This window comes from Schistocerca serialis, chromosome 1, assembly GCF_023864345.2.
Source record: "Schistocerca serialis cubense isolate TAMUIC-IGC-003099 chromosome 1, iqSchSeri2.2, whole genome shotgun sequence".
NCBI lineage: Eukaryota > Metazoa > Arthropoda > Insecta > Orthoptera > Acrididae > Schistocerca > Schistocerca serialis.
The window spans coordinates 365649022-365721110 of NC_064638.1; positions in this window are offsets into that span (position 1 = coordinate 365649022).

The following is a 72089-nucleotide window of genomic DNA, read 5'->3' on the forward strand; positions in this document are numbered from 1 at the left end:
ATTTGCCGAGAGACAGTTAGAATAGCCTTCAGCTAAGTCAATGGCTACGACCTAGCAAGGCGCCATTAACCATTTTAAGATAGAGTCTCACTTGTATCATCAAGGAATGCTGTATTCACATGAAGGATTAAAAGTTAAGTATTAAAGCAGCTACATACTTTTCTTGCTACCAGTCATTACGTATCCTGGTTCAGACCTCTATCTAGCCTACGTGAGATTACGCGCACCTTTCGGCTACTTCAGTGTGGCGTAGCTGTCTTGTTACGCCACAACAAAAACAAATGTTTAAAACAAAATTTACGCAGTTTTTTTATGTAGACTCTGATTCTGCGATAAAAGTGGGGGTTCCCATTTGAAATTCTAAGGTTGCCTCCTGCCCCACCCCCAGGGGTCTGGGGTGGCGGACTAATTTTAGCACCAGCAGATGTCCCCCTCGAAAACAATCAACTTTGGATTATACACGTTTTTTAGTGTGAAACTTATTTTTCGAGTTAATTCTGGTTTGTCAACTTAAAGTTTACACCCTGTATAATACCTATTAATTCTTGAAAACAAACCCAACACATGTGTTATACTTAAATGTAGGAACTACAGTTTAAGACCGCTCGTTAAGAATGACCGTAAGTCATTAAATAATAACCTGTAACGTACATTTGATGCAAATAAAAGGCCTCCGATTAGTAACAAGAAATGAAGTATAACAGTTATAAACAAATATTTTTAATCCATTTGCAATCCATATCATTTAATTTAATTGTTTATTTATTTTTGACGTGTACTTCCACCACGTTCCCGGTACATGTTCAGTTACAGGACGAGAATCTGGTGGTGGTCACGTTGTAGTGATGATTCTGCTCTTATAAAATCCGAGCAGTACACTTAGGAGGCACACCTGCTAACTTTGGAACCCACGCGCAGAAAGGCCGACGCTCCCGCACAGTGAACAGTGCTATCGACCGCCCTCAAAGCGACTCCAGTGTCAGCCCACGACTAGGCGCAGCCCCTGCACGGCGCGGGGCGGAGGGTGCAGTCCGCGAGTACTGAGCGGAAATCTTCACTGCCCGGTGCGTCTCTGTCCCAGCGTACAAAATTGCGTATTAGACAGAGCCTTTTGTACTGCCATGCTAGATTCTCAACTTCAGGCGATTTTCCTTATTTGTCTCAGTGTTGAAATGTTCCGACAGCCCGCGAAACCAATCGTTCAAAAACCATGTGACCTTTTTGTAACAGAGCGCACTTAAGTCATATAACATTGGTCATAAATTCAAAGTATGTGTATAGACATGTGTTGCTAAGCGTGTTCAGATATAAATGTAGATGTTCTACACATACGTCTGCACTTAACGCTGACCAAGCTACCATAAGGTGCATGGCGCAGGCTACCTTGAACCTCTATGCTAATCATTTCCTTTCCTGTTTGGACAACATGGTTATGGATTAACAGCGATTAATACAAATTAACTTAGTATTAAGAAAACAGTCTTAATCACGTTTTTTATTTATTTAGTGCAGACTGGTTTCAGCCTTCAGCCCATCGCAGGGGCCATCTTCAGGGCGAACATACTGTGAAATTACAATACAGATCTTAGACAAGACTAATGATAACTATCTTAAAAGAGTGGATTACATAAATATAATGTTTTATCCACTGGTTTACCGCTGGTGGCGTCACGTCTATCAAGGTGTGGCAGGAGACTGTAAGGAATTCACCTTATGTTTGTGTTTATATAGCAATCTCTGAGCACGTGAGCGTAAGCTCGCCTCGAGCGGTGTTCTTTTTACATTGTAATTTTAACACAAATTGTATTTATACTTCAATTTTTATGCCTTGACGTTTACTATTGGTCACCGCTGGAGGCGCTGCTTACGCTCACGTGCTCAGAGATTGCTATATAAACACAACCATAAGGTGAATTCCTTACAGTCTCCTGCCACACCTTGATAGACGTTACGCCACCAGCGGTCGGCTGGTGGATAAGACATTATGTAATCCACTCTTTTAAGATAGTTATCGTTAGTCTTGTCTAAGATATATAGTGCAATTTCACAATATGTTCGGCCTGAAGATGGGCCCTGCGATGGGATGAAACCGGTCGGCACTAAATAAAAAACGCAATTAATACTGTTTTCTTAATACTAAGTAAATTTCCTTTCCTGTTCCACATGCAAATGGAGCGAGGAAAACACGACTGTCTATATGCTACTGGACGAGACCTGAATTTTCTTACCTTGTCTTTACTGTCCTTACAATCTACGTACATGGCAGCAGAATTGTTGTAGAGACTGTCGCAAATAATGGTTCACTAAACTTTCTCAACACCGCTTTGCAGAATGAACTTCTTCTTCTTCTTTCGAGCAAGGATTCCCATCTGATTCAGAAAACATACCATCTAGTTGTAACAATGTAACTTGATGCAACTAAATTACTTCGATGTCTTCCTCTGATTGGACGTGGTTGAGATCTCACACATCCGAGTGAAAGTTTTCTGAACACAGTGTCCTTTATGGAAGAGCTACACTTACCTTGAATTTTTCTATAAAACCGAACTCGACCTTCCTCTTTCTCTATAACCGACCTTACGCGCTCGTTCCTTCCATTTCACGGCAACTACGAATTTTCCACATCTACAAAGCACTGTAAGAGGTGAAAGACTCAATAAATGTCAGTAAAAATTACGGCCATTTGGAGATGGAACTGTCGTGTGACTAGGGCCTCCCGTCAGGTAGACCGTTCGCCGGGTGCAAGTCGATTTGACGCCACTTCGGCGACTTGCACGTCGATGAGGTTGAAATGATGATGAGTAGGACAACACAGCACTCAGTCCCTGAGCGGAGAAAATCTCCTACCCAGGCGGGAATCGATCCCGGGCCCTTAGGATTGACATTCTGTAGCTCTGACCACTCAGCTACCGGGGGCGGACCATTTGCAGATTAAGCATAGACTCATACCGAACCCTGTAGCCACCAGGAAACGGCTCCATCATCGTCATCACCACCCTTACCATCGTCTTCATGTTCTTTTACCCAGTACGAGGTTCATTCAAGTTATAACCCCCCCCGCCAATTTTCTCCTCAAAGCTGGAAACAGATAGAAACATATGATTTGTTTTAAAATGCATGTGAACTCATTGTAATGTGTGACAGAGATGGGAGCTCTGTACAGCACACAGAACACTAGCTGTAGTGAGGGCTGTTTTTGATACTTAAAATGGCGACGTTCTCATTTCAAAACTAGCTGGCACTCATTTGTTTTCTCCATTTGCGTCATGTAACGCCGACTGAAATCCGTCAGACATATGGTGATGGTGTCACGAACGTGCCTAATGTTCGTTCACGGAGTTCAGAGAAGGCAAAACACAGTGTGACAACAAACTAAGACAATCTCTGTTTCCGACCAGTCAGTCTGGCTACGTGATCGAACGAGTGGAGAAAGCTGTTCTAGTCGCCGAATGGGGAACTCACCGCCTCCAAAGTTAGAATTTCCATGAGGTCTATGCACATAATTCTGCATGATCTGAAAAAGCGAAAAGTGTCCTCCAGGTAGGTGCCACGAATCCTGACGGTTGACCACAAGACTGCGTGCGTGATATTTTGCTAAGCAATGTTGGTGCGTGATGATGGCGTTAATGGGGCTTTCTTTTTACCGATTGTGACAGTGGTTGAGTCATGGATGTCGTTTTCCAATACTGAAACGAAACGCCATTCAGATCGAAAGGAAACACACACACACAATGCCACCGAAAAAGTTTCGGGTAACGACCAGCCTTGAAAAAATGATGGTGACCATGTTCTAGAACAGGGATGGCGTGATCCTTACTCATTACATTCCAGAGGACATTACGGTGCCAGTCAACAGACAGTGATACAGTCAACGAAGATGTTTTGAAGAAAAAGGTCCTTCCAGAATTCCATAAGAAATGGCCCAGAAGACTTCATGTATACTATTTCGCCAAGACAACACACCAGCACATCGAGCGAATGTCTTTCGTGACTTCAACTTCGAAATGATTTCTCAAGCATACTTTATGCCGTTATTTGACATGTGACCTTACAGACTACAATTTATAACGCTCCTCGGAAATTATACACTGAGGTACCAAAAGTCATGGGGTAGCTGCATGCACATATACAGATGGCGTTAGTATCGCGTACACAAAGTATAAAAGAACAGTGCTTGTCGGAGTTGTCGTTCGTACTCAGATGATTCATGTCAAAAAGTGTCCAACATGATTATGAGCGCTCATCAGAAATTAACAGACATTGAACGCGGAAAGGTAGTTGGAGCTAGATGGATAGAACATTCCATTTCAGGAATCTTTAGGGAATTCAATATTTCCACATCCACAGTGTCAAGAGTGTGCCGAGAATATCAAATTTCAGGCGTTATCTCTCACCATGGACAACGCAGTGGCCGACGACGGCCTTCACTTACAGGCTGAGAGCAGCGGCATTTGCGTAGAATAGCCCATGCTGACAGACAAGTGACACTGCATAAAATAACCGCAGAAATCAATGTGGGACGTACGACGAACGTATCCGTTAGGACAGTGCGGCGAAATCTGGCGTTAATGGGCCATGGCAGCAGATGACGGACGCGAGTGCCTTTGCTAACAGCACGACATCGCCTGCATCACCTCTCCTGAGCTCGTGACCACATCAGTTGGGCGATAGGCGGCTTGAAAATCGTGACCTATTACATAAATCCCGATTTCTGTTGGCAGGGTTCGAGTTTGGCGCATATCTCACAAAACGATGGACAGAAGTTGTCAACAAAGCACTGTGGAAGCTGATGGTGGCTCCATAATGGTGTAGGCTATATTCACATGGAATGGGCTGGACCCTCTGGTCCAACTGAACTGATCATTGAGTGGAAATGGTTATGTTCACCTACTTGGAGACCATTTGCAGCCATTAATGCACTTCATGTTCCCGAACATCGATTGAATTCTTACTGATGTCACCGGGGCACAGTTGTTAGCGATTGGTATGAAGAACATTCTGGACATTTCGAGCGAATGATATGGCCACCCGGATCGCCCGACGTGAAATCCATCGAATATTTGTGGTACATAATCGAGAGGACACTTCGTGCGCAAAATCCTGCACCGCTAACACTTTCAAAATTATGGACGGCTATAGAGGCAACGTGGCTCAATATTTCTTCAGAAGGCTTCCAACGATTTACTGAGTCGATGCCTCGCCGAGTTGGTGCACTACGCCTGGCAAAAGGAGGTCATCCACGGTATCAGGATGTATCGCATGACTTTAGTCACGTCAGTGTATGTTTACTGCGTTTGTGGTTTTATGACAGTTCATATTCCAAAATCAAAAATGGCTCTGAGCACTATGGGACTTAACATCTGAGGTCACCAGTCCCCTAGAACTTATGGCTCCTTATACCTAACTAACCTAAGGACACCACACACATCCACACCCGAGGCAGGATTCGAACCTGCGACGTAGCGGACGCGCGGTTCCACACTGAAGCGCCTAGAACCGCTCGGCCACACAGGCCGGCTATTCCAAAATCACGCAATACGTTCTAACTCGCGTATTTTTATAGAAATGTTTTCGCCAAAAAATTTTTCGTTATATTTCAGAACGGAGTCTTACGGAACATTCATACTGAGGTTGAAGCTTACCCCTGTGTCCATGGTTGCTTGCAAATAAATTTGCTTTTGGATAGGTTCCCCCGTCAGCAAAACCATTTTCTTCTTTTTTACCCAGACAATTTCGCTGAAGTTACAGCACAATCATTCTTTTTTTTTTTTCTTTCTTTTTGATAACAGGTATAATTGTGTTTACTGCCTGAGTGTATCGAAGTTTTCTTTTATTTATGGAACAAAATGCCTTCAAAGGTAGACTACCGGAAGAAACACAGATCATTCAGGGTTTCAAACCTTAGGATTATTAGATGACCCGTGAGGGGAAATCTGGGTGTTCATAGACAGTTAACTAGAAGCGAAAGCAAGCTGCTTCAGTCAAGTGCTGGACTGCGTCCCATCAGGACAACTGCGCTCCTGCAAGTTAAGAAGGCAGCTACGCCTGACTGCCATCTGATGACGCGAGAGATAACTTCTCAGAGTGGTCATTGAGAAACATAGTCGCTGTTCCGTTGGCATCTAAAGCGTCGTTACATGACGTGTCCACTCGAATTAGAAAACTGTTTAGAAACTATTTCCGCGGTCTCGATAACACTCCGTGTCTTTTAGACAGATCTTTTTAGGACGAAGTGCTGACTACATTTGAATGAAAAAACCAAAAGAAGTGAAGTAAGGAAGTGAAAGACCTACAGCCGTCCTTATAATGTCATTTATTGTATGGTTGCCAGTTTCGGTTCGTCAGTGCACCTTCTTCAACCTTAGCTGATGCAGAGGCGTTTAACACCATCCATACACACGATGCATCTGTGGCCAACATCTATATTTGCTAAGACTACCTGTAACCCAGATGTTGTCTCTCCAACTGTCAACTAGCTGATAGTTGATGGTTGGAGAGACAACATCGCGGTGCGAAAACCAGTTACATATGTTGGCCACTCAGGCGTCATGAATACGGGTGGTATTAACCCCTTTAGCATCACCTGAGGCCTGAAGACGGTGCAGTGAAGCTCCGAAACTGGTAGCCACTGAATAAATTATATCATAAGGACGGCTGTAGGTCTTTCATTTCCTTGCATACACTATGTGATAAAAGTACCCGGACACCCCCAAAAAAATATGTTTTTCATATTAGGTGCATTGTGCTGCCATCTGCTGCCAGGTACTCCATATCAACGACCTCAGTACTCATTAGATATCGTGAGAGAGCAGAATGGGGCGCTCCGCGGAATTCACGGACTCCGAAAGTGGTCAGGTGATTGGGTGTCACTTGTGTCATACGTCTGTATGCGAGATTTCCACACTTCTAGAAAATCCGTAGGTCCACTGTTTCCGATGTGATAGTGAAGTGGAAACAAAGGGACACGTACAGCACAAAAGCATACAGGCCGACCTCGTCTGTTTGCTGACAGACCCCCGCCGATAGTTGAAGTGGGTCGTAATGTGTAATACGGAGACATCTACCCAGACACAGGAATTCCAAACTGCATCAGGATCCACTGCAAGTACTATGATAGTTAGGCTGGAGGTGGGAAAACTTGGCTTTCATGGTCGAGCGGCTGCTCATAAGCCACACATCACGCCGGTAAATACAAACGACGCCTCGCTTGGCGTAAGGGGCGTAAACATTGGGCTATTAAACAGTGAAAAAACGTTGTGTGGAGTGTCAAATCACGGTACACAATGTGATGATCCGATGGCAGGGTGTGGGTATGGCGAATGCTCGGTCAACATGGTCTGCCAGCGTGTGTAGTGCCAACAGTAGAATTCGGGGGCGGTGGTGTTATAGCGTGGCCGTGGTTTTCATGGAGAGGACTTGCACCTCTTGTGGTTTTGCGTGGCACTATCACAGCACAGGCCTACACTCATTTTTTAAGCATCTTCTTGCTTCCCACTGTTAAAGAGCAATTGGGGAATGGCGATTGCATCTTTCAACACGGTCGAGCACCTGTTCTTAATGCACGGCCTGTGACGGAATGGTTACACAATAACATCCTTGGAATGGACTGGCGTGCACAGAATCCTGACCTGAATTCTATAGAACACCTTGGGGGTGTTTAAGAGCGCCAACTTCGGGCCAGGCCTCACCGACCGACATCGATACCTCTCCTCAGTGCAGCACTCCGTGAAGAATCGGCTGCCATTCCCAAAGAAACTTTCCAGCACCTGATTGAACGTATGCCTGCGAGCGTGGAAGCTGCCATCAACGCTAAGAGTGGACCAACACCGTATTGAATTCCATTACCGATGGAGGGAGCCACGAACTTTTAAGTCATTTTCAACCAGGTGGCCGGATACTTTTGATTACATAGTGTATGCGAGGGGCGGTAGTCCCCCAGACCTCCAATCATAATTATGGTCATACAGAAAAAATTGATGGTTCGTACTGAATGTGAGCTTGGATTTCCTCAAATTTGTCACTAGTATACAAAAACAAGAGGCCCTTAAAGTGCTCCATTTATAATGCAAACGTACAATGGTGAGCAAAATTTGAGTGCGGAAGTAACTTTCGCTTGATATGTCACTGACAAGTAACATAGCTTGATGAAACTTGGATTATACATAGAAAGAACTGCCGTAGCACAGTACAAAGGGCAGTTGAAATAAATACGCAGTGAGACACTCAGAAACGAAACTTCCATTCAACAACAGTAATTACAAAGAAGTCACTGTGATTTATTATGGTCCACTGTACATTACAAAAGGTGGGACATGGTTCTTAAAAGCATTTGATCACCACGGACAGCAACCCATGTTCCTCGACGTATTTAAATCGTGGCCACTAGTTTGCTAAGGAGTTTTTGTGGTAGAGCGTTCCATTCCTCTATCAGTGCGGTTGACAACTGCTGGATGGGCACTGGTTCATTTGGACACGCTGCATCGCATCACACATGTGCTCGATAGGATTTAAGCCGGGGGAACGAACAGGCCAGTCCATTCGCCAAACACGCTCTCGTTCCAACAGCTCCACCACGCGCTCTGTTTGATACGATCGCTTATTGTCAGCTATCAAAATGAAGTCAGGGCAGAACGCACCCCTGCAAAGACGCACGTGGGAAAGGAGTAGAGTGTCACAGTAACGGTGACCGGCGAGTGCGCCGTGGTCAGAGATTTGAAGGTCAGTACGGCCATGCAACATTATGGCTCCCCGCATCATAACACATGGACCACCAAAATGTGCTGGTAGAAGAATGGAACGTCCTACCGCAAGAATTCCGTACCAACCCTGTGGCTGGTATGAGAGCACGTTACAGAGCGTGCATTGCCGTCCGTGGTGATGACACACCCTATTAAGAACCATGTCCTTACTTTTGTAATAACCAGGGGACATCACAAATCGTGGTAACTTCACTGTGATTATTGCCTTTGAAGATATATCTCATATCCGTTCGAGTCAGTGCGTATTTCCTCTTTTAGTTACCTTCTGTACTACACTGTAGTAGTTATTTCTGTGTATGGTCCAAGTTTCATCGAGCTATGTTACTTTGGAGTTACTTCCGTCCTTAACTTTTTTGGACAAGTGTTGAAGACAAAAACTTGATTATTAGAAAAAAGCAGTACATTAATTCATTTAGAGTGAAATTTTTTCTGCGTAGCTGACTGTTCACTCAGCTTTAAATTACTGTGGTCCCCTCTTCATACTCAATAAAGTGCAAATCTTGGATCTCTTGAGATAAAAAGAAACCTTGTAAGCCCGTTCGCTACATACACGCTAGACAAGTCAATTAATAAAGAGTGTTCAAAAAGTCTCTCCGCAGTGCCGTATGATTGTTAGCCGCACGTGCCGTATGCCGCAGTGAATACACCGAAATAAACCCAGTGAAATACAAATTATTAATTTATTGAATATTCATTTTTACTTACAGATTTTCACATTAGATTTTGGAAGTGTCCCCCCTGTTGTTCAATACACAATTAAATTCGTCTAATCATGTTTCCAAACACAAGCTGTAACATTTCGTCTGTAACAGAAGCAGTGAAAGTGGATACGGCAGTTTTCAATTGATAGATGGATTTTGGACGGTTTTTGTAGAGAGTTGCTTTCGCTGCACCCCAGAAGAATAAGTCAGGTGGTGTTAGGTCAGGCGATCGTGGAGGCCAAAGTCCCTGTGAAATTATGCGATCACCAAAAACATCAACGAGCAGTGACATTGAAACACGAGCTGTGTTCGCGGTTGCACCATCTTATTGAAAATAACCGTCCAGTATTTCACTTAATACAAGTTATCCTATGAATGGGTACAGAATAGCACTGCAGTATCGTTGTGCGTTTATTATTTCGTTGAAAAATATGGGACCCACAATCCGACGTCTAGAAATTGCAATCGAAAATTCCTATTTTCACAGAGAATGAAGTAGTTCCTCATGAATACGCAATGGATTTGCAGTACTCCACATACGAGAATTTTGCGACTTCATGTACCCAGATAAATGAAACCTCGCCTCATCTTTGAAAAACGTTTCATTAAGAATATCCCTTCCATTTCATTGAACGAAATTTTTTAACCATTGGCAATAATGCAGTCTCTTGCCATGATCAGTATTTTTCAGTTCTTGCACGACTGTCACTTTGTATGGGAAGAGTTATAATTTTTTCCTTACGGCTGTGTAGGCCGTTCCGACACTAACATCGATTTGCTGGGCAAGTTTTCTTACTGACTTGTTCGGACTCATGGACATCTTATCGGAAATATCGATTACTTTATCCTCAGACAAAACGCTAGGACGACCGCTTCTCGGTGCATCTGTACTTCGAAATTTGTTAATCAAATCTCTCACAGTATCGCGGTGTGGGAATGTTGTCTCCGGGAAAACTGAATTAAATGTTTGACGAAGTGAAACTGTATTTACCGTCAGCTTTGAACACTTGTTAGACTAAAAACACACGTTCTTCAATGGTTAGCATTTTAACAGTGACAAAAACGAAACAAACGAAACAAACAAACAAAGGAACTAAACTTAAACGTTCACGTCAACACGTAACGACACACACCAACGATGCTACTGACGCTGGCTGAGGTAAACGAAACAGTCCACTTAAAGGGAAGTAACCCAGGCAGGCGAACAATCGTACGGCACTGCGGAGAGACTTTTTGAACACCCCGTACTATCCCCTTTCACACACTCTGATAAACAATTACAGGTAGAGATATTAGTGTCCACATTGTGAAATGGATCCAAGCTTAGGTCGCTAAATCACCTGGTTTGAAATTATCAGCGTGTTGTCTGCTAAATTAGAAGATATGAAAGATCATAATGACAGAATTTTGCGACAGTAACATGGGCTACACCGTAAACCCGTCAGTAGCGTCACGATAACTTCGGCGGACAATGGACGTGTTAACCTCGGCGACTTTCGTGGTTGGTGCTTTTCGAGATGAGTTGTCTATTTACTAACATCGGACATTTTCACTCTCCTTTTCGTCGACACCAACAAAAACAAAGAATTGCACGATGCATATAGTCATCACAGTCGTCTACATTAACAGTTAAACGTAAGACACAAACATTCAGGCGCCTCTAAAGAAAGGCGAAAGACTGCGGAAAGAATGAAAGCCTGTCCACCTTGGCGGCTATGCAGCCTCTCACACAGGTTCATTTCCCACTCATTCACATCGAATCAAGGTTATTGAATCATCGTGTTATGAGATATGAACCATATGTTTCTTTTTTTCTTGTAGACGGCATGATAGTCTCCAAAACGACCTATAAACTTTTAAGTAAAATCTGGCCAAGAGCTACCAACTGCTGTAGATTATTCGCTATCCACGACCGACAAGAGAGTGTGTTAGGTGTTAGCTAAAATTTCCTCGAATGTAGTAAATTTATTTCAATAAAACTGTAGTTTAAGCATGAAGAAAATGTTGTAGAGGAGGGAGCTGTAGTTTGATACAATTTTCAAACTTTCGCCTATAGCCAGGGCTGCCGTAATACATGTTTACTATATTTTCTTATTCAGTTTTTAAATGATAACATTAAATTTTTGTGTGCTAGAATATTTTTTTGAAATGACAAAAATTACTCCGGAAAAATATAGGTTTTCCAAATGTGAAGAGATATTCCAAGGCACTTCATGGTCATGTACGTAGGAACAAACGCTTTAGTGAAAGAAAAAGCGTTGCAATCGAGGAAATTCTGCCAATATTGTTTACTCTAAAAAGCCAAATCTTTGCTTGCATAAGGGCCAGAGATGAACCAACGCATTATTGACTTGCTCAATTTCAGAAGCTCTTTCTCTTGAATAAGTCATCAATTTTTTCTGAAATTGTTATCATTTGTTCATCTGCAAATTTACCAAATTCCGTTCAATTTGGATAATTCCTTCGTGGTGATTTTTTGTTGTCTTAGAGTTTATTTAATCATTTATCTATGACATTGTTATTCTACTATGTACCAATAAGTTAAATCAAATTAAGTAAATGTGTTATCAAAAATTAGTTACAAATTGAGAACATTTTGAAATAGAAGCTACTGGGAACTAAGACCAATTTCGATTCTCAACGCGGGTAAAATCATTAAGACATTACAAAATTCAGTTCATTTGCTAGTATCACACGTTCTATGGTAAAAAAACCACCTTGTGTTTAAAGATACAAGATGATGCATGACCTACGAAGTATGGGTTAACTGTCCCCATGATTTATAAATATTTCTAAAAATATATAGCGTTTTACCAACCATACAATTCTGTACCTGAAGAATTAGCGTTCTGTTCCAGATAGCTTTAACATACTATACAGCACTTAAATGTGTCCAATGTGAAATATTTACAAATGCATAACTAAACACAGCCTCATGTCCAGCAACAAAAACTGTATAAAATGGCGAAAACTGCTTATAGCGGTCTCTAGTGCGCATTCCTTCAGCCAGTAGAGTAAACTGAAGCACCAACCTAAAACGTAGGTACACCGTCCAGCAGGTATGACACTCTCCCTTACAATATGTGTGTCAAAAAATCTTGTGATACATGGATAGCTGTATGCTTAATTTGACCAAACATTACTACAAATAAATAAATAAATCTCTCTGTCATCCAGTCAACAATGCCATTTAAAAAAAGTAGACTGTCGATTAACTTTCTGTCGACGACGAGGTCATTAGGGGCGGACTAGTAGCACGGATTGGAGAAGAATAGACAAAGGATGCAGCCATACCCCGTGTAACGATCCAGTTGCATCTGCTTGTTTGATTACCCATAAAATATTAATTCAAAACGAGAGGAATTATAGAAAATGGATCCGTTGGTGAGTGATAGGCAAAGGGGAACAAGCGGGTAAATTCCTTTGATGGATCTGCTTGTTACAACATGTTCCATGTTATTGGGTTGCAAAGAGTTCCTAGATCGTCAGCCGACACCGCACACATGGGGACAGCATACTCGGAAAACTTATGCAACAGCGACGGACGTCATGAAGTATGGGCACGGAATACGATGAGGCGACCTCCACGGCCAGCAAATGTTTTCTGAAAAAAGAAACTTAAGACTATGTTGTGAAACAGTCACTAATTGCTATCAGTTCGAACTGGAACGAAGAATTTAGCTTGCACTAGGTTAAAAGTATTTGATTGTACTGTTTATATTCTGAAAGTCCACAACAAGACACAGTGTTTGTAAAAATAATTAACAATATGTTAATTATTTACTTTCATACCGCCTTTGTAATTGCAGTAGTGTGTGTGAACTAATCAGAGTCAGGTGCTTTCAATATTCATATTTGCTTTTAAGTGATGTAAGATTTTGAAACGAAAAATTATAACTGATCTAAAAGCAATATTCTTTTGAATTTCATGGCTTAATATATTTGTTTGATGACACAAGTGACAGAACATTAACGAGACTGAGTCAGATACTTGTTTGATCCCAGTAACGTATTTTGTGCAGGAATTTATGGTTTTTAATCAGGCTGCTTAAAAGAAATGGTTCATCCAAGCAGTAGTATACAGATACACTTAGATTTAATTCCGAACATTATCGGTCGGGATCAGTGCTATATATGCCTTTGCAATAGACTTAGAGAACCACCATACCATCTCGAGAGAAACGTTCGTGCATTTGCCTTAATGATTAAGGTACACTACGGTATCCGTGATTCTGGAGGGCTCGATTTAAATCCCGCTCCTGCCGATTAGAACTTGCGAGCCTATTGCCTTGTGTAAGCTGCTCGGTAACAGTGCTCGTTCAAATTTTTCTCTGTCTGACAAAGAGCGCCTTGAAAGCGAGGTCGCAACTTCAGTCTTTACTAAGGCTCATTGGAAAGTGTCGTGCTAACAGCCACGAAAGAAAAAAAATATTAGCTGCTAATTACTCACCATATGCATCAGAGTGCGACAGAAAGAAATGAGTGTCCGGGGGATGCAGAAATCAACCTTCTATGGGATGTATATATTAACTTCACAAAACGGACATCGTCGACCACTAAGGAAGTTTTCAAAACAAACCATTAATATGCACCATGGACACAGAATGAAAAATGGCGCGCCAAAGTGATCACAAAGGTTCTAACATCAAGATCGAAGACGAGCTCCTCGGTCGTTACAAAATGTGTGGGACGCTCAGCTAGCTATCCACCCGTAAAGAATGCATACAGAAACATATTGATGTAACGTGACGATAAGAACCGAAGAGATGTGATGGCATGCAACCAAATGCGAAACAGTCTGTCGTGAAGTTTATCGTGAAACTGACCATCCTTTAACGCATAGCTGCAGATAGTGCAATAATATGTTTTATAGGCACGGGATAAATAAGCATGCAAGAGATGAATTTGTCCATTGGCACCAGGTAGTATGAACTGCAATGTCAAACACGTTTCTGTAGGGATAGTTTGCTCGAAACGCGTGCGCTTTTCATACGCAGACCAGGATTCCAGCATAAGCAATTTACTTTGAACAGTTATTGCCAAAAGCAGTGCTCACACAATTCTCGTACGCCAATTTTCCCACTCTTGTTTGCTGTGAAGTAAATATTCCTTCCTGCCCTCGCAAGACCACGCACACAAGACAGAATCGTACGTGGCAGAGCACCTCGAACTTCTAGGAGCACTATAAACAACTTTTCAGTCAAATTTCTTTCCAGATTAACAGTCGGCAGAATTGTATACAAGTGCGTTAAGGCACTGATGTTAGCTGATCTTGATACAACTATCTTAGTACCTCTAATTTCTGGGGTTCCTTTCGTATGCATGTCCTCTTCAGATCTCGACTTGTTGGAGTTCAAAACAAATTGCTTACTAAACGATGGGATAAGTTTGTTTATCTCATATACAAATCTGCAATTTGATGTGCATCGTCAAGTTGACGCTTTGTTTGAAATTTCGTTATCGTACGTCTTCCAGTTCTGTAGCATTGTTTGAAGTTATACAAGCATCCACTTCTTCCCTTGATGTCACTGTTATCCATGTCGCCCGCAATTTGATGTGCATAACGTAGTAGGTCGCTATAATGTACATCCTGTAAATTGCATCGAGCATCCTTCAATCTCGCATACACCAGGTTTGGTAACAGGTGCGCCTTCTCCTCTCTTTAATATCAATAGTTTTTGTTATGCACTACGCGGTCATATTGCTGCAGACTTATTCGAAATCTGTTCGCAATTGTTTCTATACGAGTACTATGCTGCTGATGATCATCCGTGGACGTAATTATATTTAGTACCCGTTCCTTGACAACCACTGCTCTTTACGACGTTTCACTGGAGACGGGATTTGTTGTCCCTGTTCGACAAGAATGTTGAACTACATGGTTCGACACCTGTTTCAATATCAATCTCACTTGTTCAGTACCTATCGTCATCTATCTACTCCTCATGCACACCGTCTACATAGTCGAGCGTATACATCAAAATACATTCCGCTGAGTTATCTTGCAGCAACGCTAATATTTCATCTGCCTCTTCTTTCCAACTGTGCGAAATTCCTTGGGTTTCTTCCTGACACCACTAGCACTGCAGAACTGTTGTGTTTACTCGTCGACTACGCAGTTAAACTACGCTCTGTAGCCTCGAGCCGTGCCCAACATTGGATACCTTCGGTCTCGCCCCCTGTTGCAGTTAGCAACCAATATTGTGGTTGGATGACAGGCAATATGTGGGGCGTCGGATGCTGCAAACATCATTGGCCTTTTGCGACGTCGCACCCAAGACATTCCATTTGAGATGGTGACATAGTCATCTATGACTCTACTGAGTGAGTGAAAATATCGCTTGATCGGGTCAACTTTTAATTACATAATTGTAATAATTACCCGTATACGATGAGACTATAAGAGTAGTTATTCAGCCTATGTCCGTTATACGAATAGAGCTATTTGAATAACTGTCGCGAAACTATTTGTAGATATAGCTAGGTCACGTACTATGTAGGACTTTCGTATAGCGTTTGCAGTTGTTACAAGGCATGTTGGACTGTTATGTGATGCGTATAGATTTCCAGCACGTTGATTCGATACCACTTCACTGCAGGATGTTCGATGCTTCAGCTCTGCTCACTATAAAAAGAAGTAGTTCTGTACGTGATAGATGTAAGTAACGCAGAATGCACGATCCAAAGTGACCTGATAAATAATGCTGCAAGTTTTCGTGTGGAGAGAACGGTGAGCGTTGATAAATACAATTAACATGTCTACCATGGGCACTAAAAATGGAAAAAAATTATATATGTCTTAATGCATCGAATTATTACCGTAATGTTTCTCGGTAAACAAATAGTAACTTGAGGAGGAATTGTAAACGGTATCTGCAAGTTCGAATCGTACACTTGATAGCACAAAAAAGGGCTGTGGCTGAAATTTGAATTACCCACAATGTTACTTCATGGGGTGTACAGATCCGCTCGTAAAAGCACCGAACACTTGTAATGTTGAGTGTAGTAGAACAATAAACACCTTTCTGACTCTTAGCACGAGATCGCACCCTCCGAAAATACGACAGAAAACTGAGCCGCGTCATTCTTAGCATTGCACACTTAGTAAACGCACTTCATTTCGTGATGTGGAGTCAAGAGCATTAAGAAGTACCTAAATGTCGGCAGTATAGTACACACATCAAAAAAAGTTTTGCATCACCTCGGTTCCGAGACTTCCGGAGCATGTACAGAAAATTGGAATAGAGATCAATATAAACATCATGTCCGCCCTTTTTATTGCTCATGAAAACCACACATTGCATGTTGTACCAGCATAGAGGTGGTGGTCCATATTGCTGTACACACCGGTACCTCTAATACCCAGTAGCACGTCCTCTTGCATTGATGCATGCCTGTATTCCTCGTGGCATACTATCTACAAGTTCATCAAGGCACTGTTGGTCCAGATTGTCCCACTCCTCAACAGCGATTCGGCGTGGATCCCTCAGAATAGTTGATGGGTCACATCGTCCATAAACTGCCCTTTTCAATCTATCCTAGGCATATTCGATAGGGTTCATGTATGGAGAACATGCTGGTCACTTTAGGTCGAGCGATGTCGTCATCCTGAAGGAAGTCATTCACAAGATGTGCACAAGGGGGGCTCGAATTGTCGTCCTTGAAGACGAATGCCTCGACAATATGCTGCCGATATGGTTGCAGTATTTGTCGGAGGATGGTATTCACGTGTTGTACAGCCTTTGCGGCGACTTCCATGACCACCAGCGGCGTACGTCGGTCCCACATAAGGCCACCCCAAAAGAGCAGGGAACCTCCACCTTGCTGCACTCGCTGGACAGTGTGTCTAAGGCGTTCAGCCTGACCAGATTGCCTCCAAACACGTCTCTGATGATTGTCTGTTGAAGGCATATGCGACACTCATCGGTGAAGAGAACGTGATGGCAATGCTGAGCTGTCCATTCGGCATGTTGTTGGGCCCATCTGCACCGCGCTGCATGGTGTCGTAGGTGCAAAGATGGACTTCGCCATGGACGTCGCGAGCGAATTTGCGCATCATGCAGCCAATTGCGCACAGTTTGAGATGTGACACGATGTCCTGTGCCTGCATGAAAAGGATTATTCAACATGGTGGCGTTGCTGTCAGGGTTCCTCCGAGCCATAGTCCATAGGTAGCGATCGTCCACTGCAGTAGTAGCCCTTGGGCTGACCGAGGCATGTCATCGACAGTTCCTGTCTTTCTGTATCTCCTCCATGTCCGAACAACATCGCTTTGGTTCACTCCGAGACGCCTGGACACTTCCCTTGTTGAGAACCCTTCCTGGCAAGTAACAATGTGGACATACAAAAGCCGCAGTATTGACCGTCTAGGCATGGTTGAGGTACAGACAGCACGAGCCATGTACCTCCTTCCTGGTGGGATGATTGGAACTGGTCGGCTGTCGGACCCTCTCCGTCTAATAGGCGTTCTTCATGCCTGTTTGTTTACATTTTTGGGCGGTTTTAGTGATGTCTCTCTGAACAGTCAAAGGGACTGTGTCTATGATACAATATACAAAGTCTACGTCTATCTTCAGGAGTTCTTGGAACTGGGGAGATGAAAAATTTTATTTGATGTATATATCACGCGTTCGTTACTCAGTGACACAGTCGGCAATCTGGAAGGCAACTGCTTAGCTACAAGGTTTACTTCGTTATCTGGCTTTCTGTAGGTTTTTTAATCAAGAGATATAATTAAATTAACAAAACGAACAGTTCATGGTTCTAATTAAGTTATTTTCATTCCTCAAAAGGGCACAGCAAGTGGCTTCTTTATCACTTTATATCTCGTCCTAAGTACTTCACCTTCAATGAATGTCTGTAATTTGCGAAGAAGAAAGTCTATGAGGTGGGTAAAAAATTTCTCATTTTCTGTCCCTTCCTTCAAGACAGCTAGGGTGAAGTTCCAAAGGTCATCACGGGTTTTTGACGCGGAGTCAGGCCAGTTTTCTCGCATGGACCGTTTGTCCCTGTCCATATGTTTTCAAGACTGTTTAGGTCTGATGCAGAAGGAGGCCAGTAGAAGAGAAATCTGATTCTGTTCTGGAAAGTACTCCTGCGCCTTCGCTGACTTGTGTATAGGAGACTGTTCCTGCTGGAAAACGATTACTCCCTCAGGATATACTTGTGACAGTAATGGGACCATGATAGTACTAACAATATGGATGTACAGTACAACATAACTTCGACCACCTATCCTGCAGAACATTCCAAGTCGACGGAAACACATCCAGCCTGAAATTACCACAGACACAACGCCTGTATATCCGTACTGGACCATCATTCTCTGAGGACAATACGAGTCCGTCGGAAAATATCACATTCCGCCAGTCACGATCGACATCGTTCTCCTCATGATAATTGACAGCCGCACGTTTGCTAAGTAATCTGACCTCCCGAAGCCAGTGTTGAACCGTATTCACCGAGCCGGGAAGCGCAGAAGTATGTTTCAGATGCAATGCGTTTAAGAAAGGATTTTGCCACGATGCGTTGGTAGGTTCATTGTTCTGGACGGGTGTTGTTACACGTCAAAATGAATGCTCCACACGCCTACTAGATTTTCCAGTATCCCGACAACGTCTTAATCAACGTCGCGCTGTGCTCTCAGGAATGCCATGCTGTGTCACGGCCTCCGACGCGCTCAAATTCCTTCTTCCCTAAGCACAACGACGCAGTCACGACTAGCCTGCTGGCCGTGAGGCATAAAGCTTGAATAATGGGACTCGAGGCATGACTAATGTGATTCGACTGGAAGGAATGTGGTGCAAATATTTCATCTTGCTCGTGTTCTGACATTAACTAGTATAGCACGAGCGGTACGCTTTCAGACGTAACTCGCAGCGACAGGCTGTCAGTCTACACCGATTAATACTAATGAAACTGTTGAATAATTCTCTCGCGGAATGCCAAATAGAGGTCGTAAATTTATTTTTCCAACTCCAGGCAGGTCGTGCTCCACCAGAAATACTCCCACTGATTCACATCCTCTGCGAGAAATTAGCCGGAAATCATCGAAAAGTGTTTCATATAGAACAATGGAGAACTTCAAGGACAACAAATAGTTCATCCAGAATACTGCGTCTCTTATGGTGGGGAAAAGATTCTCAAGGATCGAACATGAGACGCTTTACATATAAAGCCAGCGCTTTGTTTTGAGCTACAATGACCATTTATGAACTTACTTGTAATCAGTTATCATATACTATATATAATACCAGCATATCCTATTTGCAAAAAAAAAAAAAATAAATAAATAAAAAAAAATCTGCGCCTTTTTGTAACAGATCTGGATGTAACAGGATTAGTTTGTGTATTCTTTGGCGTGTTATTTCCTCTTCTGTATGTTCCTAAGCAAACAAGAAAATACGGGATGTTGCATTTCATTCACGTCAGTACTGTACCGAACTTCATCTCTGGTTGTGATTTCCGCCGGAAAAATTTGTTGTTGTCAAGTGCAGCTAATACGAAACTCGCAGATAGGTGAAATGCAATGTATGCCAGTTCTAGTGAATAACTTGTTGATTTTCATGTTAATAACACAGCTGCGAGATACAGCGATATTTTGCTCGCTTCATACTGCCTAACACGGAAGAGTAGTTCGAGGATGAGAATTGTGTTTGGTGACATGACGAAGTACAATTTCATACCACACACCTATGATACGTACTGTTCTAGGTGATATCGAAGTAATCAGACAATCAGTATCGTAGACACACTGCAGATAATGGCTGCAGATCCGCCTTGTCAAACATTCCACACAATTACTTTTCAGTGGACGCTACTCGTTGAGAGCGGATATATTCATCGTCATGTATGACCATAATTTAATGAGTGAGCACTAGTAACGGCTAGTGTCAACCAAGACATCATACTTACTGAATGTTTCGGAACACCAACCTGTCACTAAACCACAGCGACTCATAGCGATTCGTCATGCTAAAAATGGGCTCTTGCCAAGAACAGGCTTCGTTTCCGCTGAAAGACTTCCGTCTTCATGTCACTAGTCTGCCTCATGCAGAGGAAGTCTCAGTCTGCTTCATGTGAGTTCAGCAAAAGTGCCTTACTAGTATCAATTAATGAAACAGAAATGCCTGAGGAGTTTCGTAAACAGATCACATTGCGAAAGTGAAACGTCAACCGTAGGAAAGTCGGAGAATTTGACGTATGATGACGCAGATGAACATCAGCAGTTATGTGCAGATGTGAAACACACAGTGGGGATATACCACAAAGGGATGAGAAAGAAAAACTTTTTGGGAAATCATTTACAAAAAGGTGGCGTACGTTTGTGGGGCATCTCTTAGAGCATTCACGAGTAATTAACGTGACACTGCATGGATCGATAGGGGAGAAGTATTGCAAGGGAACCAAGATTTTATGAATTAATTGTTGGTTGGTTGGCCGGTTTCGGGGAGGGGACTAAATAGTGAGGTCATCGGTCCCATCGGATTAGGGAAGGATGGGAAGGAAATCGGACGTGCCCTTACAAAGGAACCATCCTGGCATTTGCCTTAGGTGATTTAGGGAAATCACGCAAAACCTAAATCACGACGGCCAGACGCGGTTTTGAACCGTCGTCCTCCTGAGTAAAATAAAGAACATATTCATGAGGCTGTTACATGCCGTGGATATGCTGGAAAAAATACGAAGGAACGGAAAACAGTATTGCCGGCTGACATTTCAAGTGGCTGGTTGATTTGTTTCGACCACGTAGATTACTTATAGATTACTGTACCAAAAGACTGGAGAGTTACACAGCTCACACTACTTAAGAAAGGAAATAAAAGTAATTTGATGAATTACAATCTGTTATCACTGAAGTTTATTTACAGTAAAATTTTGGAACACATACTGTGTTCGAACATTATGAATTACCTCGAAGGTAATGGTCTATTGACACGTAGTCATCTCTCATTCAGAAAATATTGTTCTTGTGAAACGCAGCTATTTATTCTCCCGAAATAATGAGCGCCATTGGCAAGGGATCTAAAAGTGACTTCATATATTAAGATTTCCCGAAGGTCTTTCACACCGTTCCTCACAAGAGACTTCCACTAAAATTGCGTGCCTACGGCGTATCGCTACAGTTATACGACTGGATTCGTCACTTCCTGGCAGAAAGGTCACAGTAAGTAGTAATCTACTGAAAATAATCGACTAAAAGAAAAGTGATATCTGACGTTCCCTTAGGAAGTGTTATAGCCTTGTGCTGTTCCTAATGAATATTAACAATTTAGGAGACAATCTGAGCAGTACTCTTAGTTTGTTTGCAGGTCATGCCGTCATTTATAGGCTAGAAAAGTCATCAGAAGATCAAAGCCAATTGGAAAAATGCTTAGCCACGATAGCTGTAGGATGCAAAAAGTGGCAGTTGCCTCTGAATAAAGAAAAGTGTGAGATCATCCACATGAATACAAAAATAAATCCGTTAAATTTCGGTTACACGATAAATCACATTCAACTAAATACCTAGGAATTACAATTACGAATAACTTAAACTGGAACGATCACACAGACAACGTTGCTAGGAAAGCAAACCAAAGACTGCATTTTATTGGCAGAACACTTAGAAGATGCCACAGATCTACTGAAGATATTGCCTGCAATACGCTAGAGTATTGCTATGCGGTATAAAATCTTTACCAGACAGGATTGACGGAGGACATCGAAAAAATCCAACGAAAGGTAGCTCGTTTTACATTACTGAGAAATAGGGGAGAGAGTGTCACGGATATGGTAAGCGGCTTGGGGCGGCAATCATTCAAACAAAGACAGTTTTCGTTGCGACAAGTTCTTTTCACTAAATTTCCATAACCAGCTTTCTCCTCCAGATGTGAAAATATTTTACTGTCGCTAACCCAATAGGGAGAAATAAAATAAAGAATGCAGAGGTCATACAGAAGGATTAAAGTGCTCATTTTTCTCACGAATCATTAGAGTGTGGAACGGTAGAGAAATAGTCTGAAAGTGGATCGAAGAAATTACTATCGGGCAGTTAAGTGTGAATTGCAGATTAGTCATATCGATGTAGATGTAGATTACAAAGTATTTATCTAAACCTTACTGTGAAAAACAGCCATTTTTCTCTGTTCGAGGAAGGAAGAAGATTAAAATTCAGTGTACCATCGATGTTGGTAGGTCATTACTGGCAGGGAACTATCTAGGGCTGGATAAAGTTGAGGGAAGAACCATTGTGGCATCCATTCAAAATGACATTGAAAAAAAGTAGGGGTAAATTAGTGTAGTCGGGCGAGGATTTGTTTACACTTATTACCAACATCCGTCTCTCCGTTGTATATTGCCGATATCGTTTCTTTGGAACGGACACGTTCGATTTCCTGTCGACGGTACGTGTAAACTCTAATCTTCCTTTGTTTTTTTTCGATTGGACGCTGTGTAACCCTTAGTTTCTGAACGGTTTTCTCAAAGTCTCATTTACTGGATTTTAGGTGTGACATATTGGACGCAACCATTTAATAGCTTCGGAGCTTTTTGTATATACATTGCTGTTATGGTCGCTGTACAAGTACAACAGTACACTGATATTGGTACTTGTGCATGGCGCCATACCGTCTGTATGAAGCCCCCTACCTCCTTCGATATTCTGAGGATCAGTTTACTCGAAACAAGCCAGTAAAGTTGAGTTGCTGAACATCAAACGACTATAAGTTTTTCCAGCGACCATAATGGCAGTGTTTAAAAAAAAGCTGTATGTCATGTACTGGAACCAAAATTGAGGCATTCTGGTGTCACAGCATGCTTACAGTGCAAAAACGCCCATTATGAAATTTCGTCCCGCGCGTATTTTTGGTTTAAAAAAGTGCACGTCAAAGACAGGCAGTATGGCAGATCTGTAATCATACGTTCGATAAGTATCTCCATTCAATACTGTATTGCTATGTTTGTTGGCCAGTTAGTATAGTGGGTAAAGTTTTGCGTTACAACTCTCGAGTTCGCTAGTTAAGAGTATAAATCTAGGTATAAATTTCTGTAATTTCTTATTTCAAATTGCATGATATGGTATCTGGTGGCTTCTTAACTGTTATAAGTAAATTGCTGTACGTCTTCTAAAAAACATGTGTAATTATTTAGTACGATGACAATAAAATAGTTCTAATTATTCCACTTTTAAAGACGTATTTTGGCTTTGTTTCCCTTTTGATCCTCCAAAGTAATAAAGGAAAAAATATTACAAATGTTTAGCTCAGGTTCGATCTTTATTATCATCCAATGTCCAATTGTTATGTTGCTCTGTTATTTAGTTTCAGGAAACCAAATGAAGAATACATTTGTCCTTCGAATTTGGGTGTACAACAGCCTTATTGGCTATCTTCAATGCTAATTAACTCAGAAATGGAGGAACGTATCAAATATATTTCCTTGGCAATTATTTCTTGGCAGAAGCAACCTTGCAATATGCTTCCTATCTTTTCAGACTGTTTCTAACCACCCTGCATATTTCAGCAAATGAGATGTTTTTTGACAGAACCGTAACCATTGCAAACATGAGGGTTACACAGCATCCAATGGAGAGACGCATGTTGGGAATTATTAGAAGAAACAGTAAAGCAAACAAATGGGTCAGGGAACAGACTGGAGTGCGAGATGTGGTTATGGCTATAGTTAAGGTTTAATAGATGAGCAGAGGATCGATGTTTGGCGCAGGGAGTAGCAATTGACCCACACTTTAAACAGATGCAACGTATTGCGTATACATAGGCAGAAAAAGCCACCATTGTGTGAGTAGATGATTGTAGAACCTTCACTGTAAGCAGTTACTTCCGCAAAATACGTAGGAGTAGGCGTACGTAGAGGTTTGAAATGGAACGTCCACATAAAAATAATCGCAGGAAAGGCAGAATCCAGCCTGAGATTCATTGGAAGAATCCTCAGGAAATTTAGTACATCAGCAAAGGAACTAGCTTCCAGAATACTCGTTTGACTAGAACTTGAATATTTCTCATCAGTTGTTTTTGTTGTTATTGTTGTGTCTTCAGCCTGGAGACTCGTTTGGTGCAGCTCTCCGTGCTACTCTATCCTGTGCAAGGCTCTTCATGTCCACATAACAACTGAAACCTACATCCTTCTGGATCTGATTAGTGTAGTCATCCCTTGGTCTCCCTCTACGATTTTTACTCTCCACGATTCCCTCCAATACTAAATTGGTGATCCCTTGATGCATCAGAACGTGTCCTACCAACCGTTCCCTTCTTCTAGTCAAGTTGTGCCACAAATTCCTTTTCTCCGTAGTTCTATTCAGTATCTCCTCATTAGTTACGTGATCTACCCATCCAATCTTCAGCATTCTTCTGTAGCACCACATTTCGAAAGCTTCAGTTCTTTTCTTGCCTGAACAATTTATCGTCCATGTTTCGCGTCCATTCATAGATACACATTCCAATTAGGTATTTTCAGAAAAGACTTCCTGACACTTAAATCTGCACTCGATGTTAACAAATTAACAAACAGCAGCAACATGGATCCGTGTAGCTGGAGACTGCAGTGAATGAAGGAGACTAGAGTAAGCCTCTCTTCAGCAGTGTATTTCAAATAGGAATGGTGACTGTTATGATGTTAATGCAGTAAACGGGCAAGTTCAAAAAATACGTTTTCGAAAGGAAGACACAATTGCTCACGTCTCTCACAATTAGAACATGTAATGTTAAGTTCGAACTCAACTACCTGTGGCGACAGCAAGGATGGACCCATTAGCCGATAAACGTGACTGGCCTCTAATTTGATTCATGAAGGTTAGCGACAACTTGATAGAATTCGCTTCTGATTCTCCGATTGGTGGACGAATAGCCATAAAACCACGACCTTTCCTCGTGTGCCGGAGGAGCCAGCAGAACCGGTCTATTTTGTAGGCGAGTTGCTTATGAATGTCGTAGATGTCACTGAAATACGATCTTCCTGTCGCGGATGCCAATGAAGGCAACTTAGGAATGCGCGCCGCACACTTAAAACCGGTTATGTTACAGAAATTCAAACGTTCTGACATTCCAAGCTATTCGTAGTTCGTTAGAGCACAACATTTTACTGGCTGGTGTTTGTAACATTCGCTTTATTTTCCTTGCCATCTCGTCCAGCATGCTATGAGTGAATGCAACAGTGAGACTCGCAAGTTCTTCTTTAGCGAAAAAATTAATCTAGTAGTGCTTGTCCGGGCGCTCAGAACTTCACATGCTTTCTGGAGAAACATATCCGATTAATTTGGGCAACTATACTAGCAGGTCGATCAAAGTAAAAATGACATCAATATTAATAATCGTATATTCAAATAACACGCAAAATCTGCCACGTTGATCAGGTTAATAGGCTATCACATTTGAAACTGAAAAGTCAGTTTAGCGGAATAAAACTTATCTGATAATGAGTATAGCAATTCATTTTGTCAGAACAAACAACATACAGTGCGATTCCGTGATGATGCTACAAACGTTGAGGGATGAAGGAGGATGGTAAATGCTTAAATTTAGGGAAGGGACCCAGGACCGGAAACGACCGAGTCAAAGCTACAAGCGAGAATCTTTCTGATTCCTCTGACAATGGAATACCGCACATGTAGTGACACCGTTATTGTTAAGATTGTGCGGTGCACGAATTCCAGATGTGGTAGTATGGACCAAAACAAGAAAAAAGTATTTTGCATAGAAGGGCTATAAGGTCAACGGCCTTGCCGCTGTGGATAGACCGGTTCCCGTGAGATCATCGAAGTTAAGCGCTGTCGGGCGTGGGCGGCACTTGGATGGGTGACCATTCAGGCCGCCATGCGCTGTTGCCATTTTTGGGGGTGCACTTAGCCTCGTGATGCCAACTGAGGAGCTAGTTGACTGAATAGTAGCGGCTCCGGTCAAAGAAAACCATCATAACGACCAGGAGAGCGGTGTACTGACCACACGCCCCTCCTACCCGCAGGATGACATGGCGGTCGGATGGTCCCGATGGGCCACTTGTGGCTTGAAGACGGAGTGCATATATACAAGGGCTATAACAGGCATTCCTTAAAAGCTATGAGCACTTGTTCATCTTCGATACTGTGGAACTCACCTCTTCTATTACAAATTCTTTGCATTCCATATTTTTGGAGGAGGTAGTATGGACCAAAACAAGAAAAAAGGCCAGTAAATGTGGGCTCTAAAACGCATAGCTTAAGAGTTATTTGTACTTTTTCATCTTCACTACTGTGGAAGACGTCTCTTCTACTGAAAGACTCAGAAAGGAAAGAGCTTTTCAAATAGTAAATATTTTTCCATAATTCGCTTTGTATTATTTAAATTTATAAATAACTTGTACTTAAACACTTCATAAAATGCCTATATTCTTCCTCGCGGTTCCAATTACCTTCGTACCTAATTTCATCGAAATAGGTTCAGCGGTTTAGATGTGACGACGTAACAGGTCCAGGTATATGTAGACTAAAACGACATATGAAAATTAGTGCGAAGGTCACGATTCTAACCTGGGTCTGCTGTTCACCAGGCAGATGCGCTAACCGCTACGCTGTCTTCGCACAGTGACCCTGCACAGCTGCACAGACTACCCTGTTACGCTTCTCTCCTCAGTCAAAGGTAACCTTCACTAGACAGGACACTTGATATTCCCCCTAAACTTGAAAAGCGTTGTAACGGCTCTCCAACTGTATTAAAATAGCACCTCAGCATCCAACTAAACGAGTTATCATGCCTGAAACTCAAGCATAAATGCTTTAATCAAATGAAACTACACGGTTCCAAGCCTCAAACTTTTATGACGTATTATGCAGATGGAAGCGAAAAATGAAAATACTTTTCGAGTTTTGGGGGAATACCATGTGGGTTGAGGCATGACTAGGAATTAAGATTGAGGAAGGGGCTTGCGAGGGTAGTCCCTGCAGTTGTGCAAAGCCACTATGCTGGACTGGCGCAGTGATAAGCGCATCTGCCAAGTGCACGAGAACCGGGTTCGAATCTCGTCATCCATACAAATTTTCGTTCGTCGCTTCAGTCTGCATACATGCATTTTAGATATTTGAGACTTGGAAAGGTCTCTGAAACCATATAGCCCAATTTTATGGTAACAGAGTTGCTTTTGGATTTACACTATGGAAGTATGGATAGAGGCTGCTTTCCAATAGTCGACTCATGTTGACGAGCAACCAGTCTCCCGAGATTGCTTAGCGTCATTTTCATGCTCCTCTGCTGGAGCCTTAAATTCAAGTATTCGGGTCTCCAAGTAGAGCTTTATCTGCGGACGACCTTGAGTGGAGACGAGGCCCAGACAATGACCCCTTCCAGCCAAGTGCGGCGATCCACAATGTCTGCAGCGATAGCGTCGGCCAAGGCGTAGAGTCCTCCTCCACTTCAAGCGTGAAGGATGACCAACAAACACCCCCGATCCATGACGCCCTGTTCCATAAAAATTTCGACGATATCGTTTTCTTAATCGTAGTTCGGATGCCTCCCGGGGAAGCAGCGTTTTCTGTTTTCAATATTGAAATCAACCTTGTCGTAAAAGATTGCGGTGTCATGAAAAACTACCGCGGGGTAGTTAGAAGACATAATAGACGAATGAACAGCGGTTCTGCATCGACACATACACACCTGGAAATTGAAATAAGAACACCGTGAATTCATTGTCCCAGGAAGGGGAAACTTTATTGACACATTCCTGGGATCAGATACATCACATGATCACACTGACAGAACCACAGGCACATAGACACAGGCAACAGAGCATGCACAATGTCGGCACTAGTACAGTGTATATCCACCTTTCGCAGCAATGCAGGCTGCTATTCTCCCATGGAGACGATCGTAGAGATGCTGGATGTAGTCCTGTGGAACGGCTTGCCATGCCATTTCCACCTGGCGCCTCAGTTGGACCAGCGTTCGTGCTGGACGTGCAGACCGCGTGAGACGACGCTTCATCCAGTGCCAAACATGCTCAATGGGGGACAGATCCGGAGATCTTGCTGGCCAGGGTAGTTGACTTACACCTTCTAGAGCACGTTGGGTGGCACGGGATACATGCGGACGTGCATGTTCCCTTGCCGGTCTAGGAATGGAAGAACAATGGGTTCGATGACGGTTTGGATGTACGGTGCACTATTCAGTGTCCCCTCGACGATCACCAGTGGTTTACGGCCAGTATAGGAGATCGCTCCCCACACCATGATGCCGGGTGTTGGCCCTGTGTGCCTCGGTCGTATGCAGTCCTGATTGTGGCGCTCACCTGCACGGCGCCAAACACGCATACGACCATCATTAGCACCAAGGCAGAAGCGACTCTCATCGCTGAAGACGACACGTCTCCATTCGTCCCTCCATTCACGCCTGTCGCGACACCACTGGAGGCGGGCTGCACGATGTTGGGGCGTGAGCGGAAGACGACCTAACGGTGTGCGGGACCGTAGCCCAGCTTCATGGAGACGGTTGCGAATGGTCCTCGCCGATACCCCAGGAGCAACAGTGTCCCTAATTTGCTGGGAAGTGGCGGTGCGGTCCCCTACGGCACTGCGTAGGATCCTACGGTCTTGGCGTGCATCCGTGCGTCGCTGCGGTCCGGTCCCAGATCGACGGGCACGTGCACCTTCCGCCGACCACTGGCGACAACATCGATGTACTGTGGAGACCTCACGCCCCACGTGTTGAGCAATTCGGCGGTACGTCCACCCGGCCTCCCGCATGCCCACTATACGTCCTCGCTCAAAGTCCGTCAACTGCACATACGGTTCACGTCCACGCTGTCGCGGCATGCTACCAGTGTTAAAGACTGCGATGGAGCTCCGTATGCCACGGCAAAGTGGCTGACACTGACGGCGGCGGTGCACAAATGCTGCGCAGCTAGCGCCATTCGACGGCCAACACCGCGGTTCCTGGTGTGTCCGCTGTGCCGTGCATGTGATCATTGCTTGTACAGCCCTCTCGCAGTGTCCGGAGCAAGTATGGTGGGTCTGACACACTGGTGTCAATGTGTTCTTTTTTCCATTTCCAGGAGTGTACTAACACATCCGAGGAAGTAGTGCTGCTTCTTAGGATTCACTGTGCGGACCTCAGTTGTACATTTATTTGTACACTATGAAGTTAGTACGTGGCGTTGTCTTTCATACATATTACAAAAATTTCAATGTAAGCGCCAGACGTTACTGCACATTTCAAAAAATACACTGGCGGGAAAAAATCGTAGCATCAAAAAATTAATTGATGTAGAGAAATGAAATTTTGGGAGGACTTTTGTCTAGGTAAGTGACTAACTTTGTAAGGTCACAGGTTAAAGTAAATGCGAGATCAGACATTGCAAATGTTAAATGCTGGTACATTATTAACCGATAAGTGCTGGTTGCAAGCATGCAAACGTGCATGCACTTTGTTGTTTAGGTGCTGGACATCAGTTTGTGGGATGGAGTTCCTTGCCTGTTGCACTTGATCTGTCAATACAGGGCCGGTTAACGGTGTTTGTGGATGAGGCTGGAGATGTCGTCTAATGATGTCCCACATGCGCGCGATTGAAGACAGATCTGGTGCTCTAGCAGGCCAAGGCAACATGTCGACAATCTGTAGACCGTGCTAGGATACAGCAGCGGAGTGTGAGCGAGCGTTATACTGTTGGGAAACACCCCTGGAATGCTATTAATGGATGGCAGTACAACATATCGAATCACCAGACAGAGTCACAAATTTGCAGCCACGATGGGTGGGATAACTACGAGAGTGCCAATGCTATTATACGAAATCGCTCATCAGACGAATTGGTAGCAAGCTTCCAAGTGGCCTCTTCGCAGCCAACACATGCCCATCACTGTCACCGACTTCCATAAGTAAACGCAACAGACATCCCCCCTGCCCTCGAATGAGCTCTCGCTTGACACCACTGAAGTCGCAGATAGCGACTGTTTGGGTCAGTGGAATGCACGCTACAAGGTATCTGGCTCTGAGTTGTCCTTGAAGTAACCGATTTGTAACAGTTCGTTGTGTCACGGTGGTGCCAACCGCTGCTCAAATTGCTATTGCAGATGCTCAGATTGCTATTGCAGATGCAGTGTGATGCACCAGAGCTATACGCGGAACACGGTGATCTTCCCTCACGAGAGCTGCGATTTTTTACCGTCAGTGTATAAGCCAGTTTATGCTTGATATCGAAAGTACGATAAGCAAAACTTAGCAAAAAATTAAGATTTTCCTACATTCACAAATGCACATCACGTTGATTTTCTTTTTTGTAGCACGGGGCGTGGCAACAAAGAGACTGGCAATGAAGTTAGTAGCTCGCAGCCTGCTGGACCGTGCTGATGAATAACATTTTTGCAAGGAAAACAGCTGAAGGTGACATGTTGGATTAGCTTTTTTTATTGGTGGTATTGATCGTGTGCATGCGGGCGTGTGTGTGTGTGTGTGTGTTTGTGTGTGTGTGTGTGTGTGTGTGTGTGTGTGTGTGTGTGTGTGTGCGCGTGTGGGCCCGTGCAGGGGATGGTGTAGGATGGGGTATCAGCAGGTAAACGGAAATAGGTCGTTGGAGGCTGCCATCAAGAAATAGAAGCTATGTTGAATTCTTTCAGAATACGTAGGAAAATCTGAAGCTTCACACCTACTGTAGCGAGAATTGTAACATGCTGATAAATGTTGCAAACAAATGGGTCAGTGACATTCTACTTCGAGATGCATACATGCAGACGTACGCAACAGAGAGGTTATAATCACTGGAAACAATTAAACACGACTTATTCATTCGATACTGATGTAAAAAAATCTTGAAAGATTTAATTATTTCTCAGTTATCTCCATGTGTACACTAATGCTAGGTGCTACTATGGAACATGTAAATTGGTATTCGAGGATCAATTGTCTTAATATATGACGTACGCTAGCAGCGTGTGGGGTTTATTCCAATATTTTCGTGTTATAACATATATATAACATTCAGTTGTAGCCGTTAATCTATATCGAGTCTCCCCGTAACTACAGAACATTTATTGCCCAGTTGCAATTGTAAAATTGCTAATAAGTGAACAAACAACAACAAACATTAATTATATAACGTTCCCTGCGCATGCAGTCTAAAAATTCAAGATCACAAGCGACACTCTGAGCAGGCCTTCGTGTTGTTTGAACTGCTGCTCCATTTCTGATGTGTTAGTTGTTGGTAGTACTCTTAACGAGTTACAAAATAATGGATTACCCTTTTTGCTATGAATATTGCACCCTCGCCCTGTTGGACAAATTCCTCTTTGCAACAGTAGTTTCGCACCTGAAGGTGATCTGTCCACCAGGTCGAAACCGGTTATACAACTTAAAAGATTATCATTTGTAATTTTTTATGGTTAGTGACTTTTTTTCAGTGTCCTAGACGTAGTCACGGTTTTCCTAAGGCACCATGACTTTAATTACGCACACCGCGACGATGGATACTGCCTCGTGGCGCGGCGGGCACGTGACGCAGTAACAAAAGTATGCAAGTGGAGCAAACAGGGATGGACTATCACCCTAGCGAAGATATGGGCTGTAAATGGGAAAGTCCATTGAGATGAGCGACTTTGACAGAGGGCAGATTAGTATTACGCAGAACCTGTGAAGTAGTATCTCGAAAACGGTGAAACTGATCGAATGTTCACGTGCTACAGTCGTGAGCATCTACGGAAAAACGTAGAAGGTCAGTGAAATTTCCACTAGGTCCTAAATGGTTGGAAGTCCACGACTGTTCACAGAACGTGTGGTTCGGAGACATGTCTGCTCTGTGAAGTATGGTAGATGGTGATCTGTAGCATCTCTGATGAAAGAGCAGTATGCTGGTGCACGCACAAGTGTTTCTCAGCACACCGTCCACTGAACATTGTCGAACATGGAGCTCCACAGCAGACCATCCTTACGTGTTCACATGTAGACCCATCGCCACCGTCAATTACGATTTCAGTGGACACGGGACCATCGGGATTCAATCACTGATGAATGGAAACAAGCCGGCTCTTTGGGTGAATCACATTTTTCGTACACTCCACAAACGCCGACATCGAGATGAACGGTGGCTCGGAACGTGCAGCGCACCGCGAACGCAGGCTGGTGAGTGCACTATTATGCTATGGCAGAGATGATGTTGATGTTTGGTTTGTGGAGCGCTCAACTGCGCGGTCACCAGCGCCCGTACAAAGACCCACCTTTTATTCAGTCCAATTTGTACACAGTCCAATCTACCCACTCTCACGAATGATGATGATTATGATGATTAAATGATAAGGACAACACAGATACCCAGTCCCCGTGCAGAGAAAATCGCCCACCCGGCCGGAAATCGTACCCGGGACCCCGTCATCCACAGGCAGCAACGCTAGCCACCAGACCACGATCTGCGGACTATGGCAGAGATACTCCTGCGCTTGTATTGGAACTGTGATAGTAATTGAAGAACCACCTGTTTAGCTTCGCGCTTGATGTCATCCCTGATGGCGATGTCATCTATCAGCAGTGTAACTGTCCGTGTCTCCGAGCCAGAACCGTGCTACAATGGTTTGATAAACATTATAGTGAACTCGGCGACCAAATTCGCCTGATGCAAATCCTCTGGAACCCATGTGGGTCGCTACCTGGCGGCATCCCCACGTACGCATATCAGCGGCCCGTTATTTACGTGAATTACATGATCTTAGCGTAGACATATAATGCCACATACTTCCATAAATCTACCAACAAACTGTCGGACCCCCGATGCACAGAATCAATGAAATATTTCGTTCCAAAGACGGATAAATATGTAGTTAAGCATGCGGTCATAATGTTTTGGCTCATCAGTGTATTTACACAGAATGCATTACCACACGCCTTTCAATATATTCTGACAGCAGGTTGTGATGTGGTCTCAGAAGTTGTACTACAGGGCTATTACAAATGATTGAAGCGATTTCATAAATTCACTGTAGCTCCATTCATTGACATATGGTCACGACACACTACAGATACATAGAAAAACTCATAAAGTTTTGTTCGGCTGAACCCGCACTTCAGGATTCTGCCGCCAGAGCGCTCGAGAGCGCAGTGAGACAAAATGGCGACAGGAGCCGAGAAAGCGTATGTCGTGCTTGAAATGCACTCACATCAGTCAGTCATAACAGAGCAACGACACTTCAGGACGAAGTTCAACAAAGATCCATCAACTGCTAACTCCATTCGGCGATGGTATGCGCAGTTTAAAGCTTCTGGATGCCTCTGAAAGGGGAAATCAACGGGTCGGCCTGCAGTGAGCAAAGAAACGGTTGAACGCGTGCGGGCAAGTTTCACGCATAGTGAGGTGAAAGATTCAGTGTTTAAACCTCCTCTACCAAGAAACGTGCCAGAACTGCAAGCTCGCATCAACAATGCTTTCGAACTCATTGATGGGGACATGCTGCGCCGAGTGTGGGAGGAACTTGATTATCGGCTTGATGTCTGCCGAATCACTAAAGGGGCACATATCGAACATTTGTGAATGCCTAAAAAAACTTTTTGAGTTTTTGTATGTGTGTGCAAAGCATTGTGAAAATATCTCAAATAATAAAGCTATTGTAGAGCTGTGAAATCGCTTCAATCATTTGTAATAACCCTGTACTTCTGAAAGGATAAACTTCATTTCATATCTGCGATTCAGTCTATAGTCCCTTGACTGTGTACCCCGAAATTTAAACGGATTTGTGGTACCAGTAATTACTACAACTTTCAAGAGTTGTTTACACTCCAAGGTCACTTTTGCGTGCTTCAGTAAGCAGCAGATAAACAACTTGTTGATAGATCTCCCGGTAGTAGGCGTGATAACGTTCGTCGTAACAGGGAACAGTAGTTATTAGGCTTATTGTCATTCCGTAAATTATGTGTGTCTCTTCGTAGAACAGACACAATGAAACACATCGAAGTATCGAATTTTACTTTCTCTACCCTTAAGCTCTTCCCCAACCCCCCCGCCCCCCACCCCTTTAGCTCCCCGACCAAGTCAACGGTACATCGTGTACAGGAGTTGCTGCATACGTGACCTTATCTGTTAATCACTGGTCGTCGATAGACTACTACCATACTCAATCGTCTGAAACGCTTCGAATGTAATGTAAGTCATTCCAGTGCTTAGTTCCTAAATGAGGCTCAGTGCTAAATAGCTTGGTACATAACAAAACTGTAGGTATTCTGAGAGTCTCAGGGGAAACACATCTGGAGGGCTAGGTAAGGGAGTAACCACCCAGTGGCCCGTACGGTTAGCCGTCCGGTATAACGCACGGCTTTCCGGAGCGTGAAGGAGCGCCTGGTCCACGGCATGAATCCGCCCGGCGGACTTGTGTCGAGGTCCGGTGAGCCGGCCAGTCTGTGGATGGTTTTTAGGCGGTTTTCCATCTGCCTCGGCGTATGCGGGCTGGTTACCCTTATTCCGCCTCAGCTACATAATGTCGGCGATTCCTACGCAAACAATTTCTCCACGTACTCGTACACCACCATTACTCTATCACGCAAACATAGGGGTTACACTCGTTTGGTGTGAGACGTTCCCTGGGGATCCACCGGGAGCCGAATCACACAATAACCCTGGGTACTGTGTGGGGCGGCGGAGGGATGAAGTGGACTGCGGTAGTCGTCGTGGGGTTGTGGACCACTGCGGCTGCGGCGGGGACGGAGCCTCTCCGTCGGTTCTAGGTCCCCACCGGAAGAGTTAGAGGACGGTACTTACCGAAGGCCGATCAGAGATTTCCCTACTGGCTGCACAATCGTCTATTAATATGTCGTGTATAAGTTTTCACTTTTCGCTTTATTTGCTTGAGTGCCTTTTTCACATGGCTATGAAGTCTGATTTTAGCATATAACTTAGGGCGACGGTCGGCGCACTCACTGACGGAGCGTAATTGCGGGGAAGTCTGGCGCCGATCCATCGTGTGCCTGTCTTCCCCAAGTGGGCGACGTTGCTCTGTAAAGGCACCAACAGCCCTGTAGAGCATTTACCACTTTTCCGTAAGTTCTTCACATTTACCTATTTTGATACTGCCAGTCCTCATTATGCGATTAAGACATTCCTTAAAGCCTCTAACAGAAGCACCGCAGCACAGTTCACTGTAAAGCAACTGAGGAAGAAGATCTGTTTCTCTCACACGGCAAACATGTCCCAGTCGCCTCAGCTGATTCACGACGGCAGTAGTTTGAATTCTATCAATCTGCGCTCTTTGTAGACCTTGGGTGTTGATGGTACAGCGTGATATTATTTTTTTTTTGCTATTGAATTAAGTTACGAACTAAAATAAAAAAAGACCTTGTCTCCCGGCTTTTCACGTGTTCCCGAGACAAGAGTCAGTGATTTCGTATCATCATTTTCTCTGTACAGCAGCCATTTTGGACAGGCTAATTTTAATGCTCACCAAGATGGTGGTGACAGTTAGAGAGGGTTCTTGGTTTAAAGAAGGCAGGAGCGCAGATATACCTTCCTGGGAGGTGGTTGGCTGTTAGGACCATCGAGGTATAGGCAACCTAATAGATCTGGTGAATTCCTTCAGAAAATGTAAGACAGACATAGCCTTTTCTACGAATGGCTACTTGGGGTGGCAATAGATTACTGTGCCCATCCTAACAGTCTGCTGTTTTCTTGCTGGGACCGTATTTTTCAACAGAACCTAGCATGTTGTCATTGACCTGACGCACAGTGTCCGCATAGCCATTGTCAATCACAGAAGGCCCCGTAGTGGGCGTCATATTGACCAAAGTCCGGCTCTGAGGCCTCACACGCTTACAGAAGTAGTGAGAGCCATCGGAAATCGAGAATGACGTTTGCTATTCACGAGATGTAAATCATCTATGTCAGGGCCGGCCACGGCGTGCCTAATACCACACAAGCCGGGTGTGTGGGCACTACTCCCCATTCCTCGGCTTTGGTTGTTCCTTCCCTGAAGTACAGCATGACATTTCATTTAGTATTGTGGTGCTGTATTTTTCGGTCGGGACAACTCCATTCAGTTTGCCAGAACCGTGGTGCCATCGCTGTTTACACTTCACTACTTGTTCACGGTACGAATGACGTTCTCATATCCAGCAGACGTCTTCTCAAAAAGAGACAATCTAGCGATCTGTCGTCACAAGCCTTTAAAAGTGAACGAAAATAGCAGATGAGGGGGATGGGAATTCCCAGTAACTATTACGCAGTCGCATAAGCGATGGGTACTGCAACTTTGCTATGAAGGGATATTACAATACTGTACACAAAGAATTTAGAGATATAGTTCACAATCAAAAGGCAAAAAATTACAACGCTCGACAGACGGGGATCATTGTCCTGCACATCAAGAAGCACTTCGTGCTACATTTGCACGCACGCAGCACGTGATGAAATTGGTGGAATGAATAGTAAAATCTGTAAAGTCCGCTGCGCTCTTGCGTTCCTGTGAGAATGGTATACTAAATGAGAGGGAGATGTAATGTAGCGTTGTGACTCGACATCCATGCCGCTCTAGGTTGTCACAGTGAGCTGTATATCATACTGGCATACCATATCTAGGAAAAATGACATTTCTGGTACCGGCCAGTGTGGACGAGCGGTTCTAGGCGCTTCAGTCTGGAACCGCGCGACCGCTACGGTCGCCGGGTCGAATCCTGCCTCGGGCATGGATGTGTGTGATGTCTTTAGGTTAGTTAGGTTTAAGTAGTTCTAAGTTCTAGGGGACTGATGAGCTCAGACGTTAAGTCCCATAGTGCTCAGAGCCATTTGCACCATTTTTTTGGAACATTTCTGGTTTGGTACACAGTTTCAAGCCCCCACGAAGTGTTACAACTGCACGAACTTCCCTCCAGCTAAAACATTAATTCTTGAAGCAATTTCTAGACATCGTTTCACCAAGGAATGTTAATGCAGCAAGGTATCGATGAGAGGATCTGAGGAGTTTTGTAAGCAGGAGAGAGGTGTCAGCAGACGAAAAATGTCGTTGTTTTGCTCCTGAAGAGCTCACTCCGTAAAAACATTGCCCGGATATCGTAAGGCTCCGCTGTATAGCCCGGGATGGGCACTCACTCTTAATCTATAAGGTTGTTTTACAGCCGCAGTTAAACTTGTCGTCGATGTCGTTATTGAGGACGCATTAGTATGAAACGTCCTTTCTGGTCCATCTTTGGAACTTCTGTCGTGTCGGACGAAGTCCCGCTCGTGGCCACGACTAGAATTCGTACACGTCGTACACACTGTGCGCTGTGCCGAGCGCGAACAAACTACGCGACGTATCGCCCTGCAGACTTTCTCAGAACCGTTTACTGGAGAATTGGGATTAATTCAAAACACTCTCAAATCTCACCATTATTTTGGATCACCGCAAACAGTCACTATACCCTCACGAAACAGATTCTATAAGCTACTCTACAAACAACACAGACTCACAGTTTTGAGTCGAAAGGACATACCCACAACAACAATAAGGCAGATATCCGTTGAAATAAATGGAATGTACTAGAATGAAGGCTTTCGCGGCAGGTGTTGTCATCGCTTAACACTTCCGAGCTGAGATGCCGTGGTCCATACATAAGACTCTCCCCTGCCGTAAAGGCAACGCTAGTGTCGTAATCAAGAGTATAGATTATCATGAAAAAATCATGGACATTTTGGATTCCAACAATTACAAACAACTTCAGAAGGATCCGACATGAGGATTTTAAAAATATCAAATCAATTGGTGAAAGCGTCTTCCCTCTCTTCAGTCGACAAGAAGCAACTCTTTAAATCAGAAGCTTATTCGCCCAGACTCTATGGGTTACACAAGGTACATAAACACATAAATCGCTGCTACCATTGAGACCTATAGTCAGCGCAATAGCGTCTCCCACCCATGAATTAGCCGGACACCTTGCCTCGCTGCTGAAACCCTATGTTGGTGGAACTGACAGTCATGTTAAAAATTCATATCACTTCATCGATATTATTAAGTAAATTAGTGTGGGCCCTAATGATATCCTGGTCAGTTTTGATGTGGTGTCGTTGTTTACCATGATTCCAGTGAATGAAGCGATCACATGTATAGCGGACATTGTTCCTAGTGATATTTTGGCATTAGTCAGACATTCCTTACAACTTATTTTCAGTATAATAATGTTTTGTATGAACAGATTGACGGGGTGGCTATGGGAAGTCCTCTTAGTCCAGCTGTGGCTAACTTGCTCATGGAGAACTTTGAATAACGGGCGCTGCAAACAGCTACAAAAAGACCAGCCAGATGGTACCGTTATGTAGACGATACATTTGTTATATGGACCCATGGGGAAGAGGAACTGGACGCTTTCCTGTCACATCTGAATAGTATTAATCCAAGAATTCAATTCACTATGGAAAAGGAAATTGATGGTCACCTGAACTTCTTAGATGTGACCGTAATCAAACGAGGGGACGGATCATTGGATCATAAGGTTTTCAGAAAAGACACACACACTGATCGTTATCTGCAGAAAGATTCTAACCACCACCCAAGACATAAAAAAGGGGTGATTAAAACATTAATAGACAGGGCGCACAAAATATGTGAACCAGTTCACTTAGATGATGAGATTGAACACCTTAGAGCGACCTTCAAGAAGAATGGGTATTCCAACAGAGAGACAGATCGTCCACTACGCCCTAGACTGACAACCAGGACGGGCGAGGATCGACACCAACCCAAGAGGGAAAGTGTTCTTACCATTCATCAGTAAGGTCACTGATCGCATTGGAAAAATTTTAAGCAAGCACGATGTGGAAACTGTCTTCAGACCCACTACGAAAATAAAAGAATCTTTAAGATCCGCGAAAGATAAATGCCATCGTCTAGCTACACCAGGTGTCTACAAAATTCCGTGCAGTTGTGGAAAGGTCTATATAGGCATAACAAAAAGAAGCGTCAACACCTGTCTGGGTGAACATAAAAGGAACTGCCACCTCGGACATATTGATAAATCGGCTGTAGCGGAACATGTGTTTCACGAAGGTGATCATTTAATAAAGTTTAGTGAGATGACCGTCACAGCAAAGACGTCGCATTATTTATGGGCGAATGTACAGAGAGGCCATTGTGATTGCCAAACACTGCAATAATTGTAATAGAAAAGATGAAGGCATTAAGCTGGATAAGATATGGATGTCAACATTGCAGAAACAGCGTGACAATCGATTAATTTCAATTGAGAAAGTTGGCAATATCAGAGATCATAGCACAGCCCACGCCACGTGATTGACAGCGGCGCCCTCTGGATGGCTTATATCTAAGGCGCTCACTCGTGCTCTCGTCGCAGTTCACCGATTGTCCTCGGAGGATGCCTTCCACAGTCGAAGGTGAAACGTCAGGAGAGAGTCTTATGTATGGACCACGGCATCTCAGCCCGGAAGTGTTAAGTGATGAAATGGAATGTACTGTTTTCCAGAAGACCAAACAATGTCCGCTTCGTTAGCGAGCACCTCCTCTTGCTGGCCGATATCGCCACGCTCTTATATGAGAAAGTGCTGGCTCACTAAGTCACACCCTTGCTCATGGAAACCAGTACACTGCTGAGGCGGTGATCCAGTGAACCGCACTTGCCTGCTCTTCCAGTTTCTCGCAGCAGAAGACCTACTTTATTGATCACTGAGGATCAGTCACAGCCAATTTCACATACGTAACACTTTTTCAACCTCAGCTCCGGCCTACAGGTCCCACGAGTCCCGTCCGTCCTCTCGGGAGCTGTCAGCTGACTCACCGATTTGGCGAGCTCCAAGCCTGTCGGAGAAATTATTCTAATATGCAGGTCTTCCAGCTAATCGGCATCCAGAGAAGAATGTAGGCATTTCAATTGGCTGCTTCCTGCCATCGTTCATAGTAATTGCTATAAGCAGCTGCCTCCTACCAACATTCTCAGAAGTTGCTTTCCCAGGTGGTGTTAGTAAATACCACCCATTAAAAATGGCTCTGAGCACTATGGGACTCAACTGCTGAGGTCATTAGTCCCCTAGAACTTAGAACTAGTTAAACCTAACTAACCTAAGGACATCACAAACATCCATGCCCGAGGCAGGATTCGAACCTGCGACCGTAGCGGTCTTGCGGTTCCAGACTGCAGCGCCTTTAACCGCACGGCCACTTCGGCCGGCAATACCACCCATTATTTATGAAATTATTTATAGCACGACGCGTTTCAGAAGCACTCTGCCATTAGGTGCACTCCAGTTCCATTTACAAAATGTTAATCTAAACTGTGCTTAAGTTTATTTGCCTTCAGAACACACAGCAAACCCCAACACACACTGAAACAGAACATAGACACACAGACAGATAAACACACACAATCAGGCATTTATAAAATAGTAAGTCCTTCACGCAAAACCCTCTGCATAGGGAAAACTGGGAGATACTTCCAGAAAACATACAATGAATATATAAATACCTCAGCAACAGCCACCCACATAAACAACTCCTGTCGCCTATTCCACGCTACCGTAAATTATCTTCGCGTATTACACAAAATGCATTACACAAAACGCACAAAGGACACCAAATAGACTTACATGAAAAATTAGAAATATTCATTCGTTGCACAGTACATTGTAACATGTTACTAAATCATAAGCTAGGAAGCAACAAATATTATTTTCTTCAAAAGCTTCTCCAATTTTGAATGCTTATTTCATTGAAAATATTGTCCTTAACAGTAAAATTTGCCTTTACCGAGCAATCATAATATCTAATATGTACCATGAGGAAAAATACATCTCGATAGGAAAGATTTCACCTTCATTGCATATTACTATTTTAGCAATTGAAACTGCTTTATCTTAGCAGTTAATACTCTTTAGAATTATGTAAACATGTGTACGTGAAAGTGTTAAGCTGAGATGCGTAAGCCGCTGCGCTCTGTGTGTCAGACAACTAATTTTTCGTCAAACATGTAAGTAAATGCACTAAAGAGATGATCTGACCCTGCAAATCACTTAATATACACATATATTTATCTTTCTGTAGGGGGTTATCTGTCGATACATAATCTCACTGGCGGAAACACCAAGTGATCGTAGTCACACTTCAGATAATGTAAATGTAAGTCGAGTGCAACTGATAAAGGCAGCATGCTACTGAAAAGCGTCATGCTAATTAAATGTTAGTAAAAATGATTGAAGCAGTACAAATTATTTCATAAATTTAGAGCAGAGTCGCAGCTCTGAAAATATTCCGTACAACACAGATAAATTTATGTAGGAATCACTCGCGTTTGGAAACAGCCCAGACCTCCACCCATTTAATCGCATAAAAGGAAGAGCAGCTGTAGCAAATCGTTATGTTTCGACGATATTAGCGATAACATGATATCTCGGTGGCTTCATTGGCTATGAAATTTTCGCCCTTTTTTGTTATAAAAGAGTAAGAGCACTAATATGGAGTCATCGTTGTTCTTCGAAGTCATAAGGCAGGGCAAGTAACTTTTCTTGAGTACTGAACTACACTTCAGAGTGAAAAGAATATATGACACTACTTTTCAGCATAGCCACTGCGTATCAGTATACACTGATGAACAAAAACACTATAACCACCTGCTTAATAGCTTTTTTGTCCGTCTTTGGAACTTTAATAGTGACAACTACTTTTTTACAGCTTGTACAAAATACACTCCTGGAAATGGAAAAAAGAACACATTGACACCGGTGTGTCAGACCCACCATACTTGCTCCGGACACTGCGGGAGGGCTGTACAAGCAATGATCACACGCACGGCACAGCGGACACACCAGGAACCGCGGTGTTGGCCGTCGAATGGCGCTAGCTGCGCAGCATTTGTGCACCGCCACCGTCAGTGTCAGCCAGTTTGCCGTGGCATACGGAGCTCCATCGCAGTCTTTAACACTGGTAGCATGCCGCGACAGCGTGGACGTGAACCGTATGTGCAGTTGACGGACTTTGAGCGAGGGCGTATAGTGGGCATGCGGGAGGCCGGGTGGACGTACCGCCGTTTTGCTCAACACGTGGGGCGTGAGGTCTCCACAGTACATCGATGTTGTCGCCAGTGGTCGGCGGAAGGTGCACGTGCCCGTCGACCTGGGACCGGACCGCAGCGACGCACGGATGCACGCCAAGACCGTAGGATCCTACGCAGTGCCGTAGGGGACCGCACCGCCACTTCCCAGCAAATTAGGGACACTGTTGCTCCTGGGGTATCGGCGAGGACCATTCGCAACCGTCTCCATGAAGCTGGGCTACGGTCCCGCACACCGTTAGGCCGTCTTCCGCTCACGCCCCAACATCGTGCAGCCCGCCTCCAGTGGTGTCGCGACAGGCGTGAATGGAGGGACGAATGGAGACGTGTCGTCTTCAGCGATGAGAGTCGCTTCTGCCTTGGTGCCAATGATGGTCGTATGCGTGTTTGGCGCCGTGCAGGTGAGCGCCACAATCAGGACTGCATACGACCGAGGCACACAGGGCCAACACCCGGCATCATGGTGTGGGGAGCGATCTCCTACACTGGCCGTACACCACTGGTGATCGTCGAGGGGACACTGAATAGTGCACGGTACATCCAAACCGTCATCGAACCCATCGTTCTACCATTCCTAGACCAGCAAGGGAACTTGCTGTTCCAACAGGACAATGCACGTCCGCATGTATCCCGTGTCACCCAACGTGCTCTAGAAGGTGTAAGTCAACTACCCTAGCCAGCAAGATCTCCGGATCTGTCCCCCATTGAGCATGTTTGGGACTGGATGAAGCGTCGTCTCACGCGGTCTGCACGTCCAGCACGAACGCTGGTCCAACTGAGGCGCCAGGTGGAAATGGCATGGCAAACCGTTCCACAGGACTACATCCAGCATCTCTACGATCGTCTCCATGGGAGAATAGCAGCCTGCATTGCTGCGAAAGGTGGATATACACTGTACTAGTGCCGACATTGTGCATGCTCTGTTGCCTGTGTATATGTGCCTGTGGTTCTGTCAGTGTGATCATGTGATGTATCTGACCCCAGGAATGTGTCAATAAAGTTTCCCCTTCCTGGGACAATGAATTCACGGTGTTCTTATTTCAATTTCCAGGAGTGTAGATACGTGTTTCAAAGTTTTACTGACCTTCATAGTAGTCTCCAGCATTGTGTATGACCCGTTGCCAGCGATGTGGAACTCGTAGGACACTCTTAGCAGTGCCAGTTGTGTTGACAGTTCGAGCGGCGCGGTCTATTACCCGACGAATTTGTAGCAGTTCTGAAACAAATTCTAGGCGCTCAGTCCGGAGCCGCGTGACTGCTACGGTCGCAGGTTCGAATCCTGCCTCGGGCATGGATGTGTGTGATGTCCTTAGGTTAGTTAGGTTTAAGTATTTCTAAGTTCTCGGGGACTGATGACCACAGATGTTAAGTCCCATAGTGCTCAGAGCCATTTGAGCCATTTTTCTGAAACGAATGCCGTGAAGTGTTTCCTTCAGTTTGGAAATCGACTTGAACTTACGAGGGCTTAAGTCACGGGAGTGCAGTAGGTGGTGGTATAGCACTTAACAGCCCCATTAGTCAAACAAATCAGTAACAGCTTGCACTGTACGTGCTTGAGCATTGTACTGCAAAATGATGGTCAGGTTCTGCAGAAAGTGTCATCACTTCTGTCTCTATGCTGCTCATTTTTGGAACACAACGTACGACCAGCTTAGAGACAGAAGTGATGACACTTTCTGGAGGACCTGACCATCATTTTGCAGGACAATTCTCAAACACATACAGTGCAAACTGTTACTAATTTGTTTGACTGATGGGGCTGCTAAGTGCTATACCACACACTGCACGCCCCTGACTTAAGCCCTCATGAGTTCAGCTCGATTTCTAAACTGAAAGAAACACTTCACGGCATCCGCTTCAGAACTACTACACATTCGTCAGGCAATAGACCGCGCCGCTCGAACTGTCAATACAACTGGCACTGCTAAGAGTATCCTACGACTTCCACATCGCTGTCAACGGGTTATACACAATGCTGGTGACTACTTTGAAGGCCAGTAAAACTTTGAAACAAGTATCTATTTTGTACGAGCTGTAAATAAGTAGTTGCCTCTATTAAAGTTCCAACCCTCTTACATCACTGATTCTGCGTATCGGGAATCCGACTGTTAGATGTCGACGTAAAGGTCGTGTAATTCGCGTAATAACGGGCCGCAGATTTCCGTACGCGTTGATGGCGCCAGATACCGGTCCCGATGGGTTCCACAGATTTACATCAGGCGTATTTGGTCGCCGAGACATAAACGGGACTTCACTGTAATGTTCCTCGAACCACTGTAGCACGTTTCTAGCTCCGAGACTCGCACAGTTATACTGCTGAAACATGACATCGCCGTCGGACAAGACATCAAGCATGAAGGGATGCAGGTGGATTGCAGCTGTTAAATTGTCTTTGATTACTATCACAGGTCCCACGCAAGCGCAGGAGCATGTCTGCCATAGCGTAATAGTGTTCCCACAATCCTGCGTCCGTGGCGCGCTGCCGTTCATCTCGATGACGGCGTTTGTGGAGACGCCCATTGATCTCGTGTCTCTTGCAGAGCTCCATGTTCAGCAGTGTGCGGTAAACGGTGTGCAGAGACATGTGTACGTGCACCCGCATTGGGCTCTTTCGCCAGAGATGCCACAGATCGCCGGCCGTGTTGCCGAGCGGTTCTAGGCGCTACAGTCCGGAACCGCGCGATCGCTACGGTCGCAGGTTCGAATCTCGCCTCGAGCATGAATGTGTGTGATGTCCTTAGGTTAGTTAGGTTTAAGTAGTTCTAAGTTCTAGGGGACTGATGACCTCAGCTGTTAAGTCCCATAGTGGTCAGAGCCATTTGAACCTTTTTTTTTTTTTTTTTTTTTTTTTTTTTTTTTTTTTTTTTTTTTTTTTTTTTTTTTTTTGCCACAGATCACCATCTGTCCTACTTTACAGAGTAGACAAGCCTCCAAACCCCACGTTCTGTGAATAATCGTGGGCATTGAATCGTTTAATACTTGCTGGTAGCTTCACTGTCCTTCTACCTTTTTCCGTATACAGCACTGTAGACTGTAGCACGTGAAAGTTCGACCACATTTTCGAGACAGTGGTTCACAGTCTGCTTAATAATAATCTGCCCTTCGTCAAAGTTGCTTATCTCAATGGATTTCTCCATTGGCAGGCCATATCTTTGCTAGGGTGGTCCTCCGTCCGTGTCTGTTCCGTTTACACACCTTTTTTTTTTTTTACGCGTCACGTGCCACGTGCTCGAAACGTCACCAGGCGGCATCCAGCGCCGTGGTGGGCAGGGTGATAACGATCTGACTTATCAGTGTACAACGCGGAACGTCCTACCCTACAAGTCGTTCAGTTCCTCGGCGGCAGACATCCGCTCTTAGGTGACGAAGCCATTCTAGAACTTCTGTGTGAACGTCCTCATCGATGGAAAATCTCATTCTCCTGCTGATGCCCTTTCAGCTTGTCGAACAGATGAAGATTGCATGGTGCAAAATCTGGATCTCCCGGTGACGATCACTCTCCACTTTGCGGCCTGGGTCAAGTTGTTGGCACCAGTTCACAATCGCTGGACGCGATACAGCATTTAGTACATATACTGCCAGAATTTCAGGCTGAATCTGTATGCAATTTAAACGTTTTGCCAAGAATCATAATGTTCCGTCTACTTCAACTTTGGAGTGCGCCTTCACTTGCGATGGAATTTCATTCATACACTGTGACGCACATGTTGTGCGTACCGCAATAGAACTGTCTGCAGGAAGACCCGAATATGTACTCTCTCATGTGTCAATGCGCCACTCTTGTTGCACTTAGCGTCGGAAAACATGAGTAACTTACTCTCTAAGTCCCTGAATGCAAGTAAATCAGCTGTAAAAAGTGACAGTCGCGCTATAGCCGACCTGGCATTCACCTGATTTTTTAAATCATAAATAACGTAAATCACGTCAGTTTGGCGTGAAGTTTAATACTGCTCCTCTGGAATATGAGTGTAGTAGTTTGAGCGCTGCGGCACCGCTATAGGCCTCTGCGCATCTCTAATCGCTTCTTGCCTGGCCCCCTTATTGACCTAATTGTCGCCAATTAAAACGTACAGAAGAAGGCCACTAAGCAAAAAGTGACCTCCAAAAGTCATAACTCATAAATTATATACGCGAATCTAAACGATCTGAAAGATATTTTTTCAGAAATATACAATGGATCTATGTAAATAAGTTATACACAACTGCAACCAGTCACTTGTTTTCAATAATAATGCTTTATTACATGAACCGGTTTTCGAACCCTTTCAGGTTCATCTTCAGATGATTTCGGTAGGATCCGGGAAGTTACATCATTACTGGTAGTAGCATAATTCTGGGTGCTGGTTCTATGGCAGAAAGATGGGTCACACTTTAATGTATCGCCATGACTATAGCTTATCTGTCGATATGGATGTAAATTTAGTTTTTACTTACTGCGACAGTATAGGCGGCTTTTTTCGTATCTGTCTGCCTCCATTTTGATGTCCAGAACACTTTCACACGAACTAACAAAATAGACATCTGTAGCGACTTTATCGAAATAACAAAAGCTGTCATTCCTTTCTGGAAACAAAAACCATCGCGGGTGACGAGACATGGTGTTATTCATAAGAACCTACCACAAAACGAGAAAGTGCAGTAATTCACATGAAGGTCAACACAATGATGACATTACCGACATTCCAGCGAGCGTGACGTACGTGTTGAACAACGTCTCAAAGAAGGAAATTTCTGACAGTTTCACTTGCACTTGGTTGTGTGAACGTTCTGTGCGTTGTAATCAAGTGTGTGTGTGTGTGTGTGTGTTGGGTGGGGGGGGGGGGGTGAAGGAGCGGTGGACCACCTGAAGCATCTAAGCCACAATTTTAACTTTCCTATATTGGTAATGGTAATCCAGTCTCGAAAGTTTTTCGACTGACGGGGTAATATACTCGCGAAGGAAACAGCTTGCAAAACACAAGTTCCATCAGCTTTTGATTTGTGTTCATCCTCAGCAGATAGAGGAGATAATAAAAACTGCAAATTTTGTCTCAGGTACGTTTCGTCACCGTTTGAGAGTCGCGGTAGTAATCTTCAGACTCCAGCGGCAGACACCGCGAAGGCCGCTGTGCACCACTGTTAAATTTGTTGTGAAAGTTCCGAGAATGCACGTACCACGAAAAGAAAACAGATTATTACTTTTGAAGTCTCGTGAAATTTCTACGATAATAAACTCTGAGAAATTTGGGCTTATACGGAGATATACCAAATAACACATATACACTCTAAGGTTACTTCCAGATTACAGTTGTGTGCAGAGACGTGAAGCAAAAGCATTGCCCTCTAGCTAATATTATTTATTTTTAGTGAAAATACGAACTGTTAGTGTATGTTCCCAGATGAAGATACAAACAATGCTCCTGAAACTTGATAATGGAAATGCGATTTTCCGTGAAGTACTCTTCGACATAAGATGAAATTCTGGTGCTCAAATGTCTGTACTACCGTAGAAATCAGACTGAATGATCTGTGATAACTGCTCATTTCAAAATTATGTGTTAAAACTTTGATGGGGAATGTAACTGTCTCAATGACAAACGAGGGGATGGGGGGGGGGGGGGCGGGGGCAGAGAGAGAGAAAGAGAGAGAGAGAGGGAGAGAGATACTACTCCACGCTGAAGACAATCGAAATAATAACCGTCAGTGGCTGCAATCTCGGAAGGGATGCTCTACTATCAAACAAAGGAAGGGACCGCTTATGACCCTCCAAAGTTCACTCACAACGGAATTCCTAACGGATTAAACCGAATAAAAATTATTTTAAAATAATGAGATGTTATTGTTCTACCACCCATCAAGGTGTAAGACTCTACATCTGTGCGGCCGGTTGGAGTGGCCGAGCGGTTATAGGCGCTACAGTCTGGAACCGCGCTACCGTTACGGTCACAGGTTCGAATCCTGCCTTAGTCATGGATGTGTGTGATGTCCTTAGGTTAGTTAGTTTTAAGTAGTTCTAAGTTCTATGGGACTGATGACCTCAGAAGTTAAGTCCCATAGTGCTCAGAGCCATTTGAACCATCTACATCTGTGTGCCATTTACTTTCAAAGATTAACTAATCCAAAAGTTATCGAACCAGAAGTCTTTGAAGAAACAATACCGTCTAACAGACAGCCACGACCAGAAGAGTCGCAGGAGCTATAAATGTCGTATTGTCTGCAAGTAGCTAAACATTTGCTTGAAACAAAACTTTTTCACATCTGCAGTACTATACAGAGTCACGTGATGAAGTGATGAAAACACAGCGGAATGGAACAGCTTCTGGCTAACATATGTGCAATGTGATAGCTGCGGCTTCTGATACTGCACTACTGCAGTGCAGATGCACTGAAAATGATAAGCTCGTCCACATGTTGCTCTCGTTAAGTGCGCACAGTGTTCTAGTCTGATGCGTTTAAATCACTACTACTTAGGTTTCTGGAGGTGTAGACACCTGCTGTTTACGAAGTTCAAGCCCGATAATGGTTGTGAAATAATGAAATGTTCACAATAGTCCTATAAAATGATCGTCGCCAACTGAAAATGCTTACGAAGTAACAGCGGCATCTTATGAGGAAATAAACACCATAGGAAATGTAACATTAAGATTTTTACCCTCCCAAGTATCCGAGGCTGTATCCAAATATAAAGATGTAAGGAAAAAGATCATCAACACAGATCAGGTAACAGTTTCTTCTGAAGAAAGCCCCCTAGTTGGCGTTGAAAACTAGTTAAAGAGCTTTAAATTTTATTTGCAACCAGTTGGCTGGAAATTTGTGACATTGTAATTAATTACGGTTGCTGATCACAGCCATATTCAAAACATTAAATGTAACAGTATTATCTCAGGTTAACACCGCCCCTAGTAACTTTCCTGTTGCACTCACAAGTCATGGTCTGATGTCAGGCTGTATTGTTCATGTGTGGGGTAATATGGCCTTTCACCTATACACCCATGTCTTTAGAATCCCTCCTCTTTTCACTATTAAGATGAGTATATGTAGCATCAGTCGACTCTCCTACATAACGCGAAATTTTATTGATTTCAGTCAGTACTCATTTCACGGTATTTTTTCTCTAATTTTATGTATTCTCACTCAATTTCCGTAATTTTGCTAGGTTTTCGCGATTTTACGTATTGCATCTATTCCCCCAATTTTACGTATTTCGCGTGAATTTTCCGTTATTATACCAAGTTTTCTTCGAACTGTACCCATTTTATGTCATGTTTCACATTTTCGACAGTTTTTCATATGTATATAGTCATATCGCTGACATACCAGCGTGTTGTTTGATTTTCTAAGAGAATATTGGCGTGTCCTATACACCAACTTACTAAAAAAGTCCTAAGGCTTCCTCTCTACGTTTCACAGTCATGCATTTTGGATAGAACTATCATGAAAATATAGTGACTGTCGCTTCGTAACTATATGAGGTTCAACGAGTGGTGCAGATGATGTACGTATTGGAAACTCGACATCTGGAAATAGCCCGTGGACTCCTCTGACGCATGAGAGAGCTTGTCTTCAGACTCATATAGGTAAGAAACGAGGGTTACTGTACTTTCGGCTACCTAGTTTCAGCTACATTTCCAGGTCTCCCAACTACCCACTTTCTGCCGCATTGCATTATGACCATGTGAAACACACATGTGGTTTATCGTAGATAGGAGACTACTTCTGGATTTTTGGTAGGGCAAGGTGTTCTTGCAAAGCAGTGGGTACACATTGCACACATCTACTACATCTACATCTACAGGGATACTCTGCAAATCACATTTTAGTGCCTGGCAGAGGGTTCATCGAACCACCTTCACAATTCTCTATTATTCCAATCTCGTGCAGCGCGCGGAAAGAACGAACACGTATATCTTTCCGCACGAGCTCTGATTTCCCTTATTGTATCGTGGTGATCGTTTGTCCCTATGTAGGTCAGTGTCAACAAAATATTTTCACATTCGAAGAAGAAAGTTGGTGATTGGAATATCGTGAGAAGATTCCACCGCAACGAAAAACGCCTTTCTTTTAGTGATGTCCAGCCCAAATCCTGTATCATTTTGTGACACTCTCTCCCATATTTCGGGATAATACAAAACGACCTGCCCTACTTTGAACTTTTTCGATGTACTCCGTCAGTCCCATCTGGTAAGGATCCGAAACTGCGCAGCAGTATTCTAAAAGAGGACGGACAAGCCTAGTGTAGGCAGTCTCCTTAGTAGATCTGTTACATTTTCCAAGTGTCTTGCCAATAAAACACAGTCTTTGGTTAGCCTTCCACACAACATTTTCTATGTGTTCCTTCCAATTTAAGTTGTTTATAATTGTAATAATTAGGTATTTAGTTGAATTCACGGCTTTTAGGTTAGATTGATTTATCGTGTAACCGAAGTTTAACGAATTCCTTTGAGCACTAATGTGGACGGCCTAACACTTTTCGTTATTTAGGGTCAAGTGATAAATTTTCGCACCATTCAGATTTCTTTTCTAAATCATTCTGCAATTTGTTTTGATCTTCTGATGACTTTATTAGTTGGTAACCGACAGCGTCATTTCCAAACAATGTAAGACGGCTGCTCAGATTGTCTCCCAAATCGTTTATATAGATAAGGAACAGCAAAGGGCCTATAACACCACCTCGGGGAACGCAACAAATCACTTCTGTTTTACTCGATGACTTTCCGTCAATTACTACGTACTGTGACCTCTCTGAGAGGAAATCACATATCCAGTCACATAATTAAGACGATATTCCATAAGCACGCAATTTCACTACAAGCAGCTTGTGTGGTACAGTGTCGAAAGTACAATGTCAAAAGCCTTCCGGAAATCCAGAAATACGGAATTGATCTGAAATCCCTTGTCAGTAGCACTCAACACTTCATGTGAGTAAAGAGCTGGTTGTGTTTGACAGGAACGATGTTTTCTAAACCCGTGTTGACTGTATGACAATAGATAGTTTTCTTCGAGGTAATTCATAATGTTCGAACACAATATATGTTCCAAAATCCTGCTGCATATCGACGTTAATGATATGGGCCTGTAATTTAGTGGATTACTCCTACTACCTTTCTTGAATATAGGTGTGACCTGTGCAACTTTTCAGTCTTTTGGTACGGATCTATCGTCGAGCGAACGGTTATATATGATTGCTAAGTATGGAGCTAATGCATCAGCATACTCCGAAAGGAAACGGATTCGAATTCTGGAGTACAGATACGACAGCATGTTGCCATTTCCACTAAGTGGTCAAAACACAGTCTGTCGCTTTCACTCAGCTCACTCCGTTTGGCCATGGAATGCAGAAGATGGTAGATGTAACGCTCTCTGACTTCCGCTAAATTCCGACTTAAATTGGAACGATCACATGAACGAAGCTTTAGGGGACCGGGGCAGAGACTAACGAACAGTTACAAGATGCAGAGAGACTGTCTAAAACCACGTTGCAGTTTTGCTGTATGGGGTCCTTAGCATATAGGCTCGAAAAAAGGTGAGTCATTTCGAGATATGAGAGTGCCACAAATATGATATGAAAGTGCTACGAATATGATTCACCAGCGTCTCTAATCATTAAAAGACATCTCGATAGGATCCCACGCATGTGTGTGGTTCAATGGAGAGACTTGATTTCAAATCTCTGACAGAATTTCTATCAGAAAGCGTAATGCAACAGATCTGAAAAGACAGTGTCTTGGTCATAGGATATTGTACATTTCTTACAACTTCTACCTAGCGTTTCATTTTTGAGTGATTTGTCACATAGCGCACCATATACTGTATGTGATCGTTCTCAGTCAACCATCATCCCCCCTCGCCTATAACCCCGTGGATATATCGCAGAATCGGTGTTACTCTTTCTACATGCCACAGAGATGGAATGTGTTACAAATACTGTGAGAAATATTCAGCAGCGGCATTAGGGAGCTGCAAATATCGGCTTAATACCACGTTGTTTAGCCGAATCACTTTCTAAATTCGGTGAGAAGGGTGATTTTATTACGAGTTTACCTCGCTGGCGACGTGCATCTGCGGTTTCCGACTGATAATACACACCCCAGCGATCACTGTCTATATACGATGTCGCGGTATTTATGTGGAAGACCACTTCATTCAGAAACAATACCATACCTTATTTATAAAGTATGTAGAGTTTTTAACATGGATAGCATTAGCAATACTTGTGTGTGCTTGTAGAATCAAGGCCGCTGTTTTTGAAGTCACATAATCGTTGCGATCGTATTTCTAATAGCAGGTCGCTTGTAAGACGATTATGTCTCTCTTCCTAAGCCACAGTGGTACCACTCGCAAGGAAAACAAATGGAACATGTCCATCCATCGAGGAATTTTCGCTCTCTATTGTTTAGTGCCTCCAGCATTCAGTTATTGGGGAAGTATTACACTTAGTAGGGGATGTGTCATTGATACGCTGTGGTCAACAGGCCTATAAAGTATGTGTTGAAGTGTAATATCACTGTGGTCAGTGTTCCGACATATGCAAAGAAAGTGACTACGTCCAGTCGTAAGGGAGGTATGGATCTGGCGAGGAAAACTGTGATTTAAGCGCATCGATAGACGTAAGAAGGATGAAAGATTTTATGTGGAAAATTATGGTCAGTCATAAGAAGGATATAGACTTACATGGGCTGTTGGTATTTCAAGAGCCACAACCATGAGGAGGGAGAGGTATTTCCGATATTTCTCTCACTGTTGAATGATACCAGATTGGGGCTGCAATCGTAATATGCAATGGTAACTACACTGATAAATATGTGGCTGTTTTCCTAGGACGACTCTGCTGGCCGACCGGGTGCATGGCGGAGGTAGCCAGTGACTGGAACGAATTGACATTTCCAGCTTCACGTGCGAGCTATTGCTTAGTTTACTAACTGGTCAGTCGAGGAACACGAATGACGTTGACTTAACCGTGTCGCTCTCTGGGCTGGTGAATAGCGAACTAATACACAGTGTGCGTTGGGCAGCCTTTGTGATCGCGTGTGTTGCTAGTATTCTTTGATTTTTACGCGGATGTTTGAGAAGATTCAGTTTCGACCACTGACAAGTGTTAGTACTGGACGTACTGATAACATCCGAATTCCTACCACTCGAGTCATCCTGGTCACCTTTCTAGCGGTTCGAGTCCGGCTGCAGTTCTAGCACGATCGCAGAGACGCGCGTCCACGGCGGCAACCAGCGTTGCGCGACATCTGGCTTGGGGCGCTGCGTGTGGACATCGGGACATGACTGCGCCGGATGTTCGAGCGTTTCAGCGGTCTCCGACATCTAACCATGACAACTACTTCTACGGAATGGAGTGTAGTTTAAGTGTGTGGTGCTTACTGCTTCACAATACAGTCCAGTTGATTCTGTCTTGCAGCGGAAAGGTGGGAGTGGTATTCATGGGAGTTGTATCCAATCATGCGATCTTTTCTCCTCCTCCTCCTCATCGTTTCCAATAGTAGTATTGTGAGCACAGACCGCAGTCCTTACCCTCCGCAGATTGTTGATGCAATTGAGGCGAAATTTTAAATTTTCGGATGCTTCCACTGTAATGGACTTCCCAACAAATGACCTAACTGTAAGTGTGTCAGTATCCACCAATAGGAGGCAAGAGGAAAAAACTGGAAGGGGGAAGAGTAGGGTTTGGAAACAGGGCAGTTGCGGGATCGAATAACTCCAAATATACCAGTCCTATTATCCAACAACAGGATGCAACGAAAAACTGCCCAAACGTGGAGGATACAGTTTTAATTAATTATTCGATCAATCTGATAGAGTGATGGAGTATTTCCAAGGCACCCACAGCTAGGAAGTTGGAAATTTGTGGTAAGGTCGTATGGGACCAAACTGCTGAGGTCATCGGTCCCTAAGCCTACACACTACTTAATCTAACTAAAACTAACTTACGCTATGGAGAACACACACATTCATACCCGAGGGAGGACTCGACCCACAGACGGGGGGAGCCGCACCGAACCTGAGAAGGCACCCTAGACCGCGCGGTTACCCCGCGCGGCCCCACAGCTAGGGATTTACCAGATATTCACTATTTTGTGCAGGATACAGAGGGGTTAGTGCGGTACACAACAGATGCTCGCTGGGCAGGAAGTAGCCACTTGGGAAAGAAAGAGGGACAGAGAGGTGGGGAGATAACAGAGAGCGTACATGTTTTGACAGGAATTTCTCAGATATCAATATCAAAGAGTTACCTCCACCTGATGCTTTGTTCTGGGATTAGTGCGACTTCCGATCTGCACGTTGCATGAGCCGGTCCTGTGTGCAGGCCTCTCTTCCGACCTGCATGTGTGGAAGTACACGAGGCAGTCGGCATGTCTGCTTTGCGCGCGATGCGAAGATGTGATCGGAAAATTTTTAACAGTGTAATTACGTGCGGTGAGTGCTTCAAGACCGTATTCCTTGAGTGATCGGCTAAACAGTGCCACAATTGTTTAAACTTTCCAATTATTGCAATCAGTTTCCTGACAAATTGTTTAAATAAACAATATTCCACACTCTGCAATCGATTTCCCGCCAATCAGTAAATTTTTCCAGATGGGGGCAGTATCCATCAAGGAAAACTGCTCCACACAAAAATATATCGATTTACAAAAATATATCGATTTATTAATTAGTCGGTGGATTGATTGAGTGGGAGGGGGGGGGGGGGTTTTGAATAGCTCAGGCCTCACCTGAACCAGCTCGCGTTCAACAACAGAATACCGAAAGTGGCTCACTAGGTTAATGGGAGGAGAGGCACCTCAATTGAACTGTTTCCCACCAAATTTTTCAATCAGTTTAATTAATTACTCAATTAATTTGATATCAAAGTGTTGACATGTAACAGAACAGTTGGTTATGAGGTTACATGGAAAGTGCGCAGGAAAGACCCTTCAAAAGCGCGAAATTCACAAAGTGCACTTGTATCAGTGTGGAGGGGAAGGTGAGGTAGAGAGGGAATGAGTAGGCTGGAATGCAGGATTTCCCAGATGCATGGAAGAAGGGGGCCAAGTGCCCGCCAGAGAAAACCCATAATGTCATCAGCGAGTGAGGTTATTAACTGGTCAATTTAATTAATTTATAGAATTATTTCGATGTCTATTTCATATAAAGTGGCGTAGAACAATAAGTGAAGAGCCTGTCGGTCAAAAGAGAACAGTTGGTTAAGGGGTGACATGGACCAGAACAATAGATCGAGGCATGACGTTGTCATTGTTCCTGAATGTATGCTTGCCCCTGATGCAGGCAATCCACCCCAACAAAACGCCTTGCCCTACTACTGAACCGAGGCGTCCTTTAGTATTTGCTGGCCTTGGGACGGCGCGATTTCACCAGGTAAGCTGAGTCTACTAACCAGGTGTGTTGCACACTTCCTACCCCAGTAAATTAACACAATCATTTTCAAGAAGAAAACCCTAAGAATGAGAATGTCCAAGTCGAGGACGATATTTTAGAAGTGAATCAGGAACTTTAGTTTCCCTGGGCCTACCCCCTTTCACATGGAACTGATGACTGGAATACAGGCAACACACAAGGGATACGCACGCAGCTGAGTGCCTACACTCTGCAGCTTCTAAGGTACATAATCTGTTATAAAAGACACCTAGCTTCACCACGAAGCGTCAGCTTACATTTTCTCTATAACAAAAGTTGTTCCTCATGACGTGTTCTACCACCTCTAGATGTTTCATTCAAATACCTTGAAACATCGTGTATGTGGCTTGAAGCAAATGATAAGCTTTTTCCCAAACAATATTTCATATATGATGTTGTGGAGCTGCTGATGATAACTGCCTGCTAACTGCATCGTGTATGTGGCTTGAAGCAAATGTTAAACTTTTTCCCGAATAATACACTCCTGGAAATGGAAAAAAGAACACATTGACACCGGTGTGTCAGACCCACCATACTTGCTCCGGACACTGCGAGAGGGCTGTACAAGCAATGATCACACGCACGGCACAGCGGACACACCAGGAACCGCGGTGTTGGCCGTCGAATGGCGCTAGCTGCGCAGCATTTGTGCACCGCCGCCGTCAGTGTCAGCCAGTTTGCCGTGGCATACGGAGCTCCATCGCAGTCTTTAACACTGGTAGCATGCCGCGACAGCGTGGACGTGAACCGTATGTGCAGTTGACGGACTTTGAGCGAGGGCGTATAGTGGGCATGCGGGAGGCCGGGTGGACGTACCGCTGAATTGCTCAACACGTGGGGCGTGAGGTCTCCACAGTACATCGATGTTGTCGCCAGTGGTCGGCGGAAGGTGCACGTGCCCGTCGACCTGGGACCGGACCGCAGCGACGCACAGATGCACGCCAAGACCGTAGGATCCTACGCAGTGCCGTAGGCGACCGCACCGCCACTTCCCAGCAAATTAGGGGCACTGTTGCTCCTGGGGTATCGGCGAGGACCATTCGCAACCGTCTCCATGAAGCTGGGCTACGGTCCCGCACACCGTTAGGCCGTCTTCCGCTCACGCCCCAACATCGTGCAGCCCGCCTCCAGTGGTGTCGCGACAGGCGTGAATGGAGGGACGAATGGAGACGTGTCGTCTTCAGCGATGAGAGTCGCTTCTGCCTTGGTGCCAATGATGGTCGTATGCGTGTTTGGCGCCGTGCAGGTGAGCGCCACAATCAGGACTGCATACGACCGAGGCACACAGGGCCAACACCCGGCATCATGGTGTGGGGAGCGATCTCCTACACTGGCCGTACACCGCTGGTGATCGTCGAGGGGACACTGAATAGTGCACGGTACATCCAAACCGTCATCGAACCCATCGTTCTACCATTCCTAGACCGGCAAGGGAACTTGCTGTTCCAACAGGACAATGCACGTCCGCATGTATCCCGTGCCACCCGACGTGCTCTAGAAGGTGTAAGTCAACTACCCTGGCCAGCAAGATCTCCGGATCTGTCCCCCATTGAGCATGTTTGGGACTGGATGAAGCGGCGTCTCACGCGGTCTGCACGTCCAGCACGAACGCTGGTCCAACTGAGGCCCCAGGTGGAAATGGCATGGCAAGCCGTTCCACAGGACTACATCCAGCATCTCTACGATCGTCTCCATGGGAGAATAGCAGCCTGCATTGCTGCGAAAGGTGGATATACACTGTACTAGTGCCGACATTGTGCATGCTCTGTTGCCTGTGTCTATGTGCCTGTGGTTCTGTCAGTGTGATCATGTGGTGTATCTGACCCCAGGAATGTGTCAATAAAGTTTCCCCTTCCTGGGACAATGAATTCACGGTGTTCTTATTTCAATTTCCAGGAGTGTATTTCATATATGATCTTGTGAAGCTGCTGGAGATAACTGCCTCCTAAACTGCATCGTGTATGTGGCTTGAAGCAAATATTATGCTTTTTCCCAAATAATATTTCATATATGATCTTCCGAAGCTGCTGGCGATAACTGCCTGCTAAACTGCATTATGTACAATGATGCGACAAAAGTTACGCGACAGCGATCTGCACATACCCAGACAGCGCTAGTATCGCGTACACAAGATATAAAAGGACTGTACATTGGGGTAGCCGTCATTTGTATTCATGTGACTTGTGTAAAAAGGATTCCGAAGTGATTGTGGTCGTACGACTGGAATTAACAGACTCTGAACCCGGAACGGTAGTTGCAGCTAGACCCATGGAACATTCCATTTCGGAAATCGTTAGGAAATTCAATTTTCCCAGATCCACAGTGTCAAGAGTGTGCCGAGAATACCACATTTCAAGCATTACCTCTCACCACGGACAACGCAGTGGCCGACGGCCTTCACTTAAAGGCCGAGAGCAGCGGTGTTTGCGTAGAGTTGCCAGTGCTAACAGACAAGCAATATTGGGTGTAATAATCGCAGAAGTCAATGTGGTACGTACGACAAACTTATCCATTAGGACTGTGCCGCGGAATTTGGTGTTAATGGGCTATGAGAGCAGATGACCTACGCGAGTTCCCTTGCTAATAGAACGACATCGCTTGCAGTGCAGCTGCTGTGCTCGTGACCACATAGGTTGGACTCTAGACGACTGGAAAACCGTGGCCTGGTCAGATGAGTCCCTATTTAAGTTGGTAAGAGCAGACGGCAGGGTTAGAGCGTGGCGCGGATCCCTCGAAGCCATGGACCCAAGTTGTCATCAATGCACAAAGCAAGCTAGAGGTGGCTCTGTAATGGTGCGGGCTGTGTTTACATGGAATGGAGTGAGTCCTCTGGTTGAACTGAACTGATAATAATTGACTGGAAATGGTTATGTTCGGCTACCTGGAGACGATTTGCTGCCATTGATGGACATCATATTTCCAAACAACCACGGAATTTTTACGGATGACAATGCGCCAAGTCACTGGGTCACAGTTGTTCGAGAATGGTTTGAAGAACATTCTGAAGAATTCGAGCGAATGGTTTGGCCACCCAAATCGCCCGGCTTGAATTCTATCGAACATTTCTAGGACATAATCGATAGGTCCTGCACCGGCAACATTGTCGCAGTTGTAGACGGCGAAAGAGACAGCAGGGTTCAGTATTTCCGCAGGGGACTTTCTACGACGTTTTGAGTGGATGCCACTTCGAGTTGCTGCACTACGCCAGGCAAGAAAAGGTTCGTCAAGATATTAGGAGGTATTCCAGGACGTTCGTCACCTCAGTGTATTTCCACAGCAACATGTGCTTGTGTACCTGAGCTGTGGCCGGCTCGTGTTGATGCCATTTGCTCTTTGGCATTTTGTCACAATAGAGTGGCGTCTTATTTCCCCCTAAGTTAGTACCATAACGAGTTGCTGACTTGCCTCCGTCAGTGGCAGCAGCAGCACTTATCGATACCAGTACTGCTGTACCATCTTTGGTGTGACCGCTAAATTTCCGCGTGGTGGTGTGTGTGGCTGTCGGTCGGTTGTGACAGAGCAGTGAGGAAGTCTCCGTGGTGCGAGGTCAGGTCAGGACCACTGGCGGCGTGCGCTTGTGTTCGGATTGTGAGGCGCTAGCTGCGAGAGCTACAGTGTTCGTTGCCCATCGAACCTGGATACTGAAGTTGAGTGAGCAGTTAACCTGTTATGAAACCTCAACAGCTGTGACATCTCTTCGTTCATTGCCATTGTGGCTAGGAGCAACGAATGGTGTTTTGGAGTCGACGAAATTTTGCAGCCGTCTTCCTGTATGGTCTACAACTATTAAATTGGTTGTTACTTATCAGTAAAGTGGACCAGCGGTATTTTCTGCCTTGTGACCGTTAACGACCCAGTTACCTGCCCTGGTCGTTAACATAGTTATCTGCCAGTGTGTTTTTCCTCGCCATGTTGATGCTGTCCAGCACAGTGTGTAGTTCGACAGCCTTTTAGTTCATATTTTTTTCTTAGAATAGTTATTGTGCCTTGGCTGTTTTTAGACACCAATTTTGAAGACGTAGTGGTGCTGCTATCTTCGTCCTCGGCTGATATTTTCTGTTGTCGTGCCGTTGGTCGGGCGGAAGGGAATTGATTAGGTTGGTGGTCGGTGCTTCAGGCGTCCCTGGGTCGGGTTGCCAACCTGTCTGACCGGACCTTACGTTAGAGCTACCTCCTCAGGCCGACCCTTGGAACACTTCTGAGCCCCACTGTCCTGTTGGTTTTAGATTGTGATTCTCATTTTAGTCTGAAGTACTCTGCGAGGCCTTCAGCTGTCTGTTAATTTAGTTTGTTTTAATTTTAAAATAAGGCCTTCAGCCGACTTAAATTAAAAATTGAAGATTGATCTGTTTAGAACTAAATTTCGAAAGTTTGTTCTATGTGAAATTCTTGCTATCCAGGCCTTATCCCTGAGTTGTTAGATGTCCATGGTGTGGCCTTCAGCCGAGCTTTTACGTGAAACATTTTTAAGCTAAGGCCTTCAGCCGACTTAAATTAAAATTTGAAGATTGATCTGTTTAAAACTAAATTTCGAAAGTTTGTTCTATCTGAAATTCTTGTTATCCAGGCCTCAAGCCCTGACTTGTTCAATGTCCAGTGTGTGGCCTTCAGCCGAGTATTTACGTGAAATATTTTTTAAGTAAGGCCTTTAGTCACTTGTATTGTTCAAAGCAATTTTTTTTATTACTTGTGTTCAGGCCTTCAGCCTTTCTTGTTTTTGGTGTGGTTTTGGATCTTCAGCCCAGGAGGTATCACAAGTTTACCTAACTAGGCCTTCAGCCATATTGTTTTACTTTGATCCTTTTAAGGCATTGTGTAGTTAAGTGGGTCTTAGGCAAATAAAAGTTTGTGTGTTTTGTGCAACTGACAGTAACTGACTGTGCGGCTGGTCCCGGCGGAGGTTCGAGTCCTCCCTCCGGCATGGGTGTGTGTGTTTGCCCTTAGGATAATTTAGGTTAAGTAGTGTGTCAGCTTAGGGACTGATGACCTTAGCAGTTAAGTCCCATAAGATTTCACACACATTTTGAACATTTTTTGAACACAACCATAAACTGATCCGCTCTGTCTAGCAAAACAAGATTTCAGTGTCCTTTAGATTCATTGTCTATGAAATGCAGAGTTTTACTGACGAATAGTTTTGGTGGGTGGTAGAACAGACACTTCTCCTTAATTTAAAACCATTTTCATTTGGTTGTAGTCTTTGGCGCTGAGGTAGTTGCCTCCGCAGGGCAGTTGCGATAACGGTGCCGTGTACACAGCGCCAGTAACTGCCGATGTAAGCTGCTTGCCTATTCAGAGGACGGAGCTTTCCCGGGGATGAGCAGGCGGAGCGGCGGGCAGGTCGGCAAGCCGGATGTAATCAGCGCCCAGGTCGCCGGCCAGCTGCTAAACACGCAGGGGGCCCGCCTGCCCGGCTGCCAGCACACCGAGCGACCGCCGGGCGCCACGTCGCCAGCGCCACCCGCCTTAACTCGTGCACCTCATCTGGACGACGACTTGCTGCTTTCTAACTTAAAAGTGTCAGATGAATGCCGATAAGCACACAGGTGCCGACTTCTGCACTTAAAAAAACCACACTCACATCCGAACCGTTGTGGTGATAGCACCTTCACCAGCGTTTTCCATTCCCCGGAAACGACGGTAAATTACTTACTTTACATGTGGCAATGGCCTTATCGATCATACGCCTGCTCTATGAGCCTCTTCCACTTCTGCCTGTCCAATGCGCTGTTTGTCCAGTTGCTGCTACTGTTCATCCTCATTGTGGCCTCCCGAATGTTATCAAGCCATCTGATTCTGGGTCTCCCTCTTCTTCTCGTTCCTTCTGTTGTTCTGCTGAATACCATTCTAGGTAGTCTATTCTCTGTCATTCTTGCTATATGGCCTGCCCAATTCAACCTTCTCCTCTTGAGCACTTCGACGATGTTACGGTGTTTGTACAGTCCTCTTAATTCTTCATTTCTTCTTATTCTCCATTCCATGTTATTTTCGTCGTATACAGGTACAAAAATTCTCCTTAGTACCTTTCTTTCGAATATTAATAGCTTTTCTTCGTCTTTCTTTCTAAATATTAATGTTTCACATCCATATAACATCACAGGTATAATGGTCGATTGATATAAGCGGATTTTGAAGTTACTGCTAAGTGATCTTTTTCTTAGAATTTTCATGAAACTAAAAAGTGTCTTGTTTGCTGTGGATAAACGGGCATCTATTTCTATATCTGTTCTGTTGTTATTACTAAAAATACTTCCTAGGTACCTGAAGTGGTCACCAGTCTTGAAATTGAATCCATCTACAGTCAGAGGTGCATCTTTTCTGGTTTTCTTACTTATGGGCAGGTATTCTCTCTTTTCTTCATTAACATGTAATCCTGTTTTCTCAGCAATTTTGTAGTAATTTTGCATCATTCTGATTAATTCTCTTTTGGAACTACTTATTAGTGCTACATCATCTGCATAGGCAAGTCCTGTAATGTTCACATCCTGTAGCTGGATCCCTTGTGGACTGGTTTTAGAAAATTATCTAGGACAAGGTTAAATAAAATAGGTGAAATCGCATCCCCTTGTCTCAGTCCAGTGTACACCTTAAAATCTTCAGTTTCTCCTACCGGTGTCTTTATGCGACATAAAGTGTCGTCGATACGCATTTTAACTAATCTGATTAATTTTGATGGTATTTTAAATTCCTTCATTATATTTAGGAGTGTCTGTCGGTGTATGCTATCATACGCCTTTTTAATATCTACGAATAATATGTGGAGATCTACAATGAATTCCCAAGCCTGCTCAGTTACTTGTCTTAAGGTGAATAAGTGATCTAATGCGGATCTGTTTCTGCGGAAACCACATTGGTAGTCCCCAATTAGTTCTTCTGTCATTGGTATCAGCCTGTTTAATATACAGCTTGATAAGATTTTGTAGGTGACATCCAGTAAGGCAATTCCTCTGTAGTTATGACAAACTAGTGGGTCATTCTTCTTAAATATGGGGCACACAATTGCAGTTTTCCAATCTGCAGAAATGGTCTCCGTCTCCCAAATTGTTTCTATTAACGCCTGTATTTCTAATTCCAGTTGTGAGCCTCCATTCTTTAATAACTCAGTGGGAACGACGGTAAATATCCGAAACATATTCTGCTGTTGAATTCTGTGCTTGATTTGTTTTCATCCCTTAGTGTGGTCTGCGACGGCCACACTCAAGGATCTGCCTTCTCTTTCGTAGTCTGTGATTTTAAGGTCTACTGCTGTTTGGTTCTGGGATGAACCAGCTAGTCGCATTCTTATCGTCGTATTTTGACGTCAAGCTGTTGTGGTAATAAACTCAGTGTGACGTGCTAAAGGTTGACTTGGAAAGCGGACGTCGAGGTTACATTTGTACTGTGCCTATCCCCCTCAGGTGGGTCATGAATGAAGTCCTTAAGATAGAGCATGATGCACTTCACTAATGAAAGATCCGTCTCAGCTCCTGAAAAACTGTGTTCAGTGCGGCTAAGATCATGCGTGAGGGAAAGGTTCGGCTGTGTTCAACAGTTCAATAGCTAGGGATATTGATTGAAGTTCTGTCTACTAATAATTTATGAGGCCGGTGAGCTTGAATATACGGAAACCGAGTGGACCGCGCGGGTAGCAGCACGGTCTAGGGGAGCTTGTCACGGTTCTCGTGGCTCCCCCTCCCCCCCCCCCCCTCCCCGTCGGAGGTTCGAGTCATCCCTGGGGCATGGGTGTGTGTGTTGCCCTCAGCGTAAGTTAGTTTAAGTTAGATTAAGTAGTGTGTCACCTCAGGGACCGATGACCTCAGGAGTTTCGTCCCATAAGACCTTACCACAAATTTCCGAACTGAGTGGCAGCTTATTTATTTCATTTTTAGAATTGTAACAGGCCTCTCATGTTTTAGTGCACCAAGACTGTTGATAAAGGCCCACAATTTTTCTTCGTGCCCGTCCTCCTGGCTTCCATCACTACGGCTGGGATGACAGTGAAAAACAGAGCCCTTTATTTACCACAAGTGATATGTGATTTGCAACACTCCGTGCTCTAAAACTGCATCTAGGCCCTATTAAACTTTCCTTGTCGTAACAAGTCGATACAGCCCATACGCAAGTGTAACAGAAATGCTTGAGGAACTTAAATGGGGTTCCTTGGAAGAGTGAGAACGTCTTTGTCGCGAAACCGTATAGCATTTATGTGCGCTCATGATGCATCCTCTACTATAAATGTCGCGTGGGGGATCGAGCGAGTAAAGTAAGAGAGATTGAGATGTGTGTGTAGAGGCTTTCGAGGACAGAACCAGACCCAAAACAAAATCATCTTGGACAGAAGAACGAAGAAGGTTGCAAAGTACGAGAATGAAAGAATATTTGGAAAGAAGAAAGACCAGAAGAAACGGAGCAGATACGAATTAACGTGGTCCTAAGATGGCCAAAATGAAAGAAGAAGAAGAAGAAATAACCTTACATACTCTGTCAACCCATGAAGTTTCATTTCTTATCCTCCTCCACTTTTGAGTGGTTCGCTTTTTATGTCAACCAATGCATGTTACAAGTAACAATTGTAAAACATATTACGAAAGAATAGGAGATCTGATGATTGCTCTGGATGTACATAATCGTGACCAAAAATGACATCTTAAACAGGGGCACAGGGATCCGAGTTTAATTACGACAAACATATTAAAATTATTAATAATTTTCTTTTCTGCAGCACCTCTCCTACTTTTATCGCGATTTACTGTTCATCCTACACTTATTTGTCATCGTTTTGGCAGAGTTTTCCAGAGCATCATGTCCTTATCAATGATAATGTAAACTGTTGCATTGCATATTTGGCGCTTTCACTGCAAAGCGTCGTATCTATGCATTTTGGTTCGGAGGAACGTTCTAGCAGCGGTACGCTCACGTATTTAATCGTAATGGATCCCACCAGGAACTGTAATATGCAGGAAAACGTTCATAAATTGTTATACTGTATTCAGTTGCCACCCATAAAAAGTCATGCTTCAAAACGAAGTTTGCAAAGCGAGACACAAATTAATAAATTATATAACGCGCACATCTGACTGGAAAATCGCCAATGAAATATTACTGACCGATTATATTAATAACAGTTTATGTTGTCACTTGCTGCATATTTTCATGCAGCTGCCTACAGAATTTATTGGCATAGCTTCAGCGGGAATCATGACTGTGAGCCCAAGAGGAATAATAATTGTTTGTTATAACTTTTCAAGTTTCCTGCCTGTGTCATGGGAGAAAAATTACACTGAAATGTTAAGACTTACGTAACCCACACAGTGCATCATAAAATAATATTTTTGCAAGACTTTATTTCTAACAGTAACATTCAGGTATATGGCTTGTTGGCATTTCTGTTTGGCGTGTGGCTTCTGTTTCCTTCACGCGCAGTAGACGCAGTGGTAAGGTTCTAGCCTAGTACTCGGGAAGACAGCGATTCAAATCCTCGTGTGGAAAACGAGATTTGAGTTTCCCGTGGTTTCCTTAAATCTCTTAAGGCTATTTTATACGCACTAAAGGCCATGTGTTCACATGGCTAGCCTACCTTGTTCGTTCTGCGATATTTTAACTTTTTTCTCGTAGGCCATTTGTAGTTTAGTTGTAGATCCTGTAATACGCATTGTAATAAAATTTAAAAAGCTATTAACTTGAAACTGAAAAAAACTTATAAATCAACTTGCTTTTCCAGTGCGAAAAGCCTCTGTTATAAGCCTGTAGTCTGTATTGAGTTCCCGTTACACACATAATAAAACAAAATGCCTCAGCCATCGAACTTCGCAATATTTACGTCACAGTGCATGTCATTGTTTTGTCAATCAGTCGCATATAATATTTATTACGTATCTAGATTTCGCTACTGTTTGGCCATCTTCAGTCCAATAAATATAAGTTGAAACATTAAGAACACTTGTATATACACATCGTCCCAACTGGACGGTCGCCCGGTCATCCATGCGCACGTATACGTGTTTTTAATGCCTTAACTTACATTTACTGCGCTGAAAATAACCACACTGTGACCGAAATCTAAATACGCAGTAACATTAGTTACGACTGATTCCTGAGACATTTATTACTTGAAGTTAATATAGTTGTTGGACATAACTAGCCGGCCGCTGTGGCCGAACGTTCTAGGCGTTTCAGTCCGGAACCGCACTGCTGATACGGTCGCAGGTGCCTCGGGCATGGATGTGTGTGATGTCTTTAGTATTGTTAGGTTTAAGTAGTTCTGACTCTAGGGGACTGATGACCTCAGATGTTAAGTCCCATAGTGCTTAGAACCATTTGAACCGTAACATTATTTTGTTATTAAATTGAAAAAGCGCAACTGTTTCTGCAACATTCCATCACATTTTACTCCTTTTTAATGAAGTTATTTCATCATGTTCGCGTCTGCACAAATAATCTCCTCACGTTCCATTTAGTAAACAGCTTGCGAAAAAGTGACAACTCTCGGTACATGGGCGCTGAAATGAATGTTTAGGACATCTCACTCGAAACTCTGCATTTGGATGTTCAAAGAGTTAATCGATGTCCGGCCGCCCATTGTACTTCAGTCTGTATAAAAAGAGAGTCCTCTGGAACGTCTCGAACATTTCACTGTTCGTTGTAAGCAGCAACAACCAGTTCTGTTTGACGTTCCTCACACACGTGCCTGTGCTGTGCTCCACCGAGTTATTAAGGTGACTCAGTGGCAAGACCTTAGACTCGCATTTGACAAGCCGGTGATTCGAATCCTTGTACGACCATCGGAATTCTGGTTTTCGATGTTTCCATAAATCGTTAAAGGCACACGCCGGTATAGTTCCTTTCAAAAGGATACCGTCAATTTCCTCCCTCATTTCGAGATTACGACCTACTTGTAGAGAGGCGATAAATTCAAATCTACCTTCCTTTTCTTGGATAATATAATTGTTGCAGAACATCAAGGAAGTATTTTCGTTTTGTTCTTATTATCCTCTTGCGCCATGCAACGATGGTGCTTTCTGATATTTAGGCATAATAATAATTCACATAGAACATAGAGGTAAGTGTTGAGAAGACTTGTACGGAAGTGAAACGTGGGCCATAAATAAACAAGAAGAGGATATAGGCTTTTGAAATGTGGTAGTACAGAAGAATGTTGTAGGTTAGATGGGTATATCGGATACGTAACGAACAGGCAGTGAATAGAATTAGAGAGAAAAGAAATTTATCAGACAACTTGAATAAAAGAAGGCAATGATCGATAAACCCTTAGGCAGTAAGGAATTGTCAGTTTCGTAGAGTAGGGAAGAGTGTGTGTGTGTGTGTGTGTGTGTGTGTGTGTGTGTGTGTGTGTGTGTGTGGAGTGGGGGGAGGGGGGGGAGTAAAATCTGTTGAGGGAAACCAAGACGTGACTACAGCAAGCAGGTTGCAGAGATGCAGAGTCTTCCACAAGGCAGACAAATCTGGAGGGTTCCATCAGACCAGTCTACGGACAACAACAGTAATAAATAAATAAGAGTTTAAATACAAATAACGAAGAAAACCCTTTCGTGGGCGTAACATATATAACACGTTTATGACACTTCCTGACATTTAACCTTCATTCCTGTGTCACCCTATATACCATTAACCCTCAGTCGCTAAAAATGTGTTGCAATTTTCGTCTGTATGAAGGTTACGAACTGCTATCACACTTGTTTTCTGTATCTTTTAAACATTATTAGTGTTCTATTTTTCTTACTATACTGCACTATACTGTACTGGACGTGTTCCTGAATTACTGATACACTTCACTAGGTTTATGTAGCACTTTCAAGCACAAAGATACCGTCAGTAAGCTTGTTCTGTATCTTCGAAAGTTTATTATTTCTGTCTCTCTCTCTCTCTCTCTCTCTCTATGTGTGTGTGTGTGTGTGTGTGTGTGTGTGTGTGTGTGTGTGTGTGTGTGTGTGTGTGTTTGCGTAGGCACGCGCGTCAGAGAGAGAGAAAGAGAGAGAGAATGTTCTAATAGCGCAAATTATGGAAAAAAAAATAAGTCGGAAGGATGCAGTGGCATAGCTGGCACTACTACGTAACCAGTAAGTTTGTAAGAGACGCTCAAATGAATTAATTTCATGTGAACTTATAAAACAATGACGTTTGTAGTCGAGTGTTACTCAAACTTAGTTTGGTGTTTCTTTAACTCAGAAGGAGACTAGCACAGCACATATATGTCACATACTATGAAAAATAGCAAGTTAAAAACATAATGCTTAAACAATGGAAACATCTGCCAAAACTTGTTTACAATGTGGAACAGAGGCTAATGACAAATCCCAATCGCAAGAAATCTTTTCCACGAGTAAATTTCACATAACTGTGCTTGTATTAATGCAGACTGTGTTACGGGTCACTGAGAAAGCTTTAGAACTAAATGAAGCGAAGGGAGGCGAAAAGCGCTTCTGATTCAGATTCAATACAAACATGTCCAATGATCAAACAAATTAAATCACGTAAGTTCGGTCCTCTAGGGTCGCCAGAGAACAGTTTTTCTTCGTGGGAAACATTCACATGTGGACTAGCTTGAGAGATACTCCGAAATTCGATAGTGAACACGGTATATCTCCCTAAAGGCTACAACTCTCGTTGAACAACTGAGTAAGTGTATCGTCTCTGAAGTCTTCGATGTTAACGTTCTCACTTTCTTGATTCACCAAGTAGGGCTACCACATACACAGTAGTTGGCATCCGAAGTGGAGATGTAAAGGCAACTGTAGTTAAGCCTTCATCTCTACCGAATACATAGTACTAGAATATTTTGGTGTGGAACAATTTAAATCCAAATCCAAACAAAAGGCTCTAAGTGTGCGACATCTCTTCTCTTGAATAAAAAGTTGTTAGAGCCCTCTGTACAAGAACAGCAGTGCCCACGAGCTTCGGGACTAGTCGTTTGCACAGCTGCCTTCACGAGAGAAGAAATGCGGCTGTCTGTGTGCACAGCAAGCGACGGTTGTAAAGTGCTGACGCGTCGGCGCATGCGCAGATACGTGACCGAGATAACTATCGCAGAGAGAACGAAAGCGAGAGCACGCTACAGACCTGGTCGGAGACTGTGTGTCGGAAATATCGGTAGTAGGAGTGGAGCACGTCAGCCATCGCCAACAGCCAACAGTCGGCAGTGGAATCACGCGGAGACTGTATCGCCGCTCCGAGGCGACCCACAGCAGATAGCGGGCGGCGGCGGCCAATCCGAGTTAGGCGGAGCGTGCAGTGACGGCGGTCTGTCAACACGCGCCCAGTGCGGCAACATGCGCGCCAGACATGACCCCGACTCGCTAGCTCCCACGTCTGATGACCCGCGGTCAACATTGGCGCCTCGTCGGGTGTGTCCGGGGCCGCTTGTACAATATCTACAGCGGGAAAGAGCTGTAACAAATATGTCTGAAAAGGCCGATTGCAGATTCCCGCTTTGGCGGAGGGAGGTGCGAGGAGCGTGGTTTGTTCTTGGTGCTCGGTTCCTATTTCAGCTACGAACTGGGATTAAAATTTTTGGTTTAACCCGGACCAGCAGCCATTTTTATAGCCACTGAAACATCTGTCTTGCTGTAGCTATGTTAAAAAGGGCTGAACGACGAACCGCAGCATACGCCCGTGCATATCGATTAATTCCTTTGGCAAAAGAACTGGTTTGGACTCAGATTAATGCTCAGCTAATGCCACCATTTGCATGTGAACCATTCGGATTTTACTAGCGGAAACACTTACCCTTAAATAACTCCGAACTAGAGCGGATCTGCTGGATCAAATTTGGGCCTCAGTGCATCGCAACCGGCCACTGTGGCCGAGCGGTTCTAGGCGCTTCAGTAAGGAACCGAGCGACAGTTACGGTCGCAGGTTCGAATCCTGCCTCGGGCATGGATGTGTGTGATGTTCTTAGGTTAGTTAGGTTTAAGTAGTTCTAAGTTCTACGGGACTGATGACCTCAGATGGTAAGTCGCATAGTGCTCAGAGCTATTTCAACCATCTTTTTGCCCATTTGTACCGCACCTTGGTCTAAGGTAAGCTGCAACCGTTTGAAAAAAAATCTTGCTTCGTTTGGATTTTACGTGCAAAAACTTGTATTTCTGGGAGGCTTTTGATGCGCCAGATCTACACTTTAAACTTGCAGGAATCACTTAAAACTCTGAATGAAGGTAGATTGTTGTTGTTGTTGTGGTCTTCAGTCCTGAGACTGGTTTGATGCAGCTCTCCATGCTACTCTATCCTGTGCAAGCTTTTTCATCTCCCAGTACCTACTGCAACCTACATCCTTCTGAATCTGCTTAGTGTATTCATCTCTTGGTCTCCCTCTACGATTTTTACCCTCCACGCTGCCCTCCAATACTAAATTGGTGATCCCTTGATGCCTCAGAACATGTCCTACCAACCGATCCCTTCTTCTGGTCAAGTTGCGCCACAAACTTCTCTTCTCCCCAATCCTATTCAATACTTCCTCATTAGTTATGTGATCTACCCATCTAATCTTCAGCATTCTTCTGTAGCACCACATTTCGAAAGCTTCTATTCTCTTCTTGTCCAAACTATTTATCGTCCATGTTTCACTTCCATACATGGCTACACTCCATGCAAATACTTTCAGAAATGACTTCCTAACACTTAAATCAATACTGGATGTTAACAAATTTCTCTTCTTCAGAAACGCTTTCCTTGCCATTGCCAGCCTACATTTTATATCCTCTCTACTTCGACCATCATAAGTTATTTTGCTCCCCAAATAGCAAAACTCCTTTACTACTTTAAGTGCCTCATTTCCTAATCTAATTCCCTCAGCATCACCCGATTTAATTAGACTACATTCCATTATCCTTGTTTTGCTTTTGTTGATGTTCATCTTATATCCTCCTTTCAAGACACTGTCCATTCCATTCAACTGCTCTTCCAAGTCCTTTGCTGTCTCTGACAGAATTACAATGTCATCGGCAAACCTCAAAGTTTTTATTTCTTCTCCATGAATTTTAATACCTACTCCGAATTTTTCTTTTGTTTCCTTTACTGCTTGCTCAATATACAGATTGAACAACATCGGGGAGAGGCTACAACCCTGTCTTACTCCCTTCCCAACCACTGCTTCCCTTTCATGTCCCTTGACTCTTATAACTGCCATCTGGTTTCTGTACAAATTGTAAATAGCCTTTCGCTCCCTGTATTTTACCCCTGCCACCTTTAGAATTTGAAAGAGAGTATTCCAGTCAACATTGTCAAAAGCTTTCTCTAAGTCTACAAATGCTAGAAACGTAGGTTTGCCTTTCCTTAATCTTTCTTCTAAGATAAGTCGTAAGGTCAGTATTGCCTCACGTGTTCCAGTGTTTCTACGGAATCCAAACTGATCTTCCCCGAGGTTGGCTTCTACTAGTTTTTCCATTCGTCTGTAAAGAATTCGTGTTAGTATTTTGCAGCTGTGACTTATTAAGCTGAAAGTTCGGCAATTTTCACATCTGTCAACACCTGCTTTCTTTGGGATTGGAATTATTATATTCTTCTTGAAGTCTGAGGGTATTTCGCCTGTCTCATACATCTTCCTCACCAGATGGTAGAGTTTTGTCAGGACTGGCTCTCCCACGGAAGGTAGATAAACGGAGAAAATCAAAATGAAATTTTGTATCCAGTAATCTTCGTCCGTTGTCGAGATACGTTTGTTTAACGTTTTTCTGGAAGGCTTAGGAAGCGCATCACTTCTGTACTTTAAACTTGGAGGCCGCTCGTTGTGGCCGAGCGGTTCTAGCCGGCACGGTAGCTCAGCGTGTTGGTTCAGAGGGTTAGTTTCCCTCTGTAATAAAAAACTGAGTTAATCGATCAACAACGAACTTAAAAGGGTGTCCTACAACGTCCGCCCCGAGCAGATGAAAAAAAAAAAAATAAAAAGGCCCTTCAGTTTGGAACCGCGTGACCACTACGGTCGCAGGTTCGAATCCTGCCTCGGGCATAGATGTCTGTGATGTCCTTAGGTTAATTAGGTTTAAGTAGTTCTAAGTCTAGGGGACTGATGACCTCAGATGTTAAGTCCCATAGTGCTCAGAGCCATTTGAATTTTTTTAAACTTGCACGAATCGGTTCAAATTTGGCACGAGGGTAGATGAATTGATAAAGTCAAAATTAATTTGTTTTATACAATAATCTTTCCCATTTGTCGACATTCGATGGTTGAAAGTCGAGCTAAGTGAAGCACGTAAAATTCGTTCTTACGTGAACTGAATACGCGGAAACGGTTGAAAGTGAATCAGATAAACAAAAAATACATTCTTACTATAAAACTGAAAACTCGCTTTCAAAAATCTAGC